The 72,089-nt window shown below is 32.4% G+C and overlaps 2 protein-coding genes across 2 annotated transcripts; one reads left to right on the forward strand and one right to left on the reverse strand.

Moving 5' to 3' along the window:
* The first annotated feature begins 25,668 nt into the window (after positions 1-25,668).
* LOC149568353 (putative ADP-ribosylation factor GTPase-activating protein AGD11) lies at positions 25,669-31,453 on the forward strand. Its single transcript, XM_089821300.1, has 4 exons — positions 25,669-25,719; positions 30,590-30,671; positions 30,775-30,873; positions 31,006-31,453. The coding sequence occupies exons 1-4, from the start codon at positions 25,700-25,702 to the stop codon at positions 31,276-31,278; spliced, it is 474 nt and encodes a 157-aa protein (XP_089677426.1). The 5' UTR covers positions 25,669-25,699; the 3' UTR covers positions 31,279-31,453.
* On the reverse strand, positions 28,289-30,016 carry LOC149568354 (uncharacterized). The gene is made up of 2 exons (XM_089821301.1): positions 29,680-30,016; positions 28,289-28,696 (listed from the first exon to the last, which is right to left on the reverse strand). Exons 1-2 carry the CDS (start codon positions 29,977-29,979, stop codon positions 28,685-28,687), a joined length of 312 nt encoding a protein of 103 aa, XP_089677427.1. The 5' UTR covers positions 29,980-30,016; the 3' UTR covers positions 28,289-28,684.
* Positions 31,454-72,089: the final 40,636 nt, after the last annotated feature.

A 72,089-nucleotide genomic window follows, 5' to 3' on the forward strand; every position in this document is an offset into this window, starting at 1 on the left:
AATGTAAATAAATAAGTAAGCTTTCATTATAGAATTTAGGATAATGAATATGAGAAGAATTAAAATTCAATCAACTGACATAATTTGATGTTGTTATACATTATTTAACATAAATTAGAAATCTAAAATTAAATAGAAATATAAACAAATTAAAGAATTATTTTCAACATACATTTATTTTGTTCAACCATATTGTAAAATTATAAATTCTTGAATGGAATGTAAGTGAAACAATAGAATTTATACTATATCAAATGTGCATATAGAAAACGGATGATTAAAATGAATTTTCTTTAGCTTATATGTTTGAAGTTGAGTAAGAATGGTGATATTTACAAATAATAATGGAGAAACAGTTAGCAAGAGTTTTTTGTCTTCTAAGATATTCTATAGATGGACCATATTTATGACTATGCATTAGGATATAGAGTTGTCACAAGTTAATAAAAGAAAGAAAGTAAATGTTTAAGGGTGGTGTTCCATGAAGAGTTTTCCTCAATATTTTTTGTCATGAGATTTAGGACTATTTTAAAGTGGGTGGTCCCTTGAATTTTATAGTGACACTACATGCAATTGAAACTTTAAGTTCCAAAATTTATGGAGGTTGATGTTCTTATAAATTTTTTATGTTCTTATAAATTTTATAGATTTAGCATATTCAATTGATATGAAGAAATGAATAGATAAAATATAAATTTTTATTTATAAAATAAACTTTAAATGAGAAAAAAATGTAGAAAGAAAAGTCTAAGCTAGTGGAGCAATTCCTAGTCCCACCTTTTTTACCTACTCAAATTTGTAGTCCTAAAAAGTAAGAGCTTCTATTTTATCAAATAAGATTTAAAGGGTGGGGTCCCATGGAGGGGCTTAAGCTTATATTTTCAAGGAAGAAGAGGCATGCCATGAAGAAGAAAATGAATTTCTACATGATCATTTGTAATCTTCTCTCCAAAAATAGGAACCACTGTAGTATATAGGGCTGCTTTTATGAGTGTAAAATAATTCTAAAATTTAAATTCCTTTAAATAAATTTAAGGAAAATTATCAAGCCCCAAACTTTCTTCAAATTTTGGATATTAATTTTTAGTGTCCACACAACAAATTTAGGAAGCCACCCTCCATAGGACCTCACCCCAGGTAATTAATCCTATAGATTTTTTTATTTTACTTCATGGAACCTTCCACTCCTTAAAAAAATAATTTGAAGAGACCTCATAAAACTTCACCCAAAGAGAGTTAAAGTGAAATTGGTAAAGGACTCAAATTTGGTTATTAGAGATTAGCAAAGTAGTCACCCATATTCAACTTGGTTACTACTATCTCACTAGACAACTTTTTCCATATGAAAATTTATTTTTCTTTTATTTGTTTTCATTTGTGTTATGGGAGAAGTGCACCATGGTTTGACAAAGTAAAACCAACCCAATTTGGTGTAAAGCATATTCATTATATATGATAAATGGTTTTATATTTTGTGATTTATGCATAAATATGACATATGGTACTAGAGTCATGCAAGGATATCCTTAAAAAAATCTCCATTTATATTAATTTCAAGTTAGTAGTTGTAACATTTGAGATAAAAGAAATGTATTTCATAATATTAAGATTTCTAGATTAAAAATTAAAGCTTGAATTTAATTAAAAATTTGAAAATCTTTCATACATATGTGTCTTTAAACATGACATTGCTAAAGATATTAGAATAGAGTTATTTTTTGTGAAATGTGATAAGATTTTTAATTTTTAAATGTGTGAATTTATTTTCCTTTAGTTGTAATTATGAATGGATAACTATTTATATACTTATTGATAATAATAATAAAATGTAATTATATTTTATAAAACATAAAAATCAATTTCATTTATACTTTTTATAATAAAATCAAATTTTTAAAATGAAATGCTATCATATTTTATAGACCTTAAAACACAATCACTTTATGGTTTTTAACTAACCAAGTCGTAAAATGATTGATTTATTTCTATTTTCAAAAATGTGTTTCTTTTCAATATCCCATCCCATTTGACACTAGTACACATTTTCATGATTTCTAATGCAAGTCAAAGATTCAAAAGTTTAGGTTTCTTGAGACAGTCAACCACATATTTATTTCTTGTTTAAATTATATTTTTATGTTCATTTGTATTCCATTTTCATTGAATGGTGTGATTAAGGGTGAAGAATTAATGAATTGAGGTGACCCTTAGATACCTTGTCCTAATTGTGGTGACTAGGTGGAAAGAGAACTATGTTGACTCCTTTATTCTTTCTCTGACCCTTAATATGGAACTATGTTTGTAAAGAGAGGCATGGTGGAAGACTTAATTCTATCTTCTATCTTAGGTTGCAATTATTTTATGTAATTAAATTTTTCTTAATAAAAGGGATTTAATTCCTTTTTCATTTTAAATTATATGATGATTGGGAACATTTAGGAGAAGATTTTGTGTTAAAATTTATGTATACTAATATTTACACCAACAAAATGTAATAGTTACATGAATAGTAATCATTGTGAATCTAGCATTTATTCCATAGAAACTCTAGGGTATTTTTGCATTCAACTCCAAAGAAAAAATCACAATTATAAAAAACATTGTACCTACAAATCATATTGTCTAGTCATGCCATTACAACTAACTTTATCAAGTTCCCTATTAAGTATGTAGTCAATGTGACATTAAATAACATGTAAATGATATCAAACACCATCTCCCTCATGTTCTAATGTTGTAGATTCATAATTACAACACCAATCCAAGTCATCTTCCCATCATACTACCTAGTTGCCAGAAGGTAATTAATGCACTTTACACATTGCACTACAAATAGATTAACAGACACAATTGAAGCTAATCGTATAATTTTTGCCAATCTCTAAATCTAGAAGTCACATGATTTTGCGTATGTAACTATGAGCTAACAATAAATATAATTTCTTTAAGAATATAAATACCCACTTTTGAAAAAGGATTAGTTTCTCAAAATAATAATGCCTTTAGTGATTTAGAAATTAAGTTTCCACAATTCAAGCTAATGAAAATAACATTGAAAGCTTGGCAATCCACATACTGATATTGACATTATAAATTAACAATATTTTTTTAATATTCAATTATGTTTATCTAATTTATCTTTTGAAATCAATATTTCAAATCACACTCCAATATCCATCTTATCAAAATATTAAGAAAGAGAAGGAAAAGATTCACACAAGAAATTGAGTATGGTAAGACACTTGATGTATTGTGAAGCAATAAAGATACTACATTTTCCATAACTAAACATATCACAAAGAAATAAAGATGTAAAGATGTATTTCTCATAACTCATGAACATTCAATTATAATAGGAAACTTTATTTCCAATATAAAATGAAACTAATAATTTCAAATACATCAACAATTTCAATGTAAAACACAACTTGGTAATTTCAAATACATAAACAAAAGTTTACATTGAATAACAATATACTAGATAGGTAAAATACACATTTACTTGAAACATGTCAAACTTATTAATCATTGTTAATTTGCAGTGATCTATATGAAAAGATTGATTTTGATTAAAATTGTAAATTTATCTTAACCTTTCATTTTTGAGAACAAGTGGCCATAATATAAAGAATGAGTTTGATTGAAGGTTCCATATTATTAATGAAAATAATATAAAACATTAATGTGGCTATTTCAATTCATTTCAACTAATTGCTCCAATAATTGAAATAAGTAAGAATGATAACTAAAAACCCTAACTCTTGAACTCTAGAATGCGAGTAATCTAAACCATTAAGAAGCATCTATTTCATTTATTAATCCCTATCACTATCTACTTATTGTTATGAAATACAAATATACATTTATAGCTTTACCATATGACAACACATCTCAATTTTTACCCATTTTAGAGAATGAACAATAATAATATAGAAATCACGAGCCTAATATTTAATAAAAAATCACAAATACTCCATATAAATGAAAACTTCATTCAATGAGTATTATTTATTACTAAAAATTCCTAGTTCTAAAACCCTACAAATTTATCATGTAGATGGCCCCCTTTAAAAAAACACAAATTTAAAAAGAAAAAAAATCAATTTATACACCTGAAAAAAACTCCAATTTAAGAATAGTGTTTTGAAATTCAACATCTTAAATGCAACTAATTTTTCTTATTTCCAAAATTTATCAAATTATTAAACAAACATTGATGCATGCAATAATTGGTAAACCATTTGATCATCAATGTATGCTCTATTGTTAAACCAAAGAAAAATCTTGTAAATGCCATAACACAAAAAATTTCAAAATGATATAAAGAAATTTGATCCATTCAATAATATCATAATGCATTGGTAACCATTCTTTTCATATTAATCATTCAAAATACAATATATAAAATTTCAAAGGTCCCAATTAAATCAACTTTTCTTGATAAAAAAAGGTCTAATAAAAATGATTATCCCTTCTATGAGAAGCACAAATAATCCTTAATTATATAATTCTTGTTGCATCCAAATCATCCTTAATTATGTAATTCTTGCTACATCCAATAATAGCATATATACTATGCTCAACGGAACCTAAATTTTTTTGCCCCTCTTTTCAATCATTGCATGCTTCTTCATCCACTATTAGTTAAGATCAAACCTTCAAAAATGTCAACTCTTAAATATTACAATTTCTTATGCCTAAATTAGGCCAAGAAAACTGTGTTATACTAAATGAATCACATAAAAAAAGCAGACTTCACAATTAAAATATTAGAAGATCGAATAAAATCTCACCTTAACTATCATTCTGACAAATTGAGTTGCAAACATACCTCATAACCTTTTTTATTACACCAACATCTTTCTATTGTTGTCAAAAAATAATGAACAAAGAGTGCAAAGAAAGGGCAATCATAAAAGATTATTAAAAAATGTCAATGATAAAAGATTCTAACAAAATTTATTTTTCCAATAAATAGGAATAGGAATTGAAAAAAATCAAGGAAACTTGTCAAAATTGGAAAGAAAATGAAAAGAAATAAATAGAATAGATATATTCAAAATAAATAATATTAAAATATAATTAAATAATTAAAATAACTAAAAAGGAGTGGGGCTCCAGTGAGGCTCACAATTTTTAGACAAAAATTTACAAAAATCATGAACAAAGCTCCCATGCATAAGCCTATGGACTTAATTAGAAAGTTTGCAATCAATTAATTTGGGGAAAAATCATTCTATTTTCTTACCAAGCACCTAGTTGGAAGAAATGACCTTATGTAAACTTTGTACAACTAAATCAATAGTTGGGATGAGCCTCATGACAATAGAGATAAATTATTGAGATGGTACTTAATGCTCTATTATTATCTTTCCAATTCTCATATTTTCTAATAAACTTTACCTAAATGTATGTGGTTATTGTCTAAATTGAATATAACTACTTTAAATAAAAAGAAAAAAACATCTATAAAGAGAACCAAAGTAAAATAGATCTAACTTGAAATAGTTCATCTTTGGGATAGTTTTAAGAATTTTATTTAGTTCCACTAAAAGATGGAAGCTTCTTAATCTATTTTGACTTTGTATAGAAGAGATGTAATTATTTATAATTTTTACTTGGTGATACTTTGTTGATCTCTAAGCTTATGTTGTCAGTTAGTGTCCCAACACTTAGTCATTCGCAAGTCATTTACTAGGCAAGATTACAAGGTCATCACTACAACTAAGTTATGTAGTAAAGATTGAGCATACAACACTTATATCGAGCGAGATAGTGATTTTTGAAAATTTAGTAGAGATAGAGAAGATATGAGACCTGAGGAATATAGTATGAGATGAGAAATATAATGAAGACCAAGCATATTGGAAAGTTAACAAGAGCTAAGCAATCAGACATATAGAAGTCGAGTAACAACATGAAGGTTTATGTATGACCAAGCATCAAAGCATTCAAGTGTTGAGTAATTTAGTTTTGATATATGAGTTTGTAATGGCACAACCTCATATGTAAACCATTTTGGCTAACATTTCTATGAAATTTAATATTTATAGAGCTAGAGCATATGTTGATTACACATCATTACAGAAGGTCATGATCCCTGAGTGAGCGATTCAACCAATCAGAAAAGGGGATGTAAACAAAAAAAGGTGATGAAGTTTAAGTTGCTGATCAAGATTTAGAAAATTCACAAAATGTTTATTTAAGGAGGATACTAATCCTAGAATCAAGAGAGTGTGAAGATTTAAGGAGCGAATGTGCATGTGAAGGAGTTAAAATTTTTTCTCAAAGACAAATTCAACAAAGAGAAATCATAGCAGTGAAGTATTGAATAGAGATATCAGATTAAGAGAATTAGATTAGAGGTACAAGGAAGAGGAGACCCAAGATCAGCTTGTAGAGAAAACTAAGGGTCAAGCACTGAATTAATTATTTTGTAATTGAGGCAAGGTAAATCTCTTAATAGAGTGGTCCTAACAGGCCTATGTAAATCTCCTAATAGAGTCCTTACTTTATTGTGAGTGTAAATCCTTTAACAAGGTGAGACCTGATAGTCTCTTTAGATTTTATTAAGGAAAACCCCTCATAGGGTAGATCATATCTTATGGTCAAACATTGTACCTTAATCAGTTAACTTTATTATTGCAATAGTGAAGATTTGTGGGTTTCATCTCCACCCCAGTTTTACCTTCATCTTGAAGTGTTTCTAGGTAACTAAATCATTGTGCTATGTGTTGAAATTTTATGCATGTGATGCATTAAATTTATGTTTCAACATTATAGATTTAATGGTAAATTTGTGAGATGAATTAGGCATGAATTCATGGAATTGATTTTGATGTCAAAAGTTTAAGATTATAATTCACTCACCCCTCCACCCAACCTCTCAGTATCTTTTCTCCCATATAATTATTCCAACAATTGGTATCAGAGTTAGTACTCTTGTCAAGAATCCTAACATCTTTATAGGATAAGATCATGGAGATGAAGGTGTATAAGCTGGAAAAAATCATTGAGAATTAGATAATTGAAATCCATATAAGGTTGCAACAATTGGAAACAACTAGAGAAGAGTTAAGGAAATCCCTCGAGATAATAAGAGAGATGACTACTTAGCTAAATGAAACTCAATACATAAAATTTGATATAGAAGGACCGCTAGATAATGGAAAGACTAGTAATAGAGATGAAACAATGACAAAATTGATATAGAAGAATAGCACCCTAGTGAAGGAAGTAAAATATCTCAAGAAAGAACAAGAAGTTCAATCAGTTACATTTTATGAAGCTATTGAACAAAGGAGGAAAAAAATGGAAGATAAGCTCATGGATGAAGAAGACAAAAAGCAAGTACCTAGAAGACTTGAAGAAACATCATTTGAAGTTCAAAAGCTTAAAAGCAATCATCTTGACATGATAAATAAAAAGGTACATGCAAATCAATAAGTAAATAGAAAGAATGTGGAGATTACAAATCCAAGGTTACAAAAAATGAGCAATTGAAAAATGAGTTAAGGCATGAAAAGGAACTCATGGAGAGGATGAAAAAACCAAATGAAGAAATCAAGTGCTTTGAAGACATGATAAAGTCACCTAAAGAAAAAGACACCTATGGACTTGGATACAACAAACAATCCTCAAATCCTAAAGATGAAGAATCATCTAAAAGTGGAGAACAAAGGAATGCAAAATCAAAAGGAAAACCTACATGTTATCACTATGGGAAAATTGGACACACAACCAATATTTGCAGAAGCAAAATAGAAAACAAATCCATAAACCTATGCCAAGAAAAAATTGTCTAAATTGCAAAAAAACAAGACACCAAACATGTGAATATAGATCAAAGAACAATGACTCAACCATAAAGATATCTACAATTTTCAAAAGTTTGGACATAGAGATTATGAGTGTAGACTTAAGAAGAAGTCACATTGCTCAACTAAAAAACAAACTCATGTACAACAAAGAAAGGAACCTTCTACAATTTGGATTATAACGCATGGTACAATTTTTACTATTATGGAGAGTATACACACATTCTAGAGAATTGCATCAACACACATTTCAGAGGAAATTATAAGAAATGGATAAATGGAGAGATAGTATGCTTTAGTTGTCTCAAAGTTGGACACATCAGTAAGAATTGCAAAACTAGGACACCAACACCATCACTAAGAAATGGAAATGAAAAACCAGAAGGAAAGCAAACATGGATATAGATAGTAAGAACTAGAAGCAATAGAGTAGAAGACATTGTGATAAACCAATCTAATGGAGAAGGTGATCATACCACATCTCACTAAATAAAGAAGGGATATAGGAATTGTATGCTCAAAGATATATTTTACATTAGTTCCTAGCATAGAATTAATGCAAAGCCATATCTGCATAAATAACAATGCATTGAGAACTGCTAAAATTAAGAAATTGGTAAGTACCAAGCATCAGTGGTACAATCTATTGATTGAGCCTTGTAGTATAGACCGAGTGGTCAAGCAAGTTTGCATACTAACCAAGTGAAATGGTTATGACCAAGTCAATAACCCTTATCGAACTAAAATTTAGACTAAGCTAGCTATCATACACTATTTGAGTATGAAGACATTAATTAAAGATCTAAATTGAAAATTGAAAGTAATTTATCAAATTCAGACATTCATTTTTCTCACCAAGCGATCAGAGAGATCATGAGAAGATTTATAGGCAACAGAAGCGATTTTAGCAACCAAAGCAAAAAATCTCAACAAGTTATCAAAAAATTTATGAAGTGAATATAATAGTGCACAAATCATTAGGAATGATCATGAAACTCCACCAAATTTTATAAATTTAGTTAATATTAAAACCCCTATTGATGATGTTGGAGCACTATCATCAATTCCACCAAGAGTCTTGACTGTTCAATATATCAAATCATGCTATCAATGTACATTTTGAAATGAGAGAAACATATTACAAGATATGCATTGATGGAATTCTAAAAGATGAATTCAAGATCATTGTTGACAAAGGCTTTAGCCATGCTTAAGGTTTTCCTAAAGTTTTCAAGATTGAATGGATCAATATTCTGCTTAGTTGAGTTCATAACATGAAAATATGGTTGGAAGGGGGACCAATAAAGATAAACAAGGAAATAATTTGAAGGGTATTTGGGTACCCTACATTGGATCAACCAAAGAGCATAAGGAGAAGAACAAAGAATGAGATAAAAAACTTGACCATGGCAAAGTGGAATGGTTGTGGAATGCCAATAGATAGTATTGATAATCCATAAATTGAATTTATTGTTCACGTGAACACAAGTTCTATCAATCGAGAAGATTGAAAAATGTACCTTGGGTTGTAGCTGATTTGAACTATAAAGTTATGAAGAAAGATCATTCATACAATCATGCCAAGTTTCAGTTGCATCAACTCATAGAGAACCTAGAAGCAATAAGAAAAGTGAAGAACTCATCTTGTAAGTTTGGTTCCTTGTTAGTTTGTATATTTTTCTATCTGTGGAATTATTTTTCTACCATTGGAAGGATTGGATGGGATAGAAATATAACTATTGTGGAATAATTAAATGACCTAATAGATAGGTTGGGAGAAAATTTTGAGGAAGTAATGAACAACCATTTTGAAGATTTTAAAGCTAAAATGAAGAACAAGATGAGGATTCCAAAGTTTGTTGTAGACAAATATTATGATGAAATATGTTTCATGGTGGACACAAATTTTGTGTATGCATAGGTAGTATTACGAAGGGTATCATGGCTAAAACCAATTACCTATAAGGTACATGTAGATGATATTACACCTCCAGTTACTATGCACTATTATCAGATGCTATTGATGCTAATGTTGAGAAGTTTGGCACATATGATATTGTTATTGCCAAGTTAATTGCAAATGTTGACACACCTAAGGCCAACAAGAAAATCAAAATAAAAGGTGTTGAGGCTAGTAGGTGTTGAAAAAAGATTGATAAAAGTATGATAAATGTGTTTCAATCATTGTTTTGTCATTGATGCCAAACATACTACTTGTTGGTAAGACTATTGCTTATATGATTTGAGTACTATCATTTGTTTAGTTAATGAAGAGGATTTGATCAAATAAGGTAACAATAGAACCTGGAGGAAAGGTTGAGTTATGATATGGAAAAGGATTACAAGGATCACTTAAAATAGTTATATTACAATGCATTGATAATCTACTTAAGGTCGCAAAGGATGGATACATTGATTAAGTTCAGAAGAACAAGTTAAATGAAGTATGTCCACCAAGACTAACATTCTTGATAGTAGGTGCAAAACAAAGTTAGTGTAGGCCAAGCAGAAAATCAGTTGGAGCCAAGAAAAGTCAATTTTAGTTTAAGCCGAGTGATACAGTGTAAGCTGAGTAAAGTTTAGTTAATGTTGAGTACCAGTAAAATTTAGTTTGTACCAAGTATTTTGATATTGGATGTCAAGCAATGTAGTAAGTGTCAAGCATCAAAAGAAAGTTAATGTCGAGTGTCATAATTATGAAAAAGATTGAGAACTCAATGAATCTGAGCTGACAAGTTTGATTTCTTGGATTATGTAAATTGTGTGAAAGATAAGATTGATGAGTTGGTGACACAAAATTCATGATGAACCATTTTGAGGTGAATTCAAAGAGGACTGAAGAAGTTTCTAGAAAGGGGATGAGATGAAGTAATGGGTAAATTCATTAAATCCTACCTAATCTAACCTAACCCTAAAATGGACGATGGAGGATGAACAACAAAATATCTTAATTCTCTATTTATAGAGATGACTAGTCAAAGCAAAGGTTGTCATGTGTGAGTCTAGGGTATTGCTTCAATCAGTGACCTAAGAGAAGGGACTACATTAGCAAGCAAAGCAAGAAGGCTTAAAAGTATGGATTCTTGAAGGATGAACAAGATATTAGATTTGAAGTGAGTGAAAGCCAAGCAGAATGGGGGACAGAAAGAAAGATCTATAATCTGCAAGTGTGTTATAATTTGTTATTAGATCAAGCCTTACTATTACTTTCTAATCATTGCACTAGTCTAGTGTAAATCCTTTGGATTAAGGTTGACCTAATAGTCATTTGTAAATCCTTTAACTAGGTGACATTCCAAGTGAATGATAAAAAATCCTCTAACAAGGCTCACTACTGATAGGGTGATTGTAATCTTTTAACCATGTCACATTTAATAGTGTGCATTGTATCCTTTAACAAGTTTGGCCTTTCATAGGGCATGACTTCAGAAGAGTGAACATGAGTAGCATGTTACTCGTGGTTTTTCCCAAATTGGGGTTCCATGTTAAATCATTGTGTCAAATGTGTTATTGAATATATTGTGTTTCATGCTTACATTTATGCAATGTTGATTTGATGGTAACCTGCAAGTTTAAGTGATTAAATGATCTAGTGGATGCATCCATGATAAAAATGTTTTATGGATATGAGTTCACTAAGTTGTCAAAAGTTTTAATTGTACATTTGAACCTCAGATAAATGATTCATGGCCCCCTCCTAGTTATTCTAAAGAATTCCAACAATTGGTATCAGATCCATCTGCTTAAGAGGACTAGTTTGAAGGTACTAGAAGAAAAAAGATCAAGATGTCAAAAAGAAAGGTACCCAAGGTTAATAGAGATAAATTTCATGCATGGAAAAGTTTGATGAGGCTACATCTAGGAGGTCTTGGAGAGCATGTTGATCCTACTAGAGTACTAATTGCTGAAGATCTAAAAAAGAAGAAAGAACACAACCAGACAATGTTGGAGGTTGCCTCTACCCTAAGCTATGCCAATTTTGATGATATCAAGGGTTGTGAAAGTGAAAAAAAATGTGGGATGCTCCACACACTATGTGTGAACATGAAAAAAATATTCTAAGAGCCAAATCTAAAAATATTAGAGGTAAGTTCGATGATATGAGAATGCAATAAGGTGAGAATATTGCTCAATATTGCTATAGGATAAAAGATGTTGTTAATACAATAAGAGGAGCTACTAGTAAGATAGATGATGGGACTATATTAAGATTTTTTTTGAGAATATTATTGCCTACTTACGCTATTAGAGTTTTTGCAATAGAAGAATTGAGATATATACCAAGGACTAATCTGATTCTTGAAGGTTTGGTAGGTACGCTCACTACTTTTAAGCTATCTAATTTTGATAATTACAAACTTGAGAATGTTGAATATGTTTTCAAATCCAAGTTGTCATTGAAGGAAACTAATGTGAAGAAGAAGAAGAAATGTAAAATATGTGTCTACTAATAGTGATATAGATGAGGAAGATGTAGATCAACTTGAAGCACTAATAGCAAGGAGATTCTACAGAGGTAAAGGAAAGTTCAAAGGTAAGTTACCTATCATGTGTTTCAATTGCAATGAGGTTGGTCATATTGCTACTAGATGTCTAGAGAAGAACTACAAAAGTGGAGAGAAGTACAAGATTAGAAGAGATGAAGACAACAAAGATTACAAAGATAAAGGCAAGCAGTCTTACTATATTGCCAAAGAGGAAACAAAAGAGGGATCTGATGATCATGATGATGAAGTGGTGTTTGTTGCAATGAAGGATGAATCTAATGAGGATGAGGTAATTACACTAGTGTCTTGGGAAAACAAGAATGATAGATGGATCATTGAGAGTGTTTGTTCACATCACATGATTGGAGATAAAAGTAAGTTCATTACCTTGAATTATTATGATCAAAATAGTGTAAGGTTTGTAATGATGCACCCTATTTGGTAAAAGAAAAAGGTTCTATCAAACTCATAGAAAAGATTTTGTGTGAAATTTCTTAAAATGTTGAAGGACTTAACTATAATTTGTTGAGTGTGACACAACTGAATAATTCAGGTTGTAAGGTTGAGTTTGAAAACAAGATTGCTAAGATATATGATATTGATGAAAAACTAATTAGAAAAGGTGATCAAACTAGAGGTAATCTATTCTACCTTGATATAGAGTATGCTAGTTGTTTAATCATAATTTGATGATGTTTGGCTATGGAACAAGAGGTTATGTCATGTTAATGTTGATAACTTGGTTAGTATCAATAACATAAAAAGAGTCAAAAGTTTTCCTAAGTTGAAGAAAACTAATAATATAATTTGCAAAAGCTGTTAGTTAGGAAACATGATAAAGTCAAGTTTTAAGAATAAGACTCACACATCCAAAAGAATATTAGAGATTGTTCATATTGACTTGTGTGGACAAATTGAAGTGAAAAGCTATAAAGGAGATAAGTACATTATGCTACTTGATGATTATGCTAGAATGATGACTATTATGTTTCTAAAACAAAAATATGATGTTTTCCAAATATTTAAGTGTTACTTAGCAAGAGTTGAGAAGGAAATAGGTAAAAGTACAAAATGTTTGAGATTTGACAGAGGAGGAGAATTTACATCAAATGAGTTTGAGACATTATTTAATGACAAAGAAATCAAAAGACAGACATCTACTCCTAAGATCCCTTCACAAAATGGAATTGTTGGAAGGAGGAACAGATTTGTAATGGACTATGTTAAGAAGCTCATCATGGAAAAAATGTTGCTTTGAAAGACTAGAGAGAAGTTGTAAGTACAATTTTCTATACCTTGAACCATGTGCAACTCAAGAAAGGTACTCATTCAACACCTTTTTAACTATGGTATGGATACTCAATGTAAAATATTTTAAGGTATTTAGAAGCAAGTTTTATATTCTCAAAAATTTTAGGAATGGTAAACTAGATGCAAAAAGTGAAGAAGGTATATTCCTTGGTTATTCCACAATAAGTAAAGCTTACAAGTGTTTAAATACTAACATTAACAAAGTTGTGGAAAGTGAAAATGTACAATTTGATGAATATATAGAAGTACATGAGGCTGAACCAGTGTAGGAACCTAAAGAATAAAAATCATTTGTATACTTTTATGAAGGTATGCTTACTAATGAAAATGTTGTAAAACATGTTGCAAACCAACATCAAGTTTTAGTGACTGTCGAGTCACATACTATGAATGCCGAGTTGCATTCAAGAATCGAGCTACATTTAGGTGCCAAGTTACAAAATGAAGTTGACGCACATTCTTATTCTGAGATTATTGTACATGAAAGGGATTTTGAAATACTTGACAGAGATGTACATAGTGATTTTGAAATTAAGAAACCAACTAGAGAAAAACCAAGATTGTCTAACTATGCCAATAGACATCACCCTGATAAACAAATTATTGGAGTTAAAGATGCTCGAACAATGACAAGGAACAAGTTGAGAAATGATACATGTTTGCTAATCATGAAAGAACCTAAAATAGTGAAAGATGCCTTAGAAGATTTGGACTAGAGTAAATCCATGGAAGAAGAGATTGAACAAATTGATAACAATAAGATATGGACTCTAGTTCCTAGACTAGAAAACAAAAATGTGATTGGCACCAATTGGGTATATAGAAACAAGTTATATGAAAATGGTGAAATCACAAGGAACAAGGAAACATTAGTTTGTAAAGGATATGCACAAGAAGAACAGATAGACTATGGAGAAACATTCACTCCTATTGCAAGATTGGAAGGAATAAGAACTTTGCTTGCTTACTTTTCATACAAAGGTTTCAAAATTTACCAAATGGATGTTAAGTCTATATATATGAATGACATATTAGAGGAACGGGTTTATATAGAACAACTAGAAGGATTTGTTGATGCTGGCAACAAAAACATGGTATGTAGACTACACAAAGCTTTATATGGTTTGAAGCAAGCACCAAGACCATGGTATGAAAGGCTTCATAATTATCTTGTGAAGATTAGATTAAATGAGAGGACTGATGATAACTACAATCTGTACTTCAAGATAGAGAAAGGAAAAGGTATTTAACTATCTGAAATTTTTGTTGATGATATCAGATTTGGAGGTCAAGATACTTTATGTAAGGATTTTTCAAATGAAATGAAGAAAGAATTTGAGATGTCTATTCTTGGAGAGATCAAATTATTTGTGGGTTTGCAAGTACATAAGATGAAATATAGTATATACATCACTCAGTCAAAGTATGTAAAATAGATATTGAATTTTTTTGGATTGGAGGATTCCAAGCCAGTAAGCAAACCCATGGTGACATGACATAAATTGTCAAAGAATGATTGGAAAATTACAATATATAGTACACAATAGACTTGATATTGAATTATCTATTGGGATAGTTGAAAGATTCCCTGCTAATCCTAGAGAGAATCATTTTATGGTAGCTAAGAGAATAATAAGATATTTGAAAGGAACATAAGACTATGGTCTATACTATAAGAAAAATGAGAAGTTTGAATTGAGAGCCTATATTGATGTTGATTGGGCTAGAAATATTGATGACATGAAGAGCACTAGTGGAGAAACATTTTTCTTAGGAAAAAGGCTGGTTACATGGACTAGCAAGGAACAAAACTGCATCTCTCAATCTACTACTAAAGTTAAAGATCTTGTTGGTGCAATAAATTGTAAAAACATTGTATAGATCAAACATCTACTCAAAGGTATGAAGGAGGAAATCACTGGACCTATTATACTTTATTGTGATAATACAAGTGCTATAAAATATCAAAGTATCTCGTGATGCATACAAAGACTAAGCACATTCCAATCAAGTATCATTACTTGAGAGAGTTAGTTCAAGATAAAGAGGTGAAGATGGAATATGTTAACACAAAAGAGAAAATAGCTGATATATTCACAAAATCATTACCTAAGGATGCTCATGAGTATGTAAGAGGTAAACTAGGGGTGATACCCCTATCAAAGACTATCTAAAAAGCACAAGGAGTGCCCTACATCAAACAAGTTGATTGACATATGTTATACATTGATGTAGTGGATCTTACTTTAGGAGCTTCCTAAAGTAATCAAAGAGTTGGAGTGGCAAATCAGTCACAAGCTAGGTGACTGAGGGAGAAACTAAAAATGTTCATATCTTCATATTAAGATGACAAGTGTTTGGAATTGTTATCAATGAGGGAGAAATCTTGATATGCCTAATCTTGCTGAGGGAGAAATCCTGACTACGGAGGGAGATGAAAGTAAATATAAAAGAAACATGAATACCTAGTCAGAGGGAGTTAGTGTCAAAGGATATATAAGAAATAATCTAGAGGGAGTCATAAGGATGAGTTGATTGATTGTCTATTGTTCAAAAATTAATTTTGTAACCTATTCAAAAGATTAAAGTTTTTGATAGAGGGAGATATTTCAATAAAAGGAATTATTTTTCTTTTTGGTATTTTGTTGTTTATATTGATTAAGTCTGGTCAGTTTGGTTTGGTTTGCCATTAATTTCAAAGAGGGAGATTGTTGAAAAAAATTTGATAAAAGTATGATAAATGTGTTTCAATCATTATTTTTTCACTGATGTCAAACTTGCTACTTGCTGGTAAGACAATTGCTTATATTATTTTAGTACTATCATTTTTTTGATTGATGAAGATGATTTGATCAAATGAGGTAACAATAGCACTTAGAGGAAAGGTTGAGTTATGATATAGAAAAGGGGTACAAGGGCCAGTTAAGATAGTGATATTATAGTACATTAATAATCTACTTAATGTTGCAAAGGATGGATACACTAATTAAGTTTAGAAGAACAAGTTAAATAAGAAAAAGTTAAATGAAGCATGTCTTCCAAGCTTAACATTCTTCATAGTAGGTTCTGAGAAAAGTTAGTGTAAGCTGAGTGATATAGTGTAAGCTAAGTAAAGTTTAGTTGATGCCGAGCATTAGTAAACTTTAGTTTGTGTTGAGTGTTTTGATAGTATATGCCAAGAAACACAGTAAGCGTCGAGTATTAGAAGAAAGTTAATGTCGAGTGTTAGCATTATGAAAAAAATCAAGAATTTGATGAATCTGAGCTGACAAGTTTAATTTTTTGGATTGTGTGAACCATTTGGAAGATAAGATTGATGAGCTGGTGGCACATAATTCACGATAAACTATTTTGAGGTGAATTTAAAGAGGATTGAAGGAGAATTTTATAGAAAGGGGATGAAATGAAATGATAGGTAGATTCATTGAATCTTATCTAATCTAACCTAACCCTAAAATGGATGATGGAGGATGAACAACAAAAGATCTTAATTCTCGATTTATAGAGATGGTTGGTCAAAAGAAAAGGTTGTCATGTGCAAGAACCTAATGAAGACAAGGAGTCCAGGGTATTTCTTCAATTAGTGACCTAAGAGAAGAGACTGCATTGGCAAGCAAAGGAAGAAGGCTTGAGGGTATGGATGCTTGAAGGTTGAACAAGCTATTAGAGCTGAAGTGTGTGAAAGCCAAGTAGAATGGAGGACTGAAACAAAGATCTATAATTTGCAAGTGTATTATAAGTTGTTATCAAATCAAGCCTTACTGTTACTTTCTAATTATTGTACCAATCTTGGGTAGATCTTTTGGATTAAGGTTTCAGACCTAATGGTCATTTGTAAATCCTTTAACTAGGTGACATTCCAAGTGAATGATCTAAAGTCCTCTAACAAGGTTAACTCCTAATAGGGTGATTGAAATCTTTTAACCAAGTCACATTTAACAATGTGCATTGAACCTTTATAGGGTTAGCTTGTCACAGGGCATCACTTTAGAAGAGTGAGAATGAGTAGTATGTTACCAGTGGGTTTTCCCAAATTGGGTTTCCACATTAAATCATTGTGTCAAATGTGTTATTGAATCTATTTTGTTTCATTCTTTCATTTTTGCAAAGTTGATTTGACAGTAACCTACAAGCTTAAGTGATTGTATGATCTAATGGATGCATACATGATGAATATGTTTTATGGACATGGGTTCAATGAGTTGTGAAGAGTTTTAATTGTACATCTAGACCTTGGATAATTGATTAAACCCCCCCAATTATCCCAAAGAATTCTAACAATAGGATGGAACAAGGAAAAGGATCTAGATGACCATCAAAGGTTAAGGAAGGAAAAGGAAAAGAGCTTGTAATTGTAAAGCCAAAGGCCACTAGAGAGAGAAATGTTGTAATAATTGAACCTAAAGTGAAGGAATACCTCTAGAAAAACATGCAAGAAATGGTGATACCACTGAGGCCAAAGGGAAAGGTGATCATCACTAGAAGAAGGTTAGAAAAACCTCCTACCAAGCTATTACCAGGAATTCCATCAAAGAAAAGTAACCAAGTAGATGAGCAAGACAAACCAAAGAGGAAACTGATTGTTGCACAAGAGGAGGAGGAAGATGAAGAAAAGATAGAGTCTAATAAGACTAGCAAACTACAAGTAGTGGATAGACTCCCTCCAATGACTATAGATTAGGAATGTGAAAAACTAAAAGAATCAAAAAGTATTATGGCACTCAAAGGTTTATAGTATGATTCTTTGGGAATTCTGACCAAGTTAAACTTGATGACGCAATGATTGATATGTTGATCAAATTTAAACATACACCCATGGAATTAGGAACTAGATTTCTAGTAGGATTGTAGAACAAAGTGGATGCAAAGTGGAAATGGGAATTGTCCATTGAAAAGAAAATAAGAGAAACAAAATTGGCACAAGTTATGCCAATTTTGGGGAAGACACACATGTCTATATCCCTTAAAGATTTTGTTAAGAAATTTATGCCGAGTGATAGGGCATATAAAATTTTGAAGAATAAAGCTCTTGAAATTGAGAAATATATTATTAGAGTATGGAAAGAAGCATTTGGAGTGCTGACTCCAATAGTAGAGGAGAGGGAAGGTTGAGATGCTATAGAATTTGAATATGATTATAAGCAAGAAGTGGCCAAGCTGACAGCATAAAATTGAAGAACTTGTCAGTGGATATGAACAAAAGGATACAATCACAATTGAGGATAAAACTAACACCCCTCTACCTAATCCTAGTATATTGACTAAAGAGGAAATTCAAAGTTTAATGAAGGACTCAAGAAAACTCTTTACAAACCCAATTTCATTATAGATAGTTGAATATCCAATGCTTGAAGTCAAGATGACTGATGATATTATAGTCACACCAGTTATTGAGGTTGTAAGTGTCAAGCAACTTAGTAAGGTATTACACACACACACACACACACACACACACACACACACACACACACACACACACACACACACCACCAATCTATGTGAAAACTTTAAACAAGGATGTAAATTTTGAGAAAGATTCATGCATCCAAATGATAGAGGATGGAGTCACACTAAAAGAGAAAGAGGTCACTCAAGATTTTATTTAATTTCCAAGTGCAAAGGCTTCCAAACCTACACATTGGAAACCTATGAAATAGGTGATATCTATGCTAGTACAATAGCCAAAGGAGAGATTAAATGAAAAGGGGAAACAATTGTAACTATCACTACCAAGTGATACACTCTTCAGATTTCAGGATGTGACTCATGCAAAGGAGGATGATGATGAGTCAGTGAATCTTGATGAGGTAATTACATTATCTAAATATGATTTGAATATCTTACACTAGATAAAATATAAGAATTGTAAGTCTTGTTGAGTCATAAGGTAAAACAAGAAAAAATGAAATAGATCAGAAGAGAAGATAGGTATTACATATTGTCAAAGATATTTTTATAGATGTATTTGTAATTATAGATGTAAACAATCGGCATCCAATTTTGGACCAGCTAGTATATGTGGTTGGGACAAATGAGAAGTTGTTACAATGGTCTAAAAGGAGAATGGAGCATAAAGTGTTATAGAAAGTCTCGCATGAGCTTATATATCAAGACAAGTTGAGCTTTCTACATCTACTACACAATTGGAAATAATTTTGAAAACTATCAAATATTTATATGTAAAATTGTGTGATACAAATTTATCTACAATAGATACTACATGCTCATTAGAGCTATTGCATGCAGGCATGAGAGCTAATATTCTCACATTAGGCAAGAATGCAAGTTCAAGCTCATTTTATTATAATGAACTGACATTTAGTCAAGAGAGGGTAGACGACCTCACAACTAAAGATGCAATGATAAGGAATAAGTGGGCATTGATTCAACTTCAACTATTTCTACATATAGAGATAATTCAAAAGGTAATAACTGTAGCTAGAGATATTCTGAAGAAAGAGATCACATTTTCAAACATTGCAGGATTTATTGACCTAGATTCCATGCTAGAGATTAAATTTTAGATTTTGGCTTAGGTAACCAAATGATGGAATACTGTCTATGCCAATATTGTTGCAAGTTATAAGTAATTGTTTGAGAATTATCAACTTACCACTAAAGCCCCAAGTTCCATCAGTGACAAAAACAAGGGGGAATGATGAGAAAGGATGGGAGATTAAAGGAGGAGATAAGAATCAATGCTTAGATATATCAAATTGGAAAGAAACAAATCTTTTGGTCTCAAAGAAGAGAATACATTTTTTTTAACAAAATAATTTCATGAAAAAGTATTTTCGCCACTAATGTCAAAGGGGGAGACTATTGATCTCTAACGTCATGTTGTCGATTAGTGTCCTAAAACTTAGTCATATGTAAGTCATTTACTAGGAAATATTACAAGGTCATTACTATGACCAAGTTATGTAGTAAAGACCCAGTATACAACACATACTGAGTGAGATAATGATTGTTGAGCATCCAATAAAGACCAAGAAGATATGTGAGCAGAGGAATATAGTATGAGCTAATCAATATAATGAACACTGAGCATATTGGAAATTTATCAAGAGGTGAGAAATCATACATATAGAAGCCAAGTAACATCATGAAGGTTTATGCATGACCAAGCATTAGAGAATTCAAGTGCCGAGTAATTCACTTTTGATATATGAGTTTGTAATAACACAAACTCATATGTAAACTATTTTGGCCGACATTTCTATGACATTTAATATTTGTAGAGCCAAAAAAGATGTTAATTGTGTGTCATTATAGAAGGTAATGATCCCTAGGCAAGCAATTCAACCAATCAAAAAAAGGGATGTAAATGGAAAAAGGTGATGAAGTAAGCCATCGATCAAGATCTAGAAACTTCTTAGAACATCTATTTAAGGAGGATTCTAACACTAGAATTGAGAGAGTGTGAAGAGTTATTATCAAAGAGAAATAGGTGAGTAGCAAATGCACATGTGAAGGAGTTAAACAAAGTTTTAGAGATAGATTCAACAGAGAGAAATCATAGTAGTGAAGGATTGAATAGAGATAATAGATTGAGAGAATCATATTAGAGATATAGGAAAGATGAGATCCAATATTAGCTTGCAGAGCAAACCAAGGGTCAAGTACTGAATCAATTTTTTTGTAATTGAGATAGGGTAAATCTCTTAATAGAGCAGTCCTAAAAGGCCTATGTAAATCTCCTAACACAGTCCTTACCTTATTGTGAGAGTAAAATCCTTTAACAAGGTGAGACATTATAGGCTCTTAAGCTTTTAACAAGGAAGACCCTTCACAAGGTAGATCATATCTTATGGTCAAGCATTGTAATCTTAATTGGTTAACTTTATAAGTTGCAACAATGAAAATTTGTGGATTTCATCCCCACCCCAGTTTTACCTTCATCTTGAAGTGTTTCTAGGTAACCAAATCATTGTTTTATGTGTTGAACTTTTATGGATGTGATGTATTGTGTTTATGTTTCAACATTACAATTTTATTGATAAATATGTGAGATGAATTAAGTATGAATTAATGAAATTGATTTTGATGTCAAAAGTTGAATATCCTGATTCAACCCCTACCCCCTAAGTATCTTGTTTCCCATTTACTTTTTCCAACATACTTATGGTTGAATTCATGGTTCCACCATATATAACTTATGTCCCTAGATGTAAGATCTGTGAGCTTCATGATTTGAAATTCTAATTATCTCTTTGCTCTCTTTGGGTTTAATTCTTAATGTTATGCCTCTAGGCTGAAAACTTCATTTCTCAAACTTTAAATTCAACCATAGTTTTTCAGAATATCTATTGAGGAATTCTAGGATGTCATATAATTTTATCACTACTCATATTCAGAGGTTAAAACAGTGATTCATTTTTCTAACCTAAATAGAAAACAAAATATACAGTAAATGTGTTTTGTTACAAAGTTATAGGCTAAAACAGAGTTTGCACATTGCTACATAGTCTTATGATAGTTGTGGTATGTGTTCTAGACAATCTTGGTTCACTGCCTTCTACCCATCAGGAAAATATATTTTGAGCTTGTTATTTATGAATTTTAAATCTTCTTATATCTAATTATTTGCATCTTAAATTTTTTTATTTTGTTTAGTTTTGGGATAGAGCTGAGTAGAAATGGATGTAGAAAGGATGGGAAAAAATTAAAATGTTTCTTTTTTTTTCTATTAGATACATGCAATGTAGATCTGTGATTTATCTACTTTATCCTATATCCAAACTTTAACCAAAATCAAGATTGCACTCATAAATGATCAACCATAGCCATCAATTACTCAAAAGTATGAGGTAAATCAATGAATCGTGAGGATTCCTTAAAAATAAATACTAAAAGCATTAACAAATGAATGTATCCAGTCTAAAAGATTGTAAGGAATGAACCAAAAAGGGAAAAAAAGGAAAAAAGCTTTATCCAAGTTTATAGGGATAACTCCCAACTTTGCATAAGCAACATATTAATAGAGGACAATTGAAGATCATCACTAAGAAAATATAATTCTGTTAACACAAGACACTTTTACAAATGCACAAATCAATAGAAACCAAAAAGTACCACCATCAAAGAAAAATTATAAATACCCACATCAATGAAACTCTCACCTCTGCATAACAAATACATTCTAGAGATGGTCCAATATTCACGCAACCATAGCCACATTCAAGGGAAGATGAAAATATTAGAATTTGAATAAAATCTAATGGTAGACCTCCAAAGCATGATGCAACAATTAAAATAGGAGTGATTGGTTGTGTGAGCTAAGGATACATAAATCATTTTTAATATAAGTCAATTTTGACTATCTAATACTTCAAGTCTAAGAATCAAGTCTCAGTATGTGATATTCAAATTGTTTGTAATTTACTGATAGAAGCATACTTTTCAGTAACCAAACGTATTTGACAATTTTTTTGGACAAAGTGGGAACTTAGACTTGGACATGAAGATTTCATGATCAAGGATCCCTTGGTAAGAAAACCTACATTTCCAATTAAGTTTCCTTATTATTATGGATCTTACTTGGGAAAAAAAAAAAGAGGGAAAGGGATTTGAATTTGGCTAGCTTCCTAATGATTTTTCCTATATCGTCAATGTGAAAGAGATCTTTGAGGCTTTTGATTAGCTAATCTTTTTGTTCTAGTTGAAGGTCCAACTTTCTTATCTAGACGATGTAAATGATCTTGATTTAGCCTTGAATATCGATAAGTCTAATGTGTGTTCCTTTTACAAGGAGATGTACCATATACATCCTCTTTTACAATATATAGTAAATTTTTGATTTATAGAATAAAAACTATTATTGTCATATATGCGGATGAACAAGAAAGAGAGAAAAAAAACATATTTAAGTGGGTATGATTATCCCTAAGGCCGATTACCTATTTTTATTAATTTTATTTGACATTAGTCTCTTGATCTAACTTTTTGGATCAATTTATTATTTGTAAAATAACTCTAGATGTTTGGCTAGTACTTTATGCAAGGTGACCCTCATCATTCATTTAATTATCTAACTTTGAATACATCAATATTTTTTAATAAATTTTTGGAGTCTATTTGTGGAATGGAATGGAGCTTCGGATTGTTTGCCTAAAAGTGCTTCTAATCATGTGTATGACTTGAATGTTATAGATAGGGGGCAATTACCTCCCAAATTGTCTTGTGAATTTCATGACCTTGTTGATCGGAATAGAGCTCATTGTTGAGCTCTCCCTTTTGTATTGTTTCCTATCTTAATAAATTTTTACCCCTCTTTTAGTGTTAATATTTTTTAATTCCTTATTTCTATATATTCTTACAAGATCTTTGATCTCGACACACTAAAGCTTGAAGCCTCCTCTCTTGCATACTACCCTTCTCAAATGAATCGTAATAAAAACTAACTATTTAATCCAAGTGTATGTAAGCTATATCAATAATATCCCTTTAATAATTCATATGTTTTCTTCTCATGCACCCAAATTTATGGACTTAAAGAATAATTCGAAAAGAATGTCCTTTTCCTACCTTATAGAACTTCTTATCCATAAGGACCATCTATCTCACAACTTCTAAAATTGTCAATCTTACTATACATTCTTGACAACATCAAAGACATGACCATCAATCTACCCAATTACGAGCCTCTGTGATATTGAACTAAATGGACTCTAAGAAAGTGCATTCAACATTTCAAAGTATGCTGGAATTTTCAAATATGATACAAAGCTCTTAAAATTGTACTGTATTCTAAATAAGGTCATCAACTTTAGCAAATGTCTACGAAGGAAACAAACACACAACATACTAAAAAGATAGAACTTTTAGTATATTATGTATTTTACTTCTCTGTATAGCCAGCCACAGGTCAATTTTAGGCCTTCCATACAATGTTCTAAAAAATGTATATTGTAAATATTATACGATATCATGCGCAGTTTTCAATTTTATATATATATATATATATATCCACAGCATTTAAAATTGTCTTCCTTATCCACGCGTTTTGAACATCTTCAAAGACATTGCGTACATGACATTGAAATAAAGACCCTGGAAAAGTGCGTTCTAAACATTTCAAATTTGCCAATTCCTAAATAAATTACAAAGTTCTAATTCAACGGTATTCTAAATAAACCCATCAACTTTAAGATAACATGTATATAGCAAACGAAAACACATAACATACTTTAAAAAACAGTTCTCTAATATGTTATGGCTGCATAGCCACGTGTTAACTTTAGAACCTCCAGTCTATCAATGAAGAAGACGTTGTGAATGCCGTAAGATGTTCTGTGGGGTTTTCAACGCTTTATTTAGATCCTCTGTACTATCTTATCCAAACTCGTCGTACAGTGGAATTTCCACAGCAATGTGAAGTTTTCATCTGCCTCTCAACAAAAGCAACAAATATTGTTCTCTCTTCTAAGATTTTTAGAATCCTTATCTGCTTGATTCCCTCCCTCTATGTAATTATCAGCCATTTGTATTGCATGTCTCAACTATTCAACTTTTATCCCACCTTATCCCAAAGTTGTGGGACAATAAGCATCAATTCATCAAAAAAAAATATTTCAATTCTTATCTATTATACATATATGCGGATGAAACATCTTGATTCTTATACTAAAAGTGTTAAATAATTAAAGTTAACTTATTTTTTTCAAATTTAATTTTTTCTTTAATATATGATGTTGAAGAATGACTCTATATATGATGATGTCACTATCCATGTAGCTCTTTACTGAAAAAATTATTCTTTCATGGAATAAATAAAGTGAAATCTTAACATGCAGGACCAAATCTGTGAAGTGAAATCCTCAGACTGCTTTTATTATTACCCTTTACGAGTATGATGATATCACTGCTTATGTAACATTTATTCTTTTTGTAAGAAGATTAATGTAGTTGTAACCTGCACCATTAAAATCTGTGAAGTCCTTTTCTTAATTCTCAAGTCGCTTTTTATATTATTCCCTTATTGGGTTCAGTAATCCCTGAACCGTTCTATAAATAACGTGATCAACAATCTACGAGAATTCATACCTTTCTTTTGCAATTTGAGTTTCAAAAAAGAGAAAAAAAATGTGTAAGAGAGTTAAAGTGAAAGTGATGAATTAAAACAGCAGCACAAAGAAAGAAAAGCAGAGCATAAAAACAGAGCTTAAAAACAGAGCAGCAAAACTCAAATATATCAAAGAGCTATAAAGTTTCTTCTTGTTATTACAGCTGAGAGGAATGCTCTATTTATAGAGCTCATACATATTTCTAGAGGGTTCTTGAGAAGCTTCAAGAAAGGAAGCACTCTAGAGATTTCTACATAATTTTAAATTCAAATTTTGCACAAAGAGAGAGGCTCCAAGAAGCAAGTAGAAAGTTCTGGACTGTGCATTAAATGCCCAGCTACTATAATAAACATTATTTTTAACACCCCCCCATAATGTTTATTTGGAGAGAGTAGGAACATCTTTGAGCTGCAATAGATCTCTAAATTTCGTAGATTTTACGATAGACAATGCTTTTGTAAATATATCAGCAAGTTGATCTTCTGTTCTGCAAAATTGAAGCTCCACCTCTTGTCTTTCAATTAGATCTCGAACAAAATGATGATGCACTTCTATATGCTTGGTCCTTGCATGATATACCGGATTTTTTGCTAGCTTGATAGTACTTTGATTATCACAAAATATTGTTGTTGGAGAGTCTTGTGGATGATGCAATTCTTCAAGTAACCTCCTAAGCCATAATGCTTCTTGAGACGCCTTTGATAAACCAATATATTCAGCTTCTGTAGATGAGAGTGACACTGTTGATTGCTTCTTGCTATTCCATGAAATCGGTCCCGATCCAAGATGGAAGATATATCCTGAAGTTGACTTTCTATCATCAATGTCACCTGCATAATCAGAATCTGTATATCCAACTAAAGTAGGTTCTCCTCCATATTTGTATTCAATGCCAAGCTGGTAAGTACCCTTAATATATCTTAATATTCTTTTAGCTGCTTTCCAGTGTTCAATGTGTGGATCTGCCATGTATCTCGATACAATACCAACTGCATATGCAATATCTGGTCTAGTTATAGTAAGATACAAAAGATTTCCAACAAGCTGCCTATATAATTTTCCATCCACTTTCTTTTGAGTAGAGTTAGCACCTAACTTTACTCCTATTTCACATGGTGTATTACATGGTTTACAATCACTCATATTGAATTTTTTAAGTACATCAAGAGCATATTTAGTTTGAGAGAGCATGATTCTTCCTTCTTCTTGCCATACTTGCATACCCAAAAAATAGTGCATTAGTCCTAAATCAGTTATTTCGAAAGCTTGTTTGAGTTGATTTTTAGTTATCTCAATATCATGTGCGTGATTTCCTGTAATAATCAAGTCATCCACATACAATACAATGATAACAACCTTATTATCACAATATTTTACATACACATCTGGATCAGCATTACTTCTTTTAAATCCAACTTCTAGGAAGTACTTATTAATTTTTGAGTACCATTCCCTTGGTGCTTGTTTGAGACCATAGAGTGATTTTCTTAATCTACACACCAAATTCTCTTCTCCATACTTAATAAATCCTGGTGGTTGTTGCATATAAATTTCTTCTTTTAAGTCACCATGCAAAAATGCACTTTTTACATCCATTTGAAAAATTTTCCAACCAAACTTTGCAGCTAAAGCAACTATTGTACGAATGGAAGTCATCTTAGCTACTGGAGCAAAGGTTTCAGTATAGTCTATACCTTCTTCTTGTGAGAAACCTTTAGCCACTAACCTTGCTTTGTATTTTTCAATAGCTCCATCTGATGTGAATTTGGTTCTATAGGTCCACTTGCAACCAACCAAATTTTTGCCTTCTGGAAGTGTTGTTAGTTCCCATGTTCCATTCTTCATCAAAGAATTGTATTCTTCCTGCATAGCTGCTTCCCATTCTTCTTTTCCTTTTGCTTCTTCATATGTGTTTGGAGTGTCAACCTGCATCACCTTAGTCATAAGAGCATAGTTAGCAAATATATATCTAGGACCTTCTTGATAAATTTCTTTGATGCTTCTAAATTTCTTTGGATTTTCATTATCACTTTCTCGAGTCTCATCCCATGTAGTGGTTTGCACACCTTGACTTTGACTATTGGTAGAAGTAGAATTTTCTTCATCAATCAAAATTGGAAAGAAAGATAATGTTGGAGAATTATCATTCTTAACATCTTCATCAAACCATACATTTCTTTTAATATAAATTTCATTAGTTCTAGGATTGTATAACCTATATCCTTTCGATTCCTCACTATATCCAACCATTGTGCACTTCTCGCTTTTCCTTTCAAGTTTGCTCCTCCTTTCATCAGGAATGTGAGCATATGCTTTACAACCAAAAATTCTAAAATGAGATACTGTAGGCTTTCTTCCACTCCATGCCTCTTCTGGTGTTATGTTCAAAACTGCCTTAGTAGGTGTTCTATTCAAGATATATACGGCAGTATGAACTGCTTCAGCCCAAAATTTAGCTTCTAGATTTCTAGAATGAAGCATGCACCTAGCCATTTCTATTATAGTTCTATTTTTCCTTTCAGCAACACCATTTTGTTGGGGTGAATAAGAGACAGTTGATTCCTTTTTAATGCCATGTTCTTTGCAAAAATCTAAAAGAGCTTTATTCATGTATTCAGTCCCTCTATCAGTTCTTAGTATCTTTAAGTACTTTCCACTTTGTTTTTCAGTCAAAGCTTTAAACTCTTTAAACTTTTGAAACACTTCATCTTTCTTTTGTAGAAAATACACCCAAATTCTTCTACTATAATCATCTATAAAAGTGAGGGCATACCTTGATCCTCCAATTGATGATGTTTTGAAAGGACCCATTACATCACTATGGACTAGATGTAGAGGAGTTTTTGCTCTCCATGATTTACCTTGAGGGAAACTTTCCACATGTTGTTTTCCCATTGCACATCCTTCACACACCTTAGGGCTTAATGATATCTTTGGCAGCCCATGCACCATTTGTAGTTTCTCCATAAGCTTGAGACTTTGAAAATTGATGTGCCCCAAACGCTCATGCCATATCCTGCTCATATCATCATATTGAGCAATAGCACACATATGTTTATCTCCACATTTAGAAGTAAATTCTTGAAATTTATATAATCCATTCTCCATTTTACCAATTGCAATGACTCTATAATTATCATTGACATCCTTGATTAAGCACTTATCATTGTAGAATTCTATTTTATGTCCTTGACTTGCAATTTGAGATACTGAAAGCAGATTTGTTTTTAATTCAGGGACTAATTTCACATTTTTGAACAAACCATTATCAATTTTGACATTACCAGTCCCTTTAACTTCTAAAGCACTATTATCCCCCAAATATATTTTCTCTATATTATTTTCACTTATTGATTCAAATTGATTCTCATTATGAGACATGTGTTGTGTAGCACCAGAATCAATAACCCAATCTTCTTTGAAAGTATTATTTTCTTTAAGTGCAACACAAAATGCATTTCTTTTAGAATCTCCTAATTTTGGATAATTATTTACTTTCTTTTCTACATCTCTTTTCTTCTTGAAACATTCATTTGCCTTATGACCCATTTTACCACAATAATGACATTTCCATTTACTTCTATTATGATCTATATATGAAATACTCTTATTTTCATTCTTCCAATTTCTTTCTTTAGATTCATTTTCTTGTGACTTCTTATAATATTGTTTTCCTTTCATTACAAATGCTTGAGATTCACCATCAAATGATTCTTTTTCTTTAACTTGTCTTTTCTCTTCTTGAACCAACTTAGCACACAATTCTTCTGATTTAATACTTTTTAATTTATCTGCAGTATCTAAACCCCTTATAAATGATTGATAAGATCCTGGAAGACTTTGTAATATAATTTGCACAAAATCTTTATCATCTATATCTTTTCCAAGAGAAGCAAGCTCATTTTTCTTTTCCTTTAACTTACTTAAATGTGGGACTACCTCTTGTGAGCTTGATAATTTCAAATTGTATAATTCAGTTGTGAGAGATAAGATCCATACATCACCTGAATTTTGATATAAATCTTTCAAAATCTCCCAAACTTTGACTCCACTTCTCTCATTACGAACTTCTGGAAAAACTTCTTCTGAAAGTGTAAGCTTGATTAGTGCTGCTGCCCTCTTGTCCCTTTTATCCCAATTATCTTGATCATTTCCTGGATTCGTAGGCCTTTGTTCACTACCAGTCACAATATCATAACAATTTTGAAGGGTTAGAGTGATTTCAACATGAGATACCCAATCATAATAATTTTTTCCATTTAATTTAACTGTAGGCAAAGTCACACCAAGTGATTCCATTGTTAAATTCTCTCCCCTTTTTTTTTTTTTTTGGATGAGAATGAAAGATATTTAAGAACTTGAACACCCAAGCTTGAAACTGAAAAAATCTCACCAATTTGTTGAAGAAAAAAACTTTTCTTTTGCTGCAATATCCTTCCTTTGATGTAGTTTTTGTCCCAAACCAAACTGCTGTTCACTCCTTAGTTACAGCCTGCAAATGTAAAGATTCACACAAGAAAAACACATATATTCATTCCAAAAAGCATCATATATTCACAGCCCAAAGAACTGAAAGTGCTCTGATACCATGATGAATTAAAACAGCAGCACAAAGAAAGAAAAGCAGAGCATAAAAACAGAGCTTAAAAACAGAGCAGCAAAACTCAAATATATCAAAGAGCTATAAAGTTTCTTCTTGTTATTACAGCTGAGAGGAATGCTCTATTTATAGAGCTCATACATATTTCTAGAGGGTTCTTGAGAAGCTTCAAGAAAGGAAGCACTCTAGAGATTTCTACATAATTTTAAATTCAAATTTTGCACAAAGAGAGAGGCTCCAAGAAGCAAGTAGAAAGTTCTGGACTGTGCATTAAATGCCCAGCTACTATAATAAACATTATTTTTAACAGAAAGTGGTAAAGGGTGCAGATTTGGTTGTTAGAGATAGGCGAAGCAGTGACCCATATGTGGTGCTCACACTTGCTAATAATGTTTGTTATATCTTCCTCTTTTCTTTTCTTTTCATCCCACTATTGTTATACCATTTCATTCAACATAGAAATTTATTCTGCTTTTCTAAATTTCTCGTGACAGAAAGCTGAAACCAGGGTTATCAGACAAAACCTAAATCCAGTTTGGAATGAAGAGTTTGTATTTCCCATAACTGAAACTAGTCGCTGCTTACTCAAAATAGTAACTACTCCAAATCTAGACTTGTTTGCATTCATGTTAGAAATAAACTTGATGAATGAAAAAGGTTATTACTTCTCATAAAACATTTGGGATTTTTTATCTTATGATGTTGAATGGCTTGATCTTTTTCAGAAAGTGTGGGATAAGGATAAGTTTTTAAACATTGATTGGCTTGATCCGGATGACTTTATGGGAGAAGCTGAAGTAGATCTCAATCAGCTTGTTAATGGAGTTAAAGATGCCAAACAGGAGAAAATTGTGTTGCCCACATCAAAAGAAAACTGCTTTTATAAGGACAGTTACATTACACAGGCCGCAGATGGGAAGAGAGTTCAAGAAGTGTGTTTGAAGCTTCGTAAAGTTCACTCTGGTGTTGTGGACATGCAAATAGAATGTCCAGCTTAGAATGCTAAGCAATCTAAACGTGTGATGTTGTTCCCCTTCTTTAAAAAGCCAATAGTATTACTTAATAGTCTATCCTAAGTTGCCCAGGATACTTGGGCATAGTTACTCCAAAATCTAACTCCTGAGAGATATTTCTGTAAGTATACTAAATTATAAAACTAGATGTTATGTTAGATATTTTTTCTTATGTTTCAAGAAGAGTATATTTTGTCAATCTTTTACATGGATTTGGATTTCTCTGTATGTTAGCAGACTCTGTTGTAATATAATTTTTTTTTTAACAATCATATTTTTTCGGGTACTCACACTGCAGAAACATTACTTCTTCATGGAGTACAATATAACAACATGCGCCAAGTCTCTTGTACACAAGCTTCTACGTATTCTATATAAAAATTCTCTCCACATCAACATACAACCAAAAAACTCAATTGTCTTGCATCTGTACTCACACTGATTCCTCCTTATTCATCTCATGCGAATCCACACTAATTTCTTCATTGAAAAATGAAAATTAATAAAAAATACAATTATCTCTATACTGCAATATCTTCTTCATTACTAATCACTACAGCTACAAATTATTTAGGTAGCTATTCTACATCTTGTTTCTCACTTTCTGCACTTAAAATGGACAACTCTTCTATGACCTCATTTTCAAGCAATAAACACTCTTCCTAAAATCCTTAATCCAGCACAAGACCACTCGTTTCCTAAATAAACTCACTTTTTACTTCAGCTATGACAAATCCAGGTTTTCTTTACTATTTTTTTAATACCTTCCTCATGGCGATATTGCTACAATTTTGTTCTTTTTTCCTTCTATGACATATGTATGTAACACTCTTTTGTAGCTTGTTCATACTCACCAACCATAGATACCACCATTACTGAATCCTCTAAATGAATCACAACTATTGTAACATTATCCATCACAACTAATTTTCATGACATTTGTCTACAATCATTGTTGTGCTCATATCAATTTCATCTACAATTTTGTCATCTTTATTTTAATCCTTAGTAACCTCTACCATACTTTATTTGCATTCTTCTTTATCCTTAGCCACTAACACTTTCGTCTTCTTTATCACCTTGTTCTATATGCCTTTATCAGGACATATTATTGCAATTCCTTTTGCCACTTCCTCTTGTTTTCATGAAATGGGTTTAAAACATGTTTTCTTCCATCTCTTATAAATTATATATTTCTTCTATTAATTGTATACAACTTCCCTCCATTCAACTATGGTCAGCCCAACAAAACATGACATATATCCATAGCAATATTGTCACCTCCAATTTTATCCTTATATCTACAAATCTAAAAATTAACATCAAATTTCTCACTTATCCAAGACTTACAATCTCATTGCAACTAAGAAATATTGTAAGGATTAGGATGCATTTTCTTTGAACAATTTTAAATATTTGGTAATCTCTAATGCCACCAATTTTTTTTATATTACTACTATCAACCATCATCCTGCAACAATTGTTTTCTCTTATTAACAAATAGTTTGAAATAATTATTTCTTTGAATGGGTTCTTGTTTCTCTTTTAATGGCCTGTGAAATTCTTTCTTCATTAAGAAACACTCTCCTATATTCCAAAATATTTTCTTAGACAATTTGTTGCACATCTACAACTTACATACAAAAATCTCCTTGCAAAATGCATAAAACATATTTACTTTTTTTTTTGTGCAACTTTACCACTTCACTCCTCTTCACTATTTAACCATAGATCTTGGTATAGACTCTGCACACTACCTCTAACTCTAACACCATTTTATGAAGATAATGCAAGGATAAACCTAGACTAGTAATAATTTAACATTTAACTACAAGTAGCCAATATCATAGAAAATTACACAAAATATATCACAATGTTAAAAATGTAGCTCAATTAATGAACTATTTCACATTTCATAAATATGAATTACAATCTACATCCCAATTCCTAAGAAATATTTTCTCTATTTTATGAAAAGATTACATTTCTTCATGTTTCTTACCTCATTAGGTATGTATTCATTTGTTCATCCATGAATTAAAGCATTTACACTCATAAAATTAATAAACATAGGTCACCTATTTCTACTACACACTCTCCTTCCAACTATATACTTGTAGATTATGCCAACATCCTTAAGACTTTCTATAGTTTAACACAAAAAAATTGTTATTGTATATCATCCTTCAATCTCATGCTTTATTGATCTTCCTTTGAATTATTTTTTCCTACAAACCTATTTTTCTAATTGTATAATATGAAAATGGGATCACATAAAAATATTAATTTCTCCAATGAATATGGAACATTGAATTAAAAAATCACCTCTAAAATGTCATTAACAACACTCGGTAAGAAAAATGTCAATGCAATACATGTAATTGAAGTGTTTCTATTGCTTTGTTGTTTAGAAATAAGGAGATGAATAATCTTGATATTGTGCCATCTTAAAAGTTACCAACCATTAATTTGGAAGCTCTAGGCTTCTTAGGCCCCATTTAAGAGATCTCCTAAGACACAGATGCATTTATGCTCAAATTGTCACTCTTTCCTTGAATTTCTATTTGTTTTCAACTGTTTATTTTGTACCTCAAGATCCTAGAGGATATTCCCATTTTCCTCCCAAGAATAGTTTATGGTTGACCTATAGATAAAGGGTTTTGTTTGCAAGATTCTGGTCCTATTTTGGGATTTTTCATTTCTCTCCCACCCAATGTTGTCATCTCTTTCAATTTTGATGCTGAAAATCAATATAAAAGGAACCCCACTCACTTCATTTATTTATTCCATTTAATCCACTAAGTTTCAAGAGAATTCACACTTTTATGCTTCCAAATGTATCAATCAAAAGTTATCAAGGTGCATTCAAGGAGTTCAAACAAAGAAAGGAAGGATTAATTGAAGGCCCCCATTTCATAAATCATGTATTTCATTCTATAGATCTTACTTCTTTCTCAATAGGAGATAGTGTATTTAACCATCAAGGAAGGAGATCTACATTCATCAAAATTGCACAAGCATTCAACCATTCAATAGTTTGAGCATAACTACATCCATGACCTATGATTTGGCACTTGTAGATCTATTTCATTTGTGGAAACATCATAAGTCGTATATACATACATGAATTCATGTATGTTTGTGAATAATAATTTTGAATCCATCTATAGGGGTTTGACAAGTAAGTTAAACATTCACATTTTTCTAACTTTTGCATGATTTTATTTAATTTTAAGGTTAATTTCAAAAGAGGGGCTTGACCAAGGCAAGTCCCTTCCCCTTAATAATATCCATTTTCCTTGTGTGTAATTTCTTTTTACAGAATTTTGGATCTAAGGTTATGATCTCTAGAAAACTTTAGATTTGTAGATTTTTGTGTGATATAGATACACATCGACCTCAATGTATACCACAAAACTTGACCTATTTTTTGGGGCTTCCATATTTTTATAGTCAATAGATTGTGGCTTTTAAGTTTTGGATCCTACTTGGTGTATGCTTTTTTGCAGTTTGAAAGTCCAATTTTAGATTTGATCATGTTTCATCTACTAGCCCTCAATGTGATTTTGATTCCCTCTTTTTCATTTCACAGCACTTACTTTGGAATATTAGATTATATCTTTTATGTGCTTGATATATATATATATATATATATATATATATATATATATCTGTGTGTGTGTGTGTGTGCGCACACACTTCTACATTACTACATTTATTCAATCAACTTGCATAAGATCAACTAATTAAACATAATCAATTATGAAATAAATGAAATGAATAACCTAATAAAGAGATCCTTTAGCGTACACATTTGAAAGGACTTATATTTGACATTAGCACTCCTACATTTACTTGGGGTGTGATGATAAAATTTTGGCTCTCTTGAAGGTTTTTCTTGAAGGTCACTCTTTCTCTTTTCTTAATGTTTATAAATTGTTAATTAATTAACAAACACATCTTAGAATCTTTTATCTCAATTTTTTTAAAACTTGCCAGTCTTCCATTACATACCTTTTGATTGGGTAGTTTCATCTTTTTGTGATCTCTTTTCATCTTTACATTATATGTGCTTGGTTTACCATCACTAGATATATTTTAGTAAACCCATCATTACATAACTAATTTTTATTGGGTAGTTATATCTTCCTTGTGTGATATCTCTTTGTAGCTTTATATTGTATGTCTTATTACACGTTATCATTACACCTTCTTGATTTGGTAGTTACATCCTATCTTGGAGTTAGATTTTATACATTATATGCATGGTGATAAGTATTTTTATATTAAATATTTTCTGCATTGTTAGTATCTTTCATATCATGCAATCCATTTTTATCATCTCTTTTTGCATGAGAGTTATTACTTTGAGTCCAACCTATAGTATTTTGGTTAGATTAAGTGATAGACTCATGGGTTCTTTTGAACCTAAACCCTCCTTTACTAGGAATCTTGATGAGATCATTATGCTCCCTCATGATCCTAATCCTACCATGGAGGGTAAATCTTCTCATCCTTCTCATGAAAAAGATGAAGAATTAAGAGTTTCTTCTTCCCAATTTCTAAAAAAGAACTCACGAGTTTGAGAAATTGGGAAATTGACTTGCTCAAGAACATCATGATCCAAATAACATTGCCTGTATAAAAGGCTTATAATGCCTTATCCAGGAGCTCAGAGAAATCAACCTAATTAAGTCACTAAGTTGACTAAATTTTTTTTCTTTAAAGTTGATACTTGACAATATTTAAAAGAGTGTGGAAGCAATATAGTGATAACGTATTACATCCATAAAACTTTACATTATTAACATAGGCTACATTTCTCTAAGGTTCCTCAAAAAGGAATCACATGTATTAAATTTAATTAATTAAGTGTATAAGTTAAATACGAGATCATTGATACATCATCATTAAGTTTATAAATACATAATCTTATTGAATGAACCATTATTAAAATATAATTTTATATTTAACTTGATTTTATTTAATAGTCTCAATACATTGCATCCACTACACAAGTTATAAGGTGTGCTAGAATAACCTGAGTACACTTTAAAACATATAATCAAAGGCACTTACTTTAATATATATATATATGAATTTAAATACATAAAGAGAAAGGAATATGTCTCCAAGAATGATGAGTATGTATAAGAAAAAACAATAATCATCATCCGCAAATCTTTGCAAAGATCAATTTATTTTGGTGGATGACTTTGCATAGAACCATCCTCACCATTAATAACCTTCAAAAGAAAGGCTTCCAGCTAGCTAATTGTTGTGTGTTGTGCTATAATGTTATAGAATCCATCCAACACTTTCTCATAAATTTCCCCTATGCTCAAGAAGTTTCGAGGGAGATTCTCTCTAAATGGGAGATTTAGTAGTGCTTTAACATGGATTTGCATCATTTTGTAGATTAGGAAGGCCCTTCTAACCACCTATTCCTTAAAACATTCTATAAAATTACCCCCTTTTTGTGTGTTGGAAAAATTGGAAAAAACAGATTAACCACATCTTTAAGGATAATGTTTCTCCCTCCTTAGTGGTGGATATTCAATTGATGAAGCTCCTAAAGGAATGTAGTGATATCTAGTATTGGAAACCTCCCCCAAATCCCCCAAGTGACCACAGTGTTAAATGGGCTACTTTATGGGACCTCATCTTGAAGGTGGAAATATTTGATAGATCTAAAGTTGATGCTAGAGATAAAATGGTGTGGCACCCCCCACCCATGGATTCATGGATGAAATTTAGCTTTGATACCTTAGCCATTGTTGGAAGGACTACGGTTGGTGGGTTTATCTAGTATAGTAAAAGAAAATTGGTGGTGGCCTATGTGGGGAACTATAGAGAGGGATCAAATAATGAAGCGTAAGTCTTGGCCTTTTTGTGGAGCATGAGGATAACAAAAGCAAGAAGAATTGATAGGTTAACGGTCGATGGTGATTCATTGTTAGTTTTCAAAGTTACATTAAAGGAGAAGGAAGTAGCAGTTGGAAGATTAAGTTGACCATTTAGGAAATTTGCACCTTTATGGATGGGCTTCATGAGGTCCGCATGATTCACAGTTACTGTGAAAGCAAGGGTGTGGTAGATGACATGGCTAAAATGTGTCATAGATTTGAGGGACTAAAAGAGTGGGATGATGTCACCCAGACCCTACTATCCACCCAATGTCTTGTGGATAGCGAACAAATTCATTGTAGTGTGGTATGAAGAGGTATAATAGGTAGAAAATTATCATTGACCTGGAAGGGTGAGATACTCTCTGGATTGATTTTTGTAAGGTATTTAATGATAGAAAATATTTTGAGATTATTTCCCTTTGGGATATTCTCACTATAAATATTCATGATGATGGCAAGAGGATGATCCATGAGGATCGTGTTAAAGGATTACAACTACCAAGAATGAGCATATTGAAAGATAATAATGACAATTCCCTTGTTTATCACTCTATAGGAAGGGGGTATAGTTGGCATTGCTTAACCATGATGTGAAAGGTATCCTTCATATGTGCAAAGATAGGATGGAGAATAGAAAATGTGACATCTTGTGATCATAGTATAGGGATCGATTATTTCAAAGAGATCATTCTCAACAATATAATCTTAAATGACCTCCAATTTCAAGATCTTTCCTGGAACAAGGGAATGTCAGTGTTAATTCAGGATTTGGTGATTGAGCTAGGAGAAGGTGACATGGGTGTTAACTCAAGCCATATTGAGCTAGATGAAATTGAAGACTACATCAGAGATAGTGAGGCAACATGAGTTTATTTGTGGGAAGGAGTGATTTTATCATTCATACAGTGTATTGAAGGGTATGATGAGCATGTGTCTCTACAATTTGTCAATTCATGGGCTAATAGAAAGGTGACCGTTAATGGGATTTCCTTTGAAATGATAGAGGGACTCATTGCTAAGGTGGGTGGCAGGTATGTGTAGGATCATGATGTGCCAAAAAGTGGTGATGTGAAAAAAGTAGAGTTTTAAATTTTTTAAAGAATTTCAAAATCCTCTCTGGCTTTTTTTCACCCATCTCGATACCCAAGCAAAAAGGTTAGACCAACACTAATTGGGTATCTGATCCATTATTAGGTATATTGGCTACTTGATATCATATCAGAAATCTCATATGAAATCAGATACACAAAACCTATGACTAGAAATTTTAAAAAAAACTTGAGAGCAATCAATCATTTTCATTTTCCACCTTGTTTTTGCTCCCCATTTCGGGTACCAAATACAAAAATGAATATACAATTTAGGCAAGTTAATTTTTTTTGTTTGTTTGATGTTTTTCAATAAATTATATTTAAATTTAGGTTTTATTTGATGGTTTTCAATGAATTATATTCAAATTTAGGTTTTTTTAATAGAAATTGTTGATTTGTTTATTTTAAATTTAAAAACATAAAATGTGGTTTTCATAATTTGATAAGTATGGCTGACCCAAATGATATCGATAATACTGAGCCATGAAATAATTTTCCTTGAACCCTCCACCAAATGATCCAATACCCCCTCAAAACCATGCCCCAAGTGATCCCCTACCCCCTCAAAACCCTCATCAAATTGAAGATTTGATACAAGAAAATCTTACCAAACTGATGGGTTTACAAACCACATTCAACACTATACCCACATTGGCTACCATGTTATCCACATTAAACACCATAGTGGATAATATTCAAACACTTATCGATGAACAAAATATTGCTCTTCATTGGCATGAGAAAATGTATTCCATGTTTGATGATGGGTTGGACTATGATTTGGTTGTGGCCCTAAACATAAGTAAAGATGATATAGTTAACCTTTTTACAAAACCAAGAATGGTTAAAAAGTAGACTGCACAAAACCCAAATTATCAATTAAATGGTGCACAAATGAGGCTATACGTCTAAACTTTTGGGATCATTGGTGGATGGTTTTTGATAAACCTCTACACAACAATTTAGAGGTTTCATTCTATTTCATTAGAAAATTGTATATTGCATTTGTGTTGGGCCTCAAGGTGTACTATTGAATGATGAGGCCTAACATGAGTGTAGGAGGAGGAGCTCTTTAGGATAGGCCCTTTTCCCAATGGAAGAGAGATGAAACTTTTATCCCCCCTACTGATGTTTCCCCCTCTCCTCCATTGTAGCATCCTGACATCATTGTAGAGGCTAGCTCTCAAACTATTAGAGCCATCCATAGATTGAGTAGCCTATTAATATCCCAAGCTAGGTTAGTGTTGCCTCCCCATTCTAATGATGTTGGCACAAGTTCATCATTGGTGATCTCATCACATGCTTGTGTGCTCCATACTTTCATAATGTACAAGAATATTTTTCTATGTCCCATTGTTGATCTTTTTGAGTATCGAGATTTCTATTTAAGGAGGATGATACAGCATGCATGCCTACAGAGACTACAAACCCTAATGTGAGAGAGGAGGGGCATACAGAGCCATGGGATCCTTCTATGTTTATACATGTATAATTTTTTTGTTACGACATATGTGATTTAAAGTTAATATTTATAATAGAATGATTTTAATCCATATTGACTTATACATGTATGCGATTTTCATTCATTTTTAGTTGATGATTGAGGAGGAGCTTTGACAAGTTGATAATGTCATGCTCTTGGCTATTCCATTTGGTCTTGAGACATCTATGGTACATTACATTGTATTCTAATTACTTTTCTATTTGATATTGGAATATATATGGTTTCTAATCTATCTTGTTTCTTGCAGGTATAACCTGTTAGTGGGGGACAAAATATGGGGGGTGAGGCACAACCAATTGACATGGAAAAAGTAATTAGGTGCTTTTAAAGTGATTAAATATCGATGCATTCTTGTAAAAATTTTGTGCTAATGAAATTTAATTACATTCTTTATTGGCATTTCCATTCGCAACGATAGCCCCATCATATTTAAAAGTATTATTTATTTTTTATTTTCCTTATTTTCATAAAAAAATTTAAAATTGATTTCCATAATATTAACAACTAGGATTTTGTATCTCATAGGAAACACCTAGTGTGCAGGAGGTTAGATGTCAGAGTTTTGTATCTTTGCTCACACAACCATTATATCTAGAGGAGGGGTTGACAAAGGTAAGTTTTAGTTTATATTCTTGATTATATATTATAAATTTAGTGTGCTATGAATTATAATGTTATATTTTAATTTGTAGATCCATATGACAACCATACTTGAACATATATATGCCATGACTAGCAAGGTTCAAGCATTGTGAGGACATATGAGAGGACTCCTGCCTATCATAGGAGGTTGATGAGAGAGATATTTATGATGAAAATTTAATAATATAAATCTTCATTAAAAAAATTATGATTATACATTTTAGTAATTCAATGTTAGATAAATAGAATCATATAAATTTAGTAGTCTAACTTTAGGTTTTCCTTTTTTGTTTATGTAGGAGGCATTTGATCCACCTAGTTTAGTGAAGAGGCTGCATTTTGATGATCCACCATCAACATCAGATAGTATAGTTGTCATAGGATGCATCATGATATATTTTGAGAAAGCATATGCCACATTGTATATAGAAACATTGACATTGTATAGATTTTGATTGCATGATCAACCACATTTTGTGTATGGATCTATGTATTTTGATATATGTTGTACATGATGGAAGATTACATCAATATACTCTTTGGGTGAATGGGAAGAAATAAATATTATTGTCTTTGATTGAAAGTCTAGATGAGGTTAATTGTACCGCAATAAAAGTTTGCATAGTTAATGAGAAACAATTTGAAAAAAAGTGAAGAAGAATCAAGTTTGTTTTGCTATAGTTCCTAGAAGACTGAGTCTTGGTAATAATGGTCAAGTGAAAAAAAAAGTTGGTAATGACTAAGTGATAGTAGTTAGTGGTATCTGACTACCAGAAGAAATTAAAGAATTGCTAAAACAAGTATAACGATTTTGTTACTGAGGATATTCATGATGGTTTACCACTAGTGAGAATCATAAATCATTGTATGGATATGATTCCTGGAGCTAGTTTTCCAAACAAAGCACCATATAGATTGACACCTATAGAGAATGAAAAACTTAATAGACAAGTGCATTAATTTCTATAGAAGGGTTTAATTATAGAAAGTTTGAGTCCATGTATTGTACCTACTATATTAGCACCTAAGAAGAATGGAGAATGGAAAATGTGTACTGATCCTAGAGCTATTGACAAGATCACAGTGAATATTTATAAATTTCCTATGCCAAGGATGGATGACATAATGGATTTTTTGAGCAAAGAAAAGTATTTTACCAAGATTGATTTGAAGAGTGGCTATCATCATATCAAAATTAGAGAAGTTGATGAATGTAAGATTACTTTCAAGACAAAAGATGGTTTGTATGAATGGTTGGTTATGCCTTTTGGTTTGACTAATGCACCTAGTAATTTCATGAGGTTGATGAATGAAGTTTTGAAAAGATTCTTGGGTAAGTTTGTGATTGTTTATTTGGATGATATTTTGATAATCAGCAAGACCAAAGAAGAACATCTTGAGCATGCTAGACAAGTATTGCAACAATTGAAAGAGAAGAAGTTGATGATTAATATGAAAAAATGTTCTTTTATGCAAGAAGAGATTGTGTATTTGGGATTTTTTATTTTAGCTGATGGTTTGAGAATGGATCCTGAGAAGGCTAAAGCAATTTTTGGAATGACCTACACTTGAGAATGTGGGTGATGTAAGATCATTTCATGGTTTAGCTAGTTTTTATAGAAAATTTATAAATAATTTTACTATTTTTTGTAATGCTATGATTGAGACAATGAGAGGAGATAAAAAGGAATTCAAGTGGACTTATGGAGCTGATAAGAGTTTTGAGACTTTGAAACAAAAGGTTGTTGAGTTTCCCGTATTGACTTTGTTTGATTTCAATAAGGTATTTCAAGTTGAATGTGATGCAAGTTGTATTAAGTCAAGAAGGTAAGCCTGTTTCTTTCTTTAGTGAGAAGTTGAATCATGCTAGAATGAAGTATTCTATGTATGATCAAGATTTGTATTATATTGTTTGACATTTGAAGAAGTGGAGACAATTATTTGATTCCTAAGGAGTTTGTGTTGTATACTAATCATAAAGCTTTATAGTACTTAGGAAGTCAACATAAATTGAACTAAAGACATATGAAGTGGGTTGAGTATTTGCAAAGTTTTACATTTGTGATTAAGCATAAGAGTGGAGTTACTAATAGAGTTGTTGATGCATTGAGTAGAAGACATTCTTTGTTGACTGAAATGAAGGTTGAAGTTCTTGGTTTTGATGAAATGAAAGAGTTATATGATGTTGATCCTGATTTTTCTGAGGCATGGAGAGAGTGTAGAGTACCAAATCTAATAGATCACATCAGTAAGTATGATGAATATTTCATTCAAGAAGGTATTTTTTTCAAAGGAATTCAATTCTTTATCCCTAGAAGTTCAATGAGGTTGAATCTAATTAAGGAAAAGCATGGTGGTGGATTGGCTGGACATTTTGACATTGATAAGACATTGAGTTTGCTGATGGAGAAGTATTATTAGCCACAGATGTATAAGGATATTCAGAAATTTGTGAAGAGTTGTGGAGCTTGTCAAGTTGCAAAAGGAGTAAGTCAGAATACTGGATTGTAAACACCTATTTTTATTCCTGAGAAACCTTGGAGTGACATTAGTATGGATTTTTTTCTTGGATTGCCTAAAATGGTAAAGGGGTATGATTCTATATTTGTTGTTGTGGATAGATTTTCTAAAATGACTCATTTTATACCATGTAAGAAGACATCGGATGTTGAGCATGTTGCTAAACCTTTCTTCAAAGAGGTTGTTAGCTTGCATGGATTAATGAGAATTATTATTTTTGGCAAAGGTAGTAAGTTTGTTTTTTACTTTTGGACAACTTTGTGGAAGAAGATGGGTACTAAGTTGAAGTTTAGTTCTACATTCAATCCATGGACTGATGGGTAGATAGAGGTTGTGAATAGAAGATTGGATAATTTGCTAAGATTCTTAGTTGCAGATGAAACACATAATTGGGAGATGGTATTAGCACAAGCTGAGTTTTCATATGATGATTTTGTGAATAGGAGTACAGGGAAGACACCTTTTGAGATTATTACTGGAATGAAGCCTAGAGGAGTATCAAATTTAAGGGATGTTGCTTGAGAAGAGAAGAGAAGTGCTGCAGGAGAAGAATTTGTTGATTTCATGGAGCCTTTGCATAAGGAAGTGAAACTAAAGTTGGAACAAAGTAATTATAATTACGAGGAGAATTCTAATTAGTCTAGAAGACACCATATTTTTGAAGTTGGTGATGAGGTGATGTTTCATTTGAAGAAAGGAATATTTTTGGTTAGAACATACACTAAGTTGACGATGAAGTTTGGAACTTGTAAGATCTTTAAGAAGTTTGACAATGGAAATGCTTATGAAGTTGAGTTTCTTGATGACAATAGAAATGCTTATGAAGTTAAGTTGCTTGATAAACACTCTTCCTCAAATCCTTAGTCCAGCACAAGACCACTCTTTTCCTAAAGTTCTTTATCCAACTTGAGATTTACATAGATCATTGTATACTCACTTTTTCCTTCAGTTTCAACAAATCTAGGTTTTCTTTACTATTTTTTTAATACCTTCCTCATGGCCATATATACTACAATTTTGTTCTTTTTTCTTTCTATGACATACGCACGTAACACGCTTTTGTAGCTTGTTCATACTCACCAACCATAGATACCACCATTATTGAATCCTCTAAATGAATCACAACTACTGTAACATTATCCCTTACAACTAATTTCATGACATTTGTCTAGAATCATTGTTGTGCTCATATCAATTTCATCTACAATTTTGTCATCTTTATTTTAATCCTTAGTAACCTCTACCATACTTTATTTGCATTATTCTTTATCCTTAGCCACTAACACTTTCATCTTCTCTATCACCTTGTTCTATGCCTTTACCAGACATACTATTGCAATTTCTTTTGTCACTTCCTCTTGTTTTCATGAAATGGGTTTAAAACATGTTTTCTTCCATCTCTTATAAATTATATATTTCTTCTATTAATTGTATGCAACTTCCCTCCATTCAACTATGGTCAACCCAAAAGAAAATGACATATATCCATAGTAATATTGTCACCTACAATTTTATCCTTATATCTACAAATCTAAAAATTAACATCACATTTCTCACTTATCCAAGTCTTACAATCTCATTGTAACTAAGAAATATTGTAAGGATTAGGATGCATTTTGTTTGATTTTTTTTTTAAATATTTGGTAATCTCTAATGCCACCAATTTTTTTTATATTACTACTATCAACCATCATCCTGCAACAATTGTTTTCTCTAATTAACAAATAGTTTGAAATAATTATTTCTTTGGATGAGTTCTTATTTCTCTTTTAATGGCCTGTGAAATTCTTTCTTCATTAAGAAACACTCTCCTATATTCCAAAAAAATTTCTCAAACTATTTGTCGCACATCTACAACTTACATACAAATATCACTTTGGAAAATACATAAAACATATTTTCTTTTTTTTTTGTGCAACTTTACCACTTCACTCCTCTTCACTATTTAACCATAGATCCTGGTATAGACTCTATGCACTACCTCTAACTCTAACACCATTTTATGAAGATAATACAATGATAAACCTAGACTAGTAATAATTTAACATTTGTCTACAAGTAGCCAATATCATAGAAAATTACACAAAATATATCACAATGTTAAAAATGTAGCTCAATTAATGAACTATTTCACATTTCATAAATATGAATTACAATCTACATCCCAATTCATAAGAAATATTTTCTCTATTTTATGAAAAGATTACATTTGTTCATGTTTCTTACCTCATTAGGTATGTATTCATTTGTTCATCCATGAATTAAAGCATTTACACTCATAAAAATAATAAACATAGGTCACCTATTTCTACTACACACTCTCCTTCCAACTATATACTTGTAGATTATGCCAACATCCTTAAGACTTTCTATAGTTTAACACAAAAAAAATTGTTATTGTATATCATCCTTCAATCTCATGCTTTATCTTCCTCTGAATTTTTTTTTCCTACAAACCTATTTTTCTAATTGTATAATATGAAAATGGGATTACATAAAAATATTAATTTCCCCAATGACTATGGAACATTGAATTAAAAAATCACCTCTAGATAAATGTCATTAACAACACTTGGTAAGAAAAACGCCAATGCAATAGATGTAATTGTAGTGTTTTTATTGCTTTGTTGTTTAGAAATAAGAAGGAGATGAATGATATTGATATTGTGCCATCTTAAAAGTTAGCAACCATTAATTTGGAAGCTCTAGGCTTCTTAGGCCCCATTTAAGAGATCTCCTAGGACACAATTGAATTTATGCTGAAATTGCCACTTTTTCCTTGAATTTCTATTTGTTTTCAACTGTTTATTTTGTACCTCAAGATCCTAGAGGATATTCCCATTCAAAAATTCCTCCAAAGTATAGTTTATGGTTGACCTATAGATAAAGGGTTTTGTTTGCAAGATTCTAGTCCTATTTTAGGGTTTTTCATTTCTCTCCCACCCAATGTTGTCATCACTTTTGATTTTGATGCTTGAAATCAATATAAAAGCAAGCCTATGCACTTCATTTATTTATTCCATTTAATCCACTGATTTTCAAGAGAATTCACACTTTTATGCATTCCAGATGTATCAATCAAAAGCTATCAAGGTGCATTCAAGGAGTTCAAACAAAGAAAGGAAGGATTAATTGAAGGCCCTCATTTTGTCAATCATGTATTATGTTCTATAGATCTTACCTCTTTCTCAATAGGAGATAGTGGATTTAACCATCAAGGAAGGAGATCCACATTCATCAAAATTGCACAAGCATTCAACCATTCAACAATTTGAGCATAACTACATCCATTACCTATGATTTGGCACTTGTAGATCTATTTCATTTGTGGAAACATCATAAGTCATATATACATACATGAATTCATGTATGTTTGTGAATAGTAGTTTTGAATCAATCTATAAGGGTTTGACAAGTAAGGTAAACATTCACATTTTCTAACTTTTGCATGATTTTATTTAATTTTGAGGTTAATTTAAAAGGAGGGGCTTGACGAAGGCAAGTCCCTTCCCCTTAATAATATCCATTTTCCTTGTGTGTAATTTCTTTTTACAAACTTTTGGATCTATACATAATTGAGAATTTTGGATCTAAGGTTATGACCTTTGGAAAACTTTAGATTTGTAGATTTTTGTGTGATGTAGATACACGTCAACCTCATTGTATACCACAAAAATTGACCTATTTCTTGGGGCTTCCATATTTTCATAGTCAATAGATTGTGGCTTTTAAGTTTTGGATCCTTCTTGGTTTATGCTCTTTTGCATTTTGAAATTCCAATTTTGGATTTGATCATGTTTCATCTACTAGCCCTCAATGTGATTTTGATTCCCTCTTTGTCATTTCATAGAACTTACGTATGAAATTATATTATATCTTTTATGTGTGTGTGTGTTTATTCAATCAACTTGCATAAGATCAACTAATTAAACATAATCAATTATGAAATAAAGGAAATGAATAACCTAAGAAAGATATCCTTTAGCATACACATTTGAAAGGACTTATGTTTGATATTAGCACTCCTACATTTACTTGGGGTGTGATGATAAAATTTTGGCTCTCTTGTAGGTCACTCTTTCTCTTTTCTTAATTTTTATAAATTGCTAATTAATTAGCAAACACATCTTAGAATATTTTATCTCAATTTTTTTGAACTCGTCACTCTTACATTACATACCTTTTGATTGGGTAGTTTCTTCTTTGTGTGATCTCCCTTTTGATCTTTACGTTATATGTGCTTGGTTTACCTTTGCTAAATATATTTTAGTAAACCCATCATTACATACCTAATTTTTATTGGGTAGTTATATCCTTCTTATGTTATATTTATTTGTAGCTTTATATTGTATATCTTATTACACATTATCATTACACCTTCATGATTTGGTAGTTACATCCTATCTTGGAGTTAGATTTTATACATTGTATGCATGGTGATAAGTCTTTTTATATTAAATATTTGCTCCATTGTTAGTATCTTTCATATCATGCAATCCATTTTTATCATCTCTTTTTGCATGAGAGTTATTACTCTAAGTCCAACCTATAATATTTTTGTTAGAATAAGAGATAGACTCATGGGTTCTTTTGAACCTAAACCTACCTTTCCTAGGAATATTGACAAGATCATTATGCTCCCTCATGATCCTAATCCTACCATGGAGAGTAAATCTTCTCATCCTTCTCATGAAAAAGATGAAGAATTAAGAGTTCCTTCTTCCCAAAATCTAAAAAAAAACTGATGAGTTTAAGAAATTGGTAAATTTACTTGCTCAAGAACATCATGATCCCAATAACATTGCTTATATAAAAGGCTTACATAAATCAGAGAAATCAACCAAATTAAGTCACTAAGTTGACTAAACTTGTTTTTCTTTAAAGTTGATACAACAATATTTAAAAGAGTGTGGAAGCAATATAGTGATAACATATTACATCCATAAAATTTTACATTATTAACACATGTTACATTTCTCTAAGGTTTCTCAAAAAGGAATTGCATGTATTAAATTTAATTAATTAAGGGTATAAGTTAGATACAAGATCATTGATACATCATCATCAAGTTTATAAATACATAATCTTATTGAATGAACCATTATTAAAATATACTTTTATATTTAACTTGATTTTATTTAACAGTCTTAATACAATGCATCCACTGCACAAGATACAAAGTATGCCAGAATAACTCGAGTACACTTTAAAACACATAATCAAAAGCACTTACTTTAATATATATACAAATTTAAATACATAAAGAGAAAGGAATATGCCTCCAAGAATGATGAGTATGTATAAGAAGAAACAATAATCATCATCCGCGAATCTTGCCAAAGATCAATTTATTTTGGTGGATGACTTTTCATGGAACTATCCTCACCATTAATAACCTTCAAAAGAAAGGCTTCCAACTAGATAATTATTGTGTGTTGTGCTATAATGTTGTAGAATCCATCCAACACTTTCTCATAAATTTCCCCTATGCTCAGGAAGTTTGGAGGGAGATTCTCTCTATTGGGAGATTTAGTAGTGCTTTAATGGGGATCCGCATCATTTTGTAGATTAGGAAGGCCCTTCTAATCACTTATTCCTTAAAAATTTCTAGAAAATCACCCCCTTTTTGTGTGTTGGAAAATTTGGAAGGAATAGATTAACCGCATCTTTCAGGATAAAGGTGCTCCCTCCTCAGTGGTGGATATTTAATTGATGAAGCTCCTGAAGGAATGTAGTGATATTTGGCATTGCAAACCTGCCACAAATCCCCCAAGTGGCCATAGTGTTAAATGGGCTACTAAATGGGACCTCATCCTGAAGGTTGAAATATTTGATAGATCTAAAGTCGATGCTAGACATAAATGGTGTGGCACCCCCCACCCACAAATTCATGGTTGAAATTTAACTTTGATACCTCAACCATTGTTGGAAGGACTGTGGTTGGTGGGGTTATCTAGGATAGTACAAGAAAATTGGTGGTGGCCTATGTGGGGAACTGTGGAGAGGGATCAAATAATGAAGCATAAGTCTTGGCCTTTCTATGGAGCATGAGGATAACATAAGCAAGAAGAATTGATATATTAATTGTCAATGGTGATTCATTGTTACTTTTCAAAGTTACATTAAGGGAGAAGGAAGTAGCAGTTGGAAGATTAAGTCAACCATTTATGAAATTTGCACCATGATAGATGGGCTTCATGAGGTCCACATGATTCAAATTTATTGGGAAAGCAAGGATGTGGTAAATGACATGGCTAAAATGGGTCATAGATTTGAGGGAATAAAAGAGTGGGATGATGTCAACCAGACCCTACTATCCACCCAATGTCTTATGGATAGTGAAAAAATTCATTGTAATGTGGTATGAAGAGGTATAATAGGTGGAAAATTATCATTGACCTAGAAGGGTGAGACACTCTTTGGATTGAGTTTCATAAAGTATTTAATGATAGAAAATATTTTGAGATTATTTCCATTTGAGACATTCTCACTGTAAATATTCATTATGATGGTGAGAGGATGATCCATGAGGATTATGTCAAAGAATTACAGCTACCAAGAACAAGCATATTGAAAGATAATAATGACAATTCCCTTGTCTATCACTCTATAGGAAGGGGGTACAATTGGCATTTCTTAACCATGATGTGAAAGTTATCGTTCATGTGTGCAAAGATATGATGAAAATTGGAAAATGTGACACATTGTGATCATAATATGGGAGTCATTTCAAAGAGATCATTCTCAACAATATAATCTTAAATGACCTCCAATTTTAAGATCTTTCCTACAATAAGGGAATGTAAGTTTCAATTGAGGATTTGATAATTGAGCTAGGAGAAGGCAACATGGGTACTAGCTCAAACTATATTGAGCTAGATGAAATTGAAGACTACATCAGAGATAGTGAGGGTCTATTTGCGTGAAGGAGTGATTTTATCATTCATAGAGTGTATTGAAGGGTATGATGAGCATGTGTCTCTACAATTTGTGAATTCATGGGCTAATAGAAAGGTGACCATTAATGGGGTTTCCTTTGAAATGATAGAGGAACTCATTGCTAAAGTGGGTGGTAGGCATATGCAGGATCATGATGTGTCAAAAAGTGGTGATGTGAAAAAAGTGGAGTTTTAAAATATCTAAAAGAATTTCAAAATCCTCTCTGGCTTTTTTCCACCAATCTCGATCCCAAGGCAAAAAGGTTAGACCAACCCTAATCAGGTATATGATCCATTATCAGGTATATTGGGTGCTTGATATCATATCGAGTATCAAATATGAAATTGGATACCCAAAACCTACGACTAGAAATTTAAAAAAAAAAATTGAGAGCAATCAATCATTTTTATATTCCACCATTTGGCATTGTTTTTGCTCCCCATTTCGGGTGCCAAATACAAAAATGGGTGTATGATTTAGGTAAGTTATTCTTTTTTTTTATTTGATGTTTTTCAATTAATTATATTTAAATTTTGGTTTTATTTGATGGTTTTCAATGAATTATATTCAAAATTAGGTTTTTTTAGTAGAAATTGTTGATTTGTTTTCTTTTAAAATTAAAAAATTAAAATGTGGTTTTGTAATTTAATAAGTATGGCTGACCTGAATGATATTGATAACACTGAGCCATGAAACAATTTTCCTCAAACCCTCTACCAAATGATCTAGTACCCCCTCAAAATTGTCCACCAAGCGATCCCTTACCCCCTCAAAACCCTCATCAAATTAAAGATTTGATACAAGAAAATCTTACCAAACTAATGTGTTTACAAACCACATATAACACTATACTTGCATTGGCTCCCATGTTATCCACATTAAAAACCATAGTGGATAATATTCAAACACTTACTGATGAACAAAATGTTGCTCTTTACTAGCATGAGAAAATGTATTCCATGTTTGATGATGGGTTGGGCTATGATGAGGCTGCAACCCTAAACATAAGTAAAGATGATATAGTTAACATTTTTATGAACTCAAGAATGGTTATAAAGTAGACTGCACAAAACCCAAATTATCAATTAAATGGTGCACAAATTAGGCTATGTGTCTGAACTTTTGGGATCATTGGTGGATGGTTTTTGACAAAACTCCACACAAAAATTTAGAGGTGTCATTCCATTTCATTAGAAAATTGTATACTAAATTTGTGTTGGGCCTCAAGGTGAACTATTGGAGCATGAGGCCCAACATGGGTGTAGAAGGAGGATCTCCTTAGGATAGACCCTTTTCCTAATGGAAGAAAGATGACATTTTTATCCCCCCTACTGATATTTCCCCCTCTCCTCAATTGTAGCATCCTGACATCATTATAGAGGCTAGCTCTCAAACTATTAGAGCCATCCATAGATTGATTAGCCTATTGATATCCCAAGCTAGGTTAGTGTTGCCTCCCCATGCTGATGATGCTCGCACAAGTTCATCATTAGTGATCTCATCACATGCTTGTGTGTCCCATACTTTCATAATGTACAAGAATATTTTTTTGGGTCCCATTGTTGATCTTTCTAAGTATTGAGATTTCTATTTAAGGAGGATGATACAACATACATGTCTATAGAGACTACACACCCTAATGTGAGAGAGGAGGGGCATACAGAGCCATGGGATCCTTATATGTTTATACATGCATAATTTTTTGTTACGGCATATGTGATTTAAAGTTAATCTTTATAATAGAATGATTTTAACCCATATTGACTTATACATATATGTGATTTTCATTCATTTTTAGTTGATGACTAAGGAGGAGCTCTGACAAGTTGATGATGTTATGGTCTTGGCTATTTCATTTGGCCTTGAGACATCTATGGTACATTACATAGTATTCTCATTATTTTTCTATTTGATATTGGACAATATATGGTTTCTAATCTTTCTTTTCTCTTACAAGTATCACCTATCAGTGGGGGGCAAACTGCAGGGGGTGAGGCACAACCCATTGACAAGGGAAAAGTAATTAGGCTCTTTTAAAGTGATTAAATATCGCTGAATTATTGTAAAATGTTTGTGATAATTAAATTTAATTACATTCTTTATTTTATAGGGCATGGCTACTAGTGATGAGTCCAAGCAAATTTGACATTGTAGACCCACTGGCATTTCCATTCGCAATGAAATCCCCATCATATGTATAATTATTATTTATTTTTTATTTTTGTTATTTTCATAAATAAATTTAAAATTGATTTCCATGATATTAACAACTAGGATTTTGTATCTCATAGGAAACACCTAGTGTGCAGGAGGCTAGATGTTAGAGTTTTGTATCTTTGCTCACATAGCCATTATATCTAGAGGAGGGGTTGACAAAGGTAAGTTTTGGTTTTAATTCTTGATAATATATTATAAATTTAGTGTGAAATGAATTATAATGTTATATTTTAAGTTTTAGATCCATATGACAACCATACTTGAACATATATATGCCATGACCAATGAGGTTCAAGCATTGCTGAGGACATATGAGAGGACTCCTAAGTATCACAGGAGGTCAACGAGAGAGGTATTTATGATGAAAGTTTAATAATATAAATCTTCATTAAAAAAAGGATAGTTATGCATTTGAGTAATTCAATGATAGATACATAGAATCATATAAATTTAGTAGTCTAACTTTAGGTTTTCCTTTTTTGTTTATTTAGGAGGTGTCTGATCCATGTAGATTAGAAAAGACTCTAGATTTTGGTGATGCACCATCAACATAGGATAGTATAGTTGTCATAGGATGCATCATGATATATTTTGAGAAAGCATATGCCACATTGTATATAGAAACATTGACATTGTATAGATTTTGATGACATGATCAACCACATTTTGTGTATGGATCTATGTATTTTGATATATATTTGCATAATTTGTCTATGGATATGTGTATTTTAATATATATTTTTGTCATTTATGTGCACAATGATATACATATCAATTTATTATAGTATTGTTCAATTTATCGTGGATCATGTGTATTGTTAATGTTTATGGAATATCATTCATTTTGATCATATTTGTTATATTCGACTCAAATGAAATAATTTGTGAAGAACATTTTAAAAACCTTTTTCTATCAAGTTTTGATGCAATTTTTAATTTGAAATTATATCATATATGCTTAATTTGAAATGACCTCTATAATCCCTTAAGATTTCTAAACTTAGCCAAATCCATGTCCAATTTGGTCTTAGGAGCCCATGTTTGGTCTTGCAAGACATTTCACTAGTACTGGCCACAAATATTTTAGGGGCTCTGTGGTCAAAATAGGGGTGTCACTCGGTATCACTAGGTTTTAAAGTTACACAGTGATACACTCACCCATCCAAAGCTAATGGTATTGTTGATTCAATGTCAAGATCACTGGTTTCAAAGTTACATAGTGATGCACCACTAAATTGAGACACACTACAAGTTTTTGCATTGAGTGATATCACTCTGCCAAATCCAAATAGAATATGATCTCTCTAAAATGAGATAGGCTATTGTAGACTATGACATAAGTATCTTGTATAATTTAATCTTTCACCAATAGCCCCTATCAAGTTCGAGTTATGATACAAGCTCTGAGTTACTACCCTTGAAAGATCAATCTCCAAACACACTTAGAGTATCTTGGAGACTCTTCAATATGGGGTGGTCGTGAATGTTGCATACTCTCTGCAGTTAGAAAAAGGGTGTGACTAGGGTTCAATTACCCATCTAGAGCTAATGGTACTAATGATTTGATGCCAAGATCAGTTATTTTAAAGTTATGTAGTGATGCACCAATGAACTAAGGCACACTGCAAGTTTTGGCATCGAGCGAGATCATTGTGTCAAATCAAAATAGAATGTGATCTCTCTAAAATAAGATAGGTTATTGTAGACCTTGACATTACCATCCTATAGAACTCAATGTTTCATTGATAGCCCCCATGAGATCTAAGTTATGACCCTTAGAAGATTAATCTCCAAACACACTTAGAGCATCTTGGAGACTCTTTGGTATGAGGTGGTCATGAATGTTGCAGGCTCTCTACAACTAGAACAAGGGTATTATTTAGGAATCACCTGCCCATCTAGAGCTAATGGCACTAACGATTCAATACCAAGATCAATGGTTTCAAAGTTACATAGTGATGCACTAATGAACTAAGGCACACTGCAAGTTTTCGCATTGAGCAAGATCACTGTGCCAAATCCAAACAAAATGTGATCTCTCTAAAATGAGATAGGTTATTGTAGAGCTTGACATCACTATCTATATCATTTGAAATTTCACTAATAGACCCCACAAGCTCTGAGTTACAACCCTTAGAAGGTCATTCCCCAAACACATTTAGAGCATCTTGGAGACTATTTGGTATGGGGTGGCCATGAACAATCTAGGCTATATGTAGCCATAAAAAGGGTGTCACTAGGGTTCATCCACCCATCTAGAGCTAATGAAGCTGATGATTCAATGCCAAGATCATTAATTTCAAAGTTACACATTGTTGCACTAATGAACTTAGGGACACTATAAGTTTTGGCATCGAGTGAGATCATTGTGCAAAATCCAAATAGAATATGACCTCTCTAAAATGAAATGAGTTATTCTAGACCTCAATATCACTGTCTTGTAGAATCTAACATTTCAGTGATAGCCCCCATGAGCTCCATGTTATGATCCTCAAAAGATCAATCTCCAAACACACTTAGAGAATCTTAGAGACTCTTCGATACAAGGTGGGCTCACACATTGTATGCTCTTTGTGGTAAAAACAAGGGTATCACTAGGATTAATTTTAAGTAAAAACATTATTTTTTAGCTCCCTCAAGAATTTTTGCATTGGGCATAGTGCAAGTTTTGTGTTAGTATTAAGTAAAAACATAATTTTTTAGGTCCCTCCACATTAATTACATTAATTAAAAACATCCTTGCTTCTTACATTAAATCAATAATTTTATACTTACAATATCTCAAGTGTTTCATCATTATTACATCAATACACAACTACCAAAAATCGTAGTGTCAAAAATCATAGTATCAAAAATAGAATATATTTTTCTTGATTCCACTCCTTATTTAGTTTTTATCTTCATGCACGGCTACTCTTCATGATGTACCTACATTCCAATATCATAAAAAATTTGGTAAATAATTGTTTTAAATAAGATAACCATCAGTTTGCCAAATCATTATGAACTAAAGAACATAAGAAGTAAATATACCTAGTCGAGTATTCTTATAGGGTCCTCTCTCTACTTTAGGGTCCCCAATAGGGCTTCATGATCAAAATTACTCATAGTAAAAAGTTCTTTTACTTTTGGTCTTCCTTGATGCTTCAACAACTTCACATTTTTTTCTATAATAAGATGTGAATATATGAGAATTGTTTTGTGCTTTTGATAGTCTTCAAATGTGGGAATTACATTCCTTCTAAGCATGTATGTCCACAACCATGTTCCAACAAAAAAAATAGAACTAGTAAGATATGTGAATCCATCATCATCTCCAATTAGTTGTGCAAGCTTTCTTTTACCTCTTACACAATGTGATAACCAATAATCTGATTTCTCATCATTCTCCTATGGTGCAACCAATTTAGAGACATGCCATTGCTTAAGAAGATCTGGTAGATGATTATGCTCTACTAAAATTTCCATGTCATCATTTATGAGAGAGGGTATAATAGACAATGGAGTAAGATAATGTGGAGCCCATGTGTTCACCCACTCACTTGACTCACAGTGATCCCAATCACATTGAAAATAGCTAAGACAAAAGCAAGCTAACTATCATGTCCAAAAGGTCCATGTACTAGAATTAGAGCTCTGGAATGAGTGCATTTTTGATGAATCTCTAACAATAGCACAATCTAATCTATCACTTATGGAACCTTCCTCAACCAACCAAAAGAACTTGTGTACTACTGAATCAAGAGTCCCCCTTATTATAATGTTGAACTACACCAAATAATTATGTTGCAAGAACTAAGAAGCTATGCTCATGAAATCTTCAATTTCTCTTTAACTAGAGCTCTCTTCACACATGCCCCTGCTCCATCATGTTCCCCTTTCCCATGGCTAAACTCATAAAAAATCCAAATATGAGGCACCCCCCTCTCGATATGTATCCTACACAATAATTAAAGCATGCGAGCATTCTTGAATTAACTTGTTCAATTATCTAACCAAATGATATGTCTATCTATAGCAATGAAATGCTCTTATAAGAAATCAAAGTAATTCTCAAAACAATTTTTTACAAACTTGTGAGAGTGAGATCTATCATCAATCATGTAAAAATGGTACTCTCTAATAATCTTCTAATTATCTTCCATGCTATTAGGGGTATGTCTATATGTTATGTGGACAAAAATAGCAATCTAAATGGAGTTGTAATACTAAGATTGTGTCTCATTTTGAGGTTGCAATGTGTAGTTCTCTACAAAGTCAACAACTGATATAATAGTGTCAATGGGAAAAGTCTCCTCACACATTCTAAATTGTTGATCCAACCATTGAGACAATGACTATGCCTTGCATACTTGTAGAAAAGATTTTTCTTGAAATCTGAGATAAAACTAGCAACGTTGATTTCTTTTGCAACCAATTCACATCTAGATCCCTCACCTCCACTCTTCAATGTGTATTTCATTGTTTCATATACTTTTCTAAAACTATTGTCCTCCCAAGATATTGTTCACACCCCTCATGGAAACATGTGTCAAACTTGGATAAGCCACCACATTGTGAACACTTCTCATTTAAGAAAGCATTTCTATAAAAAAAAAAAACCATCAACTCTAGGACATAAAAATTGATCTAGTAAGTCTCTTGATGATTTTGGAAGCCCACTAGCACCATAATTATCCAACATTTCATTACTATGCATAGTAGAACAAATGGAGTGTAATACTTCATGGTACATAGAAAACTCCACATGATATTTTCAGCAACATATATTTTGAATCTTAAGTGGGACATAATAAACTGGCTTCAAGGATTCAAAACCCCTTTGTGATACATGCAATCTTGGATGAATCTCTCTAAATTCTTTGAACAACATAGTTTGACTTACCTCCAAATAATGTTTAGGATGTCACGTGTAGTCTCTAATGACAATTCTCAATTTCAACACTTCTTTAGCATTGGATGCGACTCTTGAGCTAGAGTGCCAAAACTGTGTAATTTCTTGCATCACATCATTGGTTAGCTTCTTATCAAAACGTGAAAGTCTCCCACCAAAAGTGCATGTATCATTTTGAAGAGGATTTTCAATTCTCTCTAGTCTAGTAATTGCTCTTCTCAAAGTAGTATGATTTAGGCTCAAGATAATACAAGTTTGTCTCATATATCTACCCTTTCTCAAATGATGACTTACCAAAGAGGTTGTAATAACCATTCAAGTAGCTCTCTTATCTTTCTCCCTACTATTTTTCCCAATGCTATTGAGAACACTGGAAATATTCTTCATAATAATGACATTTCTTTCCATTTTCTTATTGACACAAATCTTCAATTTGGAAAGAATATGTCTCCTCTTTTGCATCTTTAATAGGTGCATAAAAATTTGACATTGCTTCGCCACTATCTTGTTGGCAAAAAACATCTTATATAGTCTTGAAACTCATAACTAAATGGTTCTTTGTGATTTTTTTCCTTCCAAATTACTAATAATTATTTCATTAATTTCAATTAACCATTTTGGTGTTTTAGAGCCTTTATTTTGGTTATAATTAGGAGATATGTAATATTCTTGTGCATTTTCATTTTTGACATGGTAAATCATGGAATTCATATTATGAGTAATTGGTAAATATTTAATCTTGGCATTGTCATTATTAATTGGTACATTTTCATTCTCCAACTAAATATATTCATTTTTTGACTATGATTTCACCTTCGATCAATACATCATCAACTTGATTGACATTTAACATAACTTGTCTCTTCCTTTGGTGATTTACCCTATCTCTTTCCCTATATGTTGCAATGTCTTCATTCGATACCTTCCTTTTAAGTTTAGCCATTTGACGACTACTATCCCCATTTAGACAACAAGACCAAACACCTAATTAGATTTTGTAGCAACCTTTTCAAACAATGGGCCCCAAACAAAGTTTTTTCTACAAAATTATGAAAAAGACAAAAAAAAACTTGATTATTGGGTCTACAATTATAGAGAATATTTTGGTAAAAGTCTCTCAGTAAAAAGATTTAGGTACCTGATCCCATATCGAGTATCTAATCCCAAATCAGATACCCGATATTATATTGGGTAACTAAAATTTGTGCCAAAACTTTGGAGGGAGATCATATATAAATACTAAAGAATAATTATATATTATTATCATACAATAATATACTATTATTATATAATAATGTAATATTATTATATAATAATATAGTATTATTATTATATAACATAGTAATATATTATTAATATTATTATTATTACATAATATAGTGATGTATTATTATTATATAATTGATGCAGGAGCATCCTAGGTTTACGTGTTATCCTATTCAATTGTTGAGTGCCAATAATTTTGTAGTTTAAGCTGAGTTGAGGTTATGCCACGTCATGTTAAAACTTGGGTTCGCATGTTATCTCATCTCACTCTGCAGTGTGTGTTAATTTCCATAGTGTGTGCTGAGCTATTCTTCATGTGTCGAGTGATCCTTCATGTGCCAACTTTTCTATTGATGTTGAGCATCAGTATTTTGGATGGTTTTTTCTACATTTTTGGTGCAAGCTGACTTTCAGGATTTATTTCGATCGCAACGTTTATGATAAAATCTTTTCTTGAGATGTGTCTAGACTATTGTTGGGTCAGCCTTTCCATTATATAATATTCTAGAATTTTTTGTAAGCCATTTTGGCAAGTATAAATAGAGTGTTTAGGCTTAGAGTTAGGTAGATTATGGGTAGATCAATTGGGTAGATCAATTGGGAGTAGAACTAGAAAGTGCAAATTTGAAGTTGGATCTTAGATCTTGAATGTATATTGTATCTGGATGTAACCTAGAAGGCCTTACAACTAGGCATGCATGCTGATCATTTGATGAATAAATAAAAATATCTTCTTGTCATATCCCCATTTTAAGATAGAATTTTAATAATAATTAGATAATACAATGTTATTAAATAAATAATAAAGTTATATTAAAAATAATACTAAACTATAAACTAAGAAAATAATAATTATTTAATCTATATTATTAATAAAATAATATTTAGTATGATATTTTAAATAATTAAAAAATAATAAAATTTCAATGAGTAAAGAAAGAAAGAAATAAAATTAAATACAAGAGATAATATTGTAGAAAGTATGTTAACTTTCTAAATAGAATTTAATAATTAATAAAATAAATAAATATATAAGTAAATAAATAATATAACATAGAATAATATAAATTAACTAAATCTAATGAAAATTCAAGAGATGTTTAACAAATAGACATGACTACTTAAAATTATGATATAAAAGGGAGGAGAGTTTATTTTAGAGCGGGGAGAAAAGGAAGAGAAGAGGAGAGGAGTTCAAAAGGAAAAATGGAAGAGGAAAGTAATATGAAGAAAATAAGGAAGTGACTTTCTGAAAAGGTATCAATGATATTGAAAAGATGCAAACCTATGAAAGGGTCATAATTATGAATAGTTGTGACTCTTCAAAAATATTTTAATTATAAAATATTGGGACTTTTTCATAGAATTTTAGTTATGAAAGGTTGTGACTTTTTGAAAAGATTATAACAATGAAGTGCTGTGACTTTTCAAAAGATTTGTATTATGAAATGGTGGGACTCTTGGAAAGAAGAAGGTAAGAAAGGTATTTTTGTGAATTATATTTTTTTAATTATGTTTATGAACACTACTTATGGATAATATTGTGTTAGCTCATGGGTTAACACCATGGATATCAATGTGAACTCGAAGCATGGAGCATGTGAGATATAAATATCTACATTGTCCACCATGGCCGAGATTCGATATCAAAGCATGGAGCATGGAGATATTAAGATCTCCATTATTTGTCATGGCTAATCATCGAGTAATAATACATTAATCCATTAAGAGAATTATAAGACTCGAAGCATGGGGGTAGCAAGGTATTAACACCTTGAACCAATCACCATGGCCAAGAATTATCCCTATTGTTAGAATATTTTATTGCTGTCAAACATATGCATAAGTCATTGGCCTTGGATAGAGGATACTTGTCCAAGAAGAATCTTAAGGGGTGAGCTCCTGAGATGACAACAAAGTAGCTATGAGCTATGAAGCTTGATCTGGAGATGTCCTTAAGATTGGTGTTAACTTAGAGGGTAGAATAATGTATTTAGTTTTATTATTATTGTGATTCTAACATTTATTTTTACAGGTATTACTTGTCCTTAACTAACCCTATTAGTGGGGACATTACAGTGGTATCAGAGCATGATCTTTCCATCTTGTATAGTTAAAGAGGATCTAGAAAAATAATTTATATAAAAGATTAATGTAGAAAGTTAATGACTATTAGAAAGGATTAAAACACATCCATGATACAAACCTCATAATTTGGTCTAAAAGAAATATATATCTCAACTCAACAAAATAAATTATCTAATTGCTTGAGGACAAGCAATTTGAGGAAGGGTGGACTATCATATCCCCATTTTAAGATAGAATTTTAACTATAATTAGATAATATAATGTTATTAAATAAATAATAAAGTTATATTAAAAATAATACTAAACTATAAACCAAGGAAATAATAATTATTTAATCTATATTATTAATAAAATAATATTTAGTATGATATTTTAAATAATTAAAAAATAATAAAATTTCAATGAGTAAATAAAGAAAGAAATAAAATAAAATACAAGAGACAATATTGTAGAAAGTATGTTAACTTTCTAAATAGAATTTAATAATAAATAAAATAAATAAATATAAGTAAGTACATAAATAATATAACATAGAATAATATAAATTAACTAAATCTAATGAAAATTCAAGAGATGTTTAACAAATAGACATGACTACTTAAAATCAAGATATAAAAGGGAGGAGAGTTTATTTTAGAGAGGGGAGAAAATGAAGAGAAGAGGAGAGGAGTTCAAAAGGAGAAATGGAAGAGGAAAGTAATATGAAGAAAATAAGGAAGTGAATTTCTGAAAAGGTATCAATGATATTGAAATGATGCAAACCTTTGAAAGGGTCATAATTATGAGTAGTTGTGACTCTTCAAAAATATTTTAATTATAAAGTATTGGGACTTTTCCAAAGGATTTTAGCTATGAAGGGTTGTAAGTTTTTGAAAGGATTATAACTATGAAGTATTGTAACTTTTCAAAGGATTTGTTTTATGAAAGGGTGCGACTCTTGGAAAAGAAGAAGGTATGAAAGGTATGTTTATGAATTATATTTTTTTAATTATGTTTATGAACACTACTTGTGGATAATATTGTGTTAGCTCATGGGTTAACACCATGGATATCAATGTGAACTTGAAGCATGAAGCATGTGAGATATTAATATCTACATTGTCTGCCATGGCCGAGACTCAATATTGAAGCATGAAGCATGGAGATATTAAGATCTCCATTATCTATCATGGCCAATAATCAAGTAATAATACATTAATCTATTAGGAGAATTATAGGACTCGAAACATGGGGGTAGCAAGGTATTAACACCTTGAACCAACAACCATGGTCAAGAATTCTTCGTATTGCTAGAATATTCTAATTTTGTCGAACATATGCATATGTCATTAGCCTTGGATACATGGTACATGTCTAAGAAGAATCTTAAGGGGTGTGCTCCTAAGATGACAATGAAGTAGCTCTGAGCTATAAAGCTTGATCTAGAGACATCCTTAAGATTGGGATTAACTTAGAGGGTAGAATAATATAGTTTTTACTATTATTATTGTGATTCTAACTTTTTTTTTGTAGGTATTACTTTTCCTTAACTAACCCTATTAGTGGGGAGATTACTCTTGTTCTCTCTCTTGGTGATGTTGTTCTCTTTGTGCATTTATTCTGCAAGGTTAGTTTGGATTCCTGGGTGTGTCTTTATCCTAGTTATTCTTTACCCTCCTTGCATTAGGTGGTATTAGAGCATAATTGTTCCTAAGTGTGTAAGTAGATTGCCAAAGTGTGAGGTAGTTTGTGCTAGGACTTTGGATCGTGTAGAACCCTAATTCAGATTTGGTTGTAGGGTTGCAAATCTACAGATTTGACCTATAACTTGTAGAGGGTTATGATCTTGTAAGAATTTGACTTGTAAAGATGGTTTGTGGTAGAGGAAATGTCAATAATGTTGTGTTAGATGCATTGAGACAAATTATAGCTAGAACAGATTCTATGCAGACATCCTAGAGGAGAGGAGTGCATCTTGAGGATGTGAGTGATGATGAAGTGATAGCACCAAACCCTAATCCAGAACTAGAAGAAGATGAAGATGAGGAAATATTAGTGAGAGTATTGTCTAGGGCACACTTGAATCTTGTTGTAGAAGTTGTTCCTTATGATGGCAAGTTGGACAACAATGTTCTGTTGGATTGGATCTCTAATATGGAGAAGTTCTTTGTGTATGAAAACACTCCTGATAATAGGAAGGTGAAGATTGTAGTTACTAGGATGAAAGGTCATGCTTCACTATGGTGGGAGCATTCAAAAACTAATAGACAAAGGAGAGGAAAGGAAAAGATTAGAACTTGGGTGAAGATGGTGAACAAGATAAAGAACAAATTCCTTCCTGCTGATTACCAAGTTAGCTTGTTGAGAAAGATGCAAAATTTGAGACAAAAAGACATGACTGTGAAAGAGTATACCAAGGAATTCTATAGATTGGACATTAGATCTAGACATGTGGATGATGATATTGAGAAAATTGCAAGGTACATAAATGGATTGAGATCTAGAATCCAAGATGAAATAAGTTTTGTGAAATTAGAAAGTGTAGAAGAAGCATATCAGTGTGCCTTGAAAGCTAAGGAGATCTTGACAAAGAAGCATGAACAAAGACAAAGAGGTAGAGGTGATAGATTCCAAAGAGGTAGAGGTAGATGTTATGGTGAAAGTGGCAGATCTAATATTTCTATGCACAATAAAGGAAAATCTAAATGGAAGAATGTCCGAGTGGAAAGGTGGTAGTTCTTATCAAGAAAGAGGTAATTCATATTCTAGAGGTAGTTTTCATGGTAATTATTTCAGATGTGGTAAAGAAGAGCATAGATCTTTTGAATCTAGATCTTCTAAAAGTGGGTAGAATAATAGAAATGTTGTGATTCAAGGACTCATTGAGAGTTCACCAAGTGGACCTAAGGCTAGAGAAAATCTGATGGTGAGAAGAACCTTATGTAATAAGGGAAGTGATGAGAAACCTTTCCTTAGAAGAAGTCTTCTCAAGACCAAATGTAAGATGGATAGAAAATATTGTAGGGTGATCATTGATAGTAGAAGTTCTACAAATTTTGCATCAAAATAGTTCATTACAAAGTTGCAGTTGAAGAGGCTGAAGCATCCTAAACCCTATCATGTTTCATGGATCAAAGATAAGCAGAAGATATTGGTAAGTGAGCAATGTGTTATGAAGTTTAAGATTGGACATTATTTTGATGAAGTGTTGTGTGATATTATGCCTATGGATTGTTGTCATATTTTTTTTGGTAGACCTTGGAAATATGATAGATATGTTGTACATGATGGAAGATTGCATCAATATACTCTTTGGGTGAATGGGAAGTAACAAATAGTATTGTCTTTGATTGAAAGTTTGGATGAGGTTAATTGTACTGCAATAAAAATTTGCGTAGTTAATGGGAAAAAATTAGAAAAAGAAGTGAAGAAGAATCAAGTTTTTTTTGCTATAGTTCCTAGAAGACTGAGTGTTGGTAGTAATGGTCAAGCGATAGCAAAAGTTGGTAATGACCGAGTGACAACAAATAGTGGTAGCCAAGTACTAGAAAAAATTATAGAATTTCTAAATGAGTATAATGATTTTGTTGTTGAGGATATTCATGATGGTTTACCACTAGTGAGAAGCATAAGTCATTGTATGGATCTGATTCTTGGAGGTGGTTTTTCAAAAAAAGCACCATATAGATTGACACCTACAAAGAATGAAGAACTTAATAGATAAGTGCATGAATTGCTATAGAAGGGTTTAATTATAGAAAGTTTGAGTTCATGTGTTGTACCTACTATATTAACACCTAAGAAGAATGGAGAATGGAGAATGTGTACTGATCCTAGAGCTATTAACAATATCATAGTGAAATATAAGTTTCCTATGCTAAGGATGGATGACATAATGGATTTTTTGAGTGAAGCAAAGCATTTTACCAAGATTGATTTGAAGAGTGGCTATCATCAAATCAAAATTAGAGAAAGTGTTGAATGGAAGATTGCTTTCAACACAAAAGATGGTTTGTATGAATGGTTGGTTATGCCTTTTGGTTGGACTAATGCACCTAGTACTTTAATGAGGTTGATGAATGAAGTTCTGAAAAAGATTCTTGGGTGAGTTTGTGATTGTTTATTTGGATGATATTTTGATATTTAGCAAGACTAAGGAAGAACATATTAAGCATGTTAGACAAGTATTGCAGCAATTGAAAGAGGAGAAGTTGATGATTAATTTGAAAAAAATGTTCTTTTATACAAGAAGAGATTGTGTATTTGGGTTTTTTATTTCAGCTAATGGTTTGAGAATGGATCCTAAGAAGGCTAAAGTAATTTTGGAATGGCCTACACCTAAAAATGTGGGTGATGTAAGATCATTTCATGGTTTGGCTAGTTTTTATAGAAAGTTTATAAAGAAAGTATTGTTTGTAATATTATGACTGAGACAATGAGAGGAGAAAAAAAGGAATTCAAGTGGGCAGATGGAGCTGATAAGAGTTTTGAGACTTTGAAACAAAAGGGTGTTGAGTTTTTTGTATTGTCTTTGTTTGATTTCAATAAGGTATTTCAAGTTGAATGTGATGCAAATGGTAGTGCCATACGAGCTGTATTAAGTCAAGAAGGTAAGCCAATTGCTTTCTTTAGTGAGAAGTTGAATGATTCTAGAAAGAAGTAGTATATGTATGACCAAGAGTTTAATGATATTGTTCAAGATTTGAAGAAGTGAAGACATTATTTGATTCCTAAGGAGTTTGTGTTGTATTTTGATCATAAAGCTTTATAGTACTTGGGAAGTCAACATAAATTAAACCAAAGACATATGAAGTGGGTTGAATATTTGCAAAGTTTTACATTTTTGATTAAATATGGAGTTACTAATAGATTTGTGGATGCATTGAGTAGAAGATATTCTTTTTTGGCTGAAATGAAAGAGTTATATGATGTTGATCCTAATTCATCTGAGGTGTGGAGAGAGTGTAAAGCATCAAATCTAATAGATCACATCAGTAAGTATGATGAATATTTCTTTCAAGAAGGTATGTTGTTCAAAGGTATTCAGTTGTGTATCCCTAGGATTTCTATGAGTTGAATCTGATTAAGGAAAAGCATAGTGGTGGATTGGCTAGACATTTTGGCATTGATAAGACATTGAGTTTGCTGACGGAGAAGTATTATTAGCCAAAAATATATAAGGATGTTCAGAAATTTATGAAGAGTTGTGGAGTTTTTTAAGTTGCAAAAGGAGTAAGTTAGAATAATAGATTGTATACACCTATTTTTATTCTTGAGACACCTTGGAGTGACATTAGTGTGGATTTTGTTCTTGGATTGCCTAAAATAGTAAAGGGGTATGATTCTATATTTGTTGTTGTGGATAGATTTTCTAAAATGGCTCATTTTATACCATGTAAGAAGACATCGAATGCTGAGCATGTTGTTGAACCTTTCATCAAAGAGGTTGTTAGATTGCATGGATTATTGAGAAGTATTATTTCTAACAGAGGTAGTAATTTTGTTGTTTACTTTTGGAGAACTTTGTGGAAGAAGATGGGTACTAAGTTGAAGTTTAGTTCTACATTCCATCCACAAACTGATGGGCAAATAGAGGTTGTAAATAGAAGATTGGATAATTTGATAAGATGCTTAGTTCTAGATGAAACACATAATTGGGAGATGGTATTGGCACAAGCTGAGTTTTCATATGATAATTCTATGAATAGGAGTGTAGGGAAGACACCTTTTGAGATTGTTACTAGAATGAAGCCTAGAGGAGTATCATATTTAAGGGATGTTTTGTGTGAAGAGAAGAAAAGTGTTGCAGGAGAAGAATTTTTTGATTTCATAGAGCCTTTGCATAAGGAAGTGAAGTTGAAGTTGGAACAAAGTAATTAGAATTACAAGGAGAATGCTCATAAGTCTAGAAGACATCATATTTTTTAAGTTAGTGATGAGATGATGGTTCATTTGAAGAAAGGAATATTTTTGGTTGGAACATATAGTAAGCTGAAGATGAATAAGTTTGGACCTTGTAAGTTCGTAAAGAAGTTTGGCAATGGAAATGCTTATGAAGTTGAGTTGCTTGATGACATGGATATATCTCCTATATTCAATGTTGCTGATTTTTATAAGTACCATGAGTTAGATGATGAAGTTTTTGTACCTAATGATTATCCCAAGAAGCATATTGAAGAGGTTGAATAGATATTGGATTAGAGAGTTGGTAAAATCACAAGAGGAAAAAGATTACTATAAATATTTGGTGAAGTGGGAGAACAAACTAGTTGAAGATGCTACATGGATTTCTCAATGTAAGTTGGATTCAGCTCAGGTTGTGATACTTGCATGATTTAGGAGAATCATTTCTTTCTACCCTAGTTGTCTAATGTAGAAGCATCCTGGGTTGACATGTTATCTTTCTCAATTGTGTTCTTTCTACTAGTTGTTGTTGAGTTACAATCATTGCCAAGTTATAGCAATCGCTAAGTGCTAGTAATTTTGTAGTTTAAGTTGAGTTGAGGTTATCCTATGTCATGTTAACACTCAGGTTGGCATGTTATCCCATCTCACTCTATAGTTTTTTCCAAGTTCCATAGTGTGTGCTGAGCTATTCTTCATGTGGCGAGTGATCCTTCATGTGTTGAGTTTTCTTATTGATGCCAAGCATCATTATTTTGGATGTGTTTTCTATGTTTTTTTTGCGAGATGACTTGTAAAATTTATTTTGATTGTAACATTTATGATAAGATATTTTCTTGGGAGGTGTCTAGACCATTTTTGGGTTGACCTTTCCATTATGTAATGTTCAAGAATGTTCCATAAGCCATTTTGGAAAGTATAAATAGAGTGTTTAGGATTAGAGTTAGGTATATTATGGGTAGATCAATTGGGAGTAGAACTGGAAAGTGTGAATTTGAAGCTAGATCTTAGATATTGAATGTATATTGTATTTGGCTATAACCCAGAAGGCCTTATAGCTAGGCATGTATGTTGATCATTTGATGAATCAATAAAAGTATCTTTTTCTCTCTCTCAGTGGTGTTTTTCTCTTTGTGTGTTTGCTTCTGTTGTGTTTACTCTACAAGGTTGGTTTGGATTCCTGGGTGTGCCTTTATTCTAGTTATTCTTTGCCCTCCTTGCATCAATAATATAGTATTTATAATCCTATATATATTATCTATTATTTAATCATATATATATTTGAGATTAATTATATAAATATATAGATTTTACTTATTATAAATTATTATCGTAATGTGCCCCTCGGGGTCCTAGGACCCCTAGGGACATATTGTAATTCATCTTAAGGTTCAAATTGGATCATAGACTAACCTACAACCCCCTTTGACCCATTATATTGTGACGTGTCCCTAGAGACATATGGTAATCGATCATATGGGTCAAATGGGGTTGTAGACTAACCTACAACCCCCTTTGACCCATTTCATTGTGACATGTCCCTATAGACATATGGTAACCGATCATCTGGGTCAAATGGGGTCGTAAGCTAACCTACGACCCCCTTTGACTCATTTCATTGTGACATGTGTCCCTAGGGGTCCTATGGACATATCGTAATCCATCATAAGATTCAAAGGGGGCTCTAGACTAACCTACAATCTCCTTTAACCAATTTCATCATGACATGTGCCTCTAGGGATCCTAGGACCCGTAGGCACATATGGTAATCAATTATATGGGTTGAATGGTTTGTAGGCTAACCTACGACCCCCTTCAATCTATTTCATAGTGTCATGTGTCCCTAGGGGTCCTAGAACCCCTAGGGATATATTGTATTCCATCTTAAGGGTCGAAAGGGGTTGTAGGCTAACTTATGACCACCTTCAACACATTTGATCATGACATGTGTCCCTAGGTGTCCTAGGACCCCCTAGAGACATATCATAGTCCATCTTAAGGGTCAAAGGGGTTTGTAGGCTAACCTATGACCCACTTTGATGCATTTCATTAGATATGTGTCTCTAGGGGTCCTAGGACCACTAGGGACATATATTAATTGATCATATGGGTCGAATGGGGTAGTAGGATTCCCTATGACCACCTTTGACCCATTTCATCATGACATGTTTCCCTAGAGGTCCTACATATCATAATTCATCTTAAGGGTTGAATTTTATAATGACATCTATCCTTAGGGGTCCTAGGATCCCTAGGGACATAAGGTAATAATTTATAGGGGTCAAATGGGGTAGTAAGCTAACCTATGACCCTCATAGACCTATTTCATCATGACATGTGTCCCTAAGGGTCCTAGGACCCCTAGGGACATGTCATAATCAATTGTATGGGTTGAATGGAGTTATAGGCTAACCTACAACCCCCTTCAACCCATTTTATTGTGACATGTGTCCCTAGGTATTGTAGGGACATGTGGTAATCGATAATATGGGTCTAATGGGGTTATAGACTAACCTACGATCCCTTTTGACCCATTTCATCGTGACATGTGTCCCTAGGGGTCCTAGACATGTAGTAATTGATCATATGGGTTGAATGGGGTTTTAGGTTAGCCTATGACCCCCTTCGACCCATTTCATAATGACATGTATCCCTAGGGGTCCTATGACACCTAGGGACATAAGGTAATCGATCATATGGGTCGAATGGGATTGTAAGATAACCTATGACCCTCTTCGATGCATTTCATCATGACATGTGTCCCTAGGGGTCCTAGAACCCCTAAGGACATGTGGTAATAATTCATATAGGTTGAATGGGGTCATAGGCTAACCTACAACCCCTTTTTACCCATTTCATTGTGATACGTGTACCTAGGGGTCCATATTATAATCCAACTTAGGGATCAACTGGGGTTGTAGGCTAACTTGCAAACCCCTTTAACCCATTTCATCATGACATGTGTCCCTAGGGGTCCTATGGCTCCTAGGGACATATGGTAATTGATCATATGATTTGAATGGGGTGGTAGGCTAATCTACAACCCCCTTTGACCCATTTCATCATGACATGTGTACCTAGGGAACCTAGGACACCTATGGACATATCATAATATATCTTAAGGGTCAAAGGGAGTTGTAGGCTAACCTACAACACCCTTCGACACATTTCATCATGACATGTGTCTCTAGGGCTCCTAGGACCCTTGGGGACATATGGTAATCAATCGTGTGGGTTGAATAGGGTTATAGGCTAACCTACGACCCCTTTTGACCCATTTCATTATGACATTTGTCCCTAAGGATCCTAAAACCCCTAAGTACATAGTGTAATCCATCTTAAGGGTTGAAGGGGGTCATAGCCTAAACTGTGACAACCTTTGACCCATTTCATTATAACCTAGGATCCCTAGGGACATATGGTAATTGATCAAATGGGTTGACTAGGGTCAAAGGCTAACCTACGATACCCTTTGATGTATTTCATTGCGACATGTATCCCTAGGGGCCCTAGGACCCCTAGGGACATATAATAATCCATCTTAAGCATTGAGTGGGATTGTAAGCTAACCTATGACCTCCTTTGACCCATTTCATTACAACATGTGTCTCTAGGGATCCTAAGATGCCTACGGATATATGTTAATTGATCTTATGGGTCAAATGGGATCATAGGCTAACCTACAACCCCCCTTTGACCCATTTCATTATGACATGTGTCCCTAGGGGTCCTAGAAACCCTAGGGATGTATTATAATCCATTTTAAGGGTCTAAGGGGATTGTAGGATAACCTACGCCCCCCTTCAATGCATTTCATCATGACATGTATCCCTAGGTGTCTTGGTGCCCCTAGGGACATATGGTAATCAATCATATGAGTTGAATGGGCTTTGACCCATTTATCTTTACATGTGTCCTTAGGGGTCCTAGACCCCTAAGGACATATCATAATTCATCTTAAGGTTTGAAGGGATTCATAAGCTAACCTACAACCCCCTTCAACCCAATTTATCATGACATGTGTCCCTAGGGGTCCTAGGACCCATAGGGAGATATAATAATCAGTGATATTGGTCAAATAGGGTCATAGGATAACCTATGATCCCCTTCAATCCATTTCATCATAACATGTGTCCTTAGGGGTCCTAGGACTCCTAGGGACATATCATAATCCATCTTAAGGATTGAAGGAGGTTGTAGGCTAACGTACAACCCACTTCAACCCATTTCATTATGACATGTGTCACTAGGGGTCCTAGGACCCTTAGGGACATATGGTAATTAGTCATATGGGTTGAAAGGCATCATAGGATAACTTAGGACCTCCTTCAATCCATTTCATCACAACTTGTGTACCTAGGGTCCTAGGACCCCTAGGGACATATCATAATCCATCTAAAGGGTCAAAGGCTATCATAGGCTAACCTACGATCCCCTTCAATTCATTTCATCATGAAATGCACTTCTAGGAAGTATTGTAATCCATCTTAAGGGTTGAAGCACCCCTTCAACCTATTTCATGACAACATGTGTCCTTATGGGTCTTAGGACCCCTAGGGACATATGGAAATTGATCATATGGATAGAATGGGTTTGTAGGCTAACCTAGGACCCCGTTTGACTCATTTCATCATGGCATGTATCCCTATAGTCCTAGAACCCCTAGGGACATATGGTAGTTGATCATATGGTTTGAATGGGGTCATAGGCTAACCTACAACCCCCTTCAACCTATTTCGTTGAGACTAATTGATCATATGGGTTGAATGGGGTCATAGGCTAACCTACAACTCTCTTCAACCCATTTCATCATGACATGTGTCCTTAGGGATTCTAGGACTCCTAGCGACATATTGTAATTGATCATATGGGTCAAATGGGATCACAGGCTAAGCTACAACCCCTTAGACCCATCTCATCATGACATGTGTCCATAGGAGTCCTAGGACCCCTTGGGACATATGGTAATCGATCATATGGTGGAATGGGGTCATAGGATAACCTAGGACCCTCTTTGACTCATTTCATCATGACATGTATCCCTAGAGGAGTAGGACACATAGGGACATATGGTAATCAATCATATGGGTTGAACGGGATCGTAAGCTAACCTACAACCCCTTTCGATCTATTTCATTATGACTGGTTGATTGTATGGATTGAATGGGGTTATAGGATAACCTACATGCCCTCTGACCCATTTCATCATGACATGTGTCCTTAGGGATTCTAGGACCCCTAAAGACATATGGTAATCAATCATATAGATCAAATGGGGTGATAGGCTAACCTACGACCCCCTTAGACCCATTTCATCATAACATGTGTCCATAGGAGTCCTAGGACCCCTAGGGACATATGGTAATTGATCATATGGATCAAATGGGGTCATAGGCTACCCCCTTTGACCTGTTTCATCATAGTATGTGTCTTTAGGGATCCTAGGACCCCTAGGGACATTTGGTAACCATTCATATGGGTCAAATGGGGTTGTAGGATAACCTACAACTCCATTTGACCATTTTCATCCTAACATGTGTCCCTCGGGGTCCTAAGACCCCTATGGACATATGGAAATCAATCATATGGGTCGAATGGGGTTGTGGGTTAACCTACGACCCCCTTTGATCCATTTTAGCATGATATGTGTCCCTACAGGCTTACATATAATAATTGATCATATGGGTAGAAGGGGGTTATAGGCTAATCTTCGACCCCTTTTGACCCATTTCATTGTGACATGTGTTCCTAGGGGTCCGAGGACCCCAAGGGACATATTGTAATCCATCTTAGGGTTTTAAGGGGGTCATAGGCTAACCTATGACCCCCTTTGATGCATTTTA

Source organism: Cupressus sempervirens, chromosome 3 (genome assembly GCF_028749045.1).
Source record: "Cupressus sempervirens isolate cs-2001-9-10 chromosome 3, ASM2874904v1, whole genome shotgun sequence".
In the NCBI taxonomy this organism is placed as follows: Eukaryota; Viridiplantae; Streptophyta; class Pinopsida; order Cupressales; family Cupressaceae; genus Cupressus; species Cupressus sempervirens.

Excerpts from the sequence above, each read along its gene's own strand:
- LOC149568353 (XM_089821300.1), top strand. The coding sequence starts at position 25,700 with ATGTGTAAGAGAGTTAAAGT. Across the intron at positions 25,720-30,589 it reads ATGTGTAAGAGAGTTAAAGT|GAAAGTGGTAAAGGGTGCAG; the intron begins GAAAGTGATGAA and ends TTATTTTTAACA. Across the intron at positions 30,672-30,774 it reads TGCTCACACTTGCTAATAAT|AAAGCTGAAACCAGGGTTAT; the intron begins GTTTGTTATATC and ends TTCTCGTGACAG.
- LOC149568354 (XM_089821301.1), bottom strand. The coding sequence starts at position 29,979 with ATGGAATCACTTGGTGTGACTTTGCCTACAGTTAAATTAAATGGAAAA.